Raw genomic sequence first — 72,089 nt, forward strand, 5'->3', positions numbered from 1 at the left:
TTATTGTTTAGGTTTGTCTGATTATGAGAGTCATGAAACCCTCACTATCAGATATCAGATATATATTAGGTATCAGTTAGAGTTGATTGGGTGCTGCTAGTGCGTTTGACCCATAGAGGCAGATGAATGGGATCAGAGGAGTGAGGGGTGGCAGGGGCAGTATATGTGGGTGACAGTTGCTGGAGGCTCAGCAGGGAAATGAAACTAAACTTGTGCTTATGATGAGATCCAATGAGAGTGAGTTTGTATATGAGCCCCGGGCTGATGAGAAGTGACAGAGTGGGAGGTGGGAGAAGCTTGGGGCTTGGGCCAAGCTCTTGTAGTGGAAGTTTTTGTATCTGGGAGTATAAATAGGAGGCTGCACAGCGGGGGCTTCACTGGAGGGTTGCGCTACTCACTGACAACATCTCACCTACTACATCTCTGTGTGTCCGACATGAGACCAATGTGGATCCTGTTGCCCCTCGCTGTGGTGTCTGCACTTCTGTGTGACACTGTCTATTTGCAAGGTATGTGCCGAGGCTGCTGGGAGTTACTGCCTCCAAATATATCAGCCCCAGGTCGTGTCTCTGTTTATCATTGGGGGGGGGACATTTTCCCGTTTTGTTTTGAAATGCAAATTACATTTTCTTTATGTTTTATTTTTTCTGGTTCTGACTCTTGAAATAAAGTAGCAGAAGTCAGTTTCCTCCGGCTCTTATAACCAGGGCAGCCATCAGGGGGGACAGGGGAGAGAGTTGCAGGGGGCCCCGAGGGTAAGGGGGCCATGCCACACTTACTTGATTAGCCGGGCCCCCATCTTTCTGAGAACTGCTGACTTCGGGAAGACATGGACGTTTAAGGGGCCCTGGCCACCAATTTTCTTATAATGTGGGGGGGGGCCCGGCCACCAATTTTTTTTTCTCCTGTGGGGTCTTAGCCACCAATATTTTTAATGGGGGGGGGCCCTGACCACCAATATCTTTTTATTTTTATTAACATGTGGGAACCCTAGCCACCAATTTTTTTTTTTTACTGTGTGGTGGGGAGGGCGGACCTGTAGGTGGGGCTTGTGGTGGGCGCAGCCCAGGGGGCCCAGGAAATTTTTTCATACAGGGCCCTGCGATTTCTGATGGCGGTCCTGCTTATAATGAACTGGATTCTGCTACATTGTTTTAGGAGTCACAGTCAGCAGTGCAGAGATTATAAACAGCCAATCAGACACTGCTTTCAATAGCAAATACTTTTCCCGAAGGAATGAACATCTGTAAGTTGCTTAAAATAATGTTTTCTTTTATAGAAATCAAATTAAAATTGGGTGACGTTCCTATTTAAAATGCTTCTGGGACACAGCCATGCAGCCTCACCCCATGATTGAGACCAGGACAGGAGCAATAATAGGACCCCATCAAGCCCCTTTCTGAGTTTATTAAGAGGGTTACACTTTAGGGAGATCGAAAGGTTAAAGTTTGATTTTAATAAACTTTTTAGACTGAACTATTCTTAGCAACTTTTCAATTGGTCTTCATTTTTTAATTACTTGTCCCCTTCTTATGATTCATTCTAGATTTCAAATGGGGGTCACTGACCCCTGCAGCCACTACTGCTTAGTTACTAGGGTAACTTGGGCCCTAGCAACCAGATTGCAAGCTCCACTGGTTCAGTGAGCTATATCAATGAGTAACATGGCAGCTCTGTATAAAGGATAATAATGTCCAACACAAACTTGGAATAGGCACCAATATAGGCACCAATATAGGCACCAAATAATTTCAAGTCAAGTGAAAATAAGATTTAACTCCCCCCCCCCCATGACCAGAGACTCTCAGAAATTTTGGTTTTGCCATTGGCTGCTGTAGAACTGAACACGGTCATGTGACATTGTTCTGTGAGATTCAATTGGCTGCAGGAGATCCCCTGAACTTGAACATCTGCCGGCAGTTGCGGTTTCATATGTTAACTCATTTGGACTCAGTTTGGAAAGAAAGAGGCTGATGTTCTTCTGCTTAGGAATAAAATTAGAAACCTTTCTCACATCTTTCCTAAGCAGAAGAACATCAGCCTCTTTCTTTCTCCTGACAACTTCCTTGACTACTTGCTGGTCAGACTGGTGGGAAACTGACCAGCAGGTGGCGCTGTTGTAACACAATTCATTCATATTAACAGTACATGTATCCCTTAATATCTTGGAATAAAAACAAAATAAATAATGAATGTAAATGACAAAAGTGCTTAGAATAGCCCCCTCATCAGTTTTACAATAAATTATTTTAAAGGTTTACTTATCCTTTAAAGCACGTGAGTGACTGAATACATATTCTACACCTAAAACTCATTACTGGTTATTGCACTCATGGGGCCCTGAGGTCAGACTTCATGAAAGTTGAAACCCTTGGGTGTTACTACCCTGGCGCCAGATCCAAGACAGAAACCCCTTTACTTGGCACCGCTCCCGACCCAACTCTCTACTCATTTTTATGGCAGGAAGATCAGATATAAAATGCTGCCCAAAGGCAAAAGCACAAGATTTATGTGAATTCTTCTACTTTATCACCTGTTTTATGGCATATTTCATACCTGCTGAAAATAAATGCCCAGCTTTGTACATGAGGCGGGTTCTACATGGAGTGGAGGGGGCGGGGCTTGCAGACAAATCATTGGAGAGGTTGGTGTTGCCTTTAAATGCTCTTCTTCTTTGCAGGTACAGGGAACATCACTGGAGATTGCTGCATTGCAACCCGTGACAGGCGCATCTCCTCGGGGGTCTTCAAAGCCTATCGGATTCAGAGCCAGAATACGGGGTGCCCCATAGCCGCTGTGGTGTAAGTCAGAACCACAATTCGACATTATATTCTGAGAAAATTTCCGATTGGCTTTCGCTTTTTACTTTTTGTGGGCTTTTTTTCCGTCATTTAGCGTCTTGTTCAGCAGGTTCCCCAAGAGTTTGGAATTGCAGCAGCTGGTTGCTAGGGTCTTGTTTACCTTGGCAACCAGGCTGCGGTTTGGATGAAAAACTGGTATAGGAATAGGAGAGGGAATGAATAAACAAGGGAAGGAATAAAAAGTAACAATGGTAATAAAAGTGTAGCCTCATTATAAAGGGCAATTGCAAAGTCGTTAGGAATAGGGCATTCCTCCCCACCAATGGAATCACTCATTCCCCTCTCTTGGTGGTGAATCCCATAACCTGACTGTCCTTACAGTAAAGATCCCCTTCCTATGCTGATGGTGAGATCTCCTTTCCTCCCCACCAATGAATCACTCATTCCCCTCTCTTGGTAGGGAATCCCATAACCTGACTGTCCTTACAGTAAAGAACCCCTTCCTATGCTGATGGTGAGATCCCCTTTCCTCCCCACCAATGAATCACTCATTCTCCTCTCTTGGTAGGGAATCCCATAACCTGACTGCCCTTACAGTAAAGAACCCCTTCCTATGCTGATGGTGAGATCTCCTTTCCTCCCCACCAATGAATCACTCATTCCCCCTCTCTTGGTAGGGAATCCCATAACCTGACTGTCCTTACAGTAAAGAACCCCTTCCTATGCTGATGGTGAGATCTCCTTTCCTCCCCACCAATGAATCACTCATTCCCTCTCTCTTGTAGGAAATACGATAACCTGACTGTTCTTACAGTAAAGAACCCCTTCCTATGCTGATGGTGAGATCTCCTTTCCTCCCCACCAATGAATCACTCATTCCCCCTCTCTTGGTAGGGAATCCCATAACCTGACTGTCCTTACAGTAAAGAACCCCTTCCTATGCTGATGGTGAGATCTCCTTTCCTCCCCACCAATGAATCACTCATTCCCCCTCTCTTGGTAGGGAATCCCATAACCTGATTGTTCTTACAGTAAAGAACCCCTTCCTATGCTGATGGTGAGATCTCCTTTCCTCCCCACCAATGAATCACTCATTCCCCCTCTCTTGGTAGGGAATCCCATAACCTGACTGCCCTTACAGTAAAGAACCCCTTCCTATGCTGATGGTGAGATCTCCTTTCCTCCCCACCAATGAATCACTCATTCTAACTGACCTGTACCTGATCTTTCCCTCAATGTCTTTAGCCTCTGTATTGGTGTATATATATATATATACAGTGTCGGACTGGGACACCAGGGGCCCACCCATAAATCTTTGAGCAGGGGCCCACCAAGTAACCTTACTTATGTATACATATTCTTTCTGCCCCTCAATTTCTTTATGTTCCTTGTGAGATCGCCCATTCCCTCAGTGAATTTGGCTGCTTTTCTCAGAATATTAAGCGGTTCCCCTTTTTATATACAATGAATTGTTTGTACAGTATTATTCCTCCCTTCCATCTAACCCCATTCTTTATTGTCTTCTATTGCCCCTGACTTGTTTCCCAGCTGTAGTAATAACGACTGACATTTATTTCCATATCATTTTCTCTGTATCTCCAGGCTCATCACTAAAAACAACAGGAGTCTGTGTGTCACCCCAGGGCTGAGTTGGGTCAGAAAATTGATGAAGAGGTTGGACAAAATGGGACAGAAATCAGGAAAAAAGGAAGAATGCGGCAAGAGGAGCAAGAGAAAGAATCTTCCAACTGATGAATAATGGTACGATTAGAAATGTGCAGCCTGAGATCAGTATAGACATTAACAGGACTCTTGTCTCTCTTGTAATCTCTACCCAGCAGTAATATAGAGATAGAGGGTCTCATTAGAGACCCCACGTGCAAGAGTTCCCATTAATACTCATTTAAAGGAACAGTAACTAATGAAAGTGTTTTAAAGTAAAATATATTGAATGCTTGAATAGCTGCCCCCATGGCTACACAGCAGCTTGTTTATATAAACTATAGTAGTACTTATCTGTTATCTACTGTGTATCCTGTGCTTGAATGGCTGCCCCATGGCTACACAGCAGCTTGTTTATATAAACTATAGTAGTACTTATCTGTTATCTACTGTGTATCCTGTGCTTGAATGGCTGCCCCCATGGCTACACAGCAGCTTGTTTATATAAACTATAGTAGTACTTATCTGTTATCTACTGTGCATCCTGTGCTTGAATGGCTGCCCCCATGGCTACACAGCAGCTTGTTTATATAAACTATAGTAGTACTTATCTGTTATCTACTGTGTATCCTGTGCTTGAATGGCTGCCCCATGGCTACACAGCAGCTTGTTTATATAAACTATAGTAGTACTTATCTGTTATCTACTGTGTATCCTGTGCTTGAATGGCTGCCCCCATGGCTACACAGCAGCTTGTTTATATAAACTATAGTAGTACTTATCTGTTATCTACTGTGTATCCTGTGCTTGAATGGCTGCCCCCATGGCTACACAGCAGCTTGTTTATATAAACTATATCTTTCATAGTGCCAGGCATGGGCCAGAGTGCAGAAAGGGTGGCTTAGAAAGTCTCAACCCATCATCTAAGGGGCTAAAAGTAGAATAAATCAAGTTGCCTTTGGTGAGAGGAGACGTAACACATTCTCTGTGTGCCGAGTGATTTATAGGCTCCTACAGATGGATGTCAGACATTCGCTTAGCAGCCTGTTGCTTTAATTCCTCCATCTGTCAGACATTTTCCTCCTACATTACATTGCATTTGAGGTTTCTCTGTGGGGTTTGGGAACATCTTGTGACAATTTGATGTTTCTGCTGCAGAGGATGAGGATGGAGCAGCAGAACCAGCGACAGCCGTGTGTCTGACCTCGGCAGTGTCTCCAATGGAAGATCTCTGGTGGCACCAACCATGGGTCCATTCCTTCTCTTCTTTTTATGCTCAAAAATCGACTACAAAATCTTGCCGTTTGTGATTTTTACTCTTTGGGCTTCTTCTGTTCCTGTTGGGTTTCATATATTTGTGTCGACAAACTCAACAGTTTGCCTCTTGGTATATGGGATTTATTCCTCTGTGTATTCAGCCTGAGGCTTCTCTTGCTTAAAGCTTATGTTGTAAGGAAATGCTTGGTTCCTATATCACACATTTGTGTATTATGGTGCATAGATATCTACTGCTTTGTCTAATTTAATGGTAAGGAATTTAACATTTTGAAATCCCCTTTGGACCACATGAGGGTTTGTATTGATTGCAGGTGGGGCGCCATATTGGTTTTTTTTTTATAGAAGAGCCATTAGTCCCTAACTGCAAAAACACAAGAACAATGTTTATAAGTGAAGTTCTGCTGATGTTTATTGAGCACACTTAAGCAATATGGCAGCTCCAGCTATGAATAAACTCAAATATGATTCAAGAGCTCATAAGAAATTTGTACAAAATGGCATTCGATGAAATCCCTTTGCTATACTGTATGTGCTTGGACCTATATACATGCTCTGCAGGTGCAAATGAAAACCTAGAATTCCCATCTGAGTTGAGTCGGCTGTAGGTCAATGGATCCCTTTACATGGGATTCAAACCAAGTTGGGTCAGTTGAGTGCTGGAACACCCACCTGCAACTGTAGCAAAAGTAGAACCTGATTCCCTGGTAAAATGGGACAATTTGGGACCTGTCAATGGGCATTCCATCTAAATTGCTATTTCCCTGTGCAGAATAGAATCCTCTGTGTGTTTTCTTGTACCTTCACTCCATTCAGATTTGCTCCATCTACTGTTAATTCCTTCTTCTCCTAGAACCAAAGTAAGACTTTCCTTCCCTGTGCTATAGATGATACAGTGGTCTCTCTTTTAGCCTCACCAACATTCATGGTTTATTGAAGCCAATGGCTTCCATCTCAAAACAGTTCTTTGCTCCTGCCCATAGAACCCAAAAAACTGATTGTCGGTTTTTGTGGACTTTCATTTCAGCTGGGCTCTTGGGAAGGCAGTGCTCCTATGAAAAAGGTCATTAAAGGATGAGTAAACCCTTTAAAATAAGTGAATGCAAAATTGACGAGGGGGCTTTTCTGAGCACATTCATTATTTATTTTGTTTTTATTCCAAGATATTAAGGGATACATGTACTGTTAATATGAATGAATTTTGTTACAACAGCGCCACCTGCTGGTCAGTTTCCCACCAGTCTGACCAGCAAGTAGTCAAGGAAGTTGTCAGGAGAAAGAAAGAGGCTGATGTTCTTCTGCTTAGGAATAAAATTAGAAACCTTTCTTTCTCAGAACATAAGAGAACATCAAGTACATGACCGATTGGTTCCCCCAGTGGCAGCAACCAATCAGTAGTTGGCCTTTAATGGACCAGTGAGAATAATAAAACCTGAATCCACTGATCTGATTGGCTGCTAGAGATTACTCGACTGGGCTGAACATTATGTCTCTCGCTACAACAATTCGCTTTTTAATGGTTTTAAAAATGGGAAAAGATTTTAAGTAACAGAGTATTTGTGCTATATAGAAATACCCAATGTATATTTTGTATTTATTTAATACATTTTATACCGTGTATTCTCTTCAATAAACAGACATAACTGCTGCATGGTGTTATTTCATACAGTTGCTTTATACCAACCCTCATGTAAAACTTGTAAATCATGATATTGATTCTCATATCAGGCCCTTTATTCTGTTTTTACACATAGTGGTGCAACTGGGGGTCCCCTATTAAATCCCCTATTAAATTGCAGCTAATTATATTATATACTGCATTTAGTGGTGCTGTAAACAGGTTTATATATATTTTTAAAAGATAAGTAAACCTTTAAAATAAGGCAGGGCAAGGTGGGATCGAAGGGAGAGATGTTTACTTATCCTTTAAAGCCAAGGTGAAAATGGGTTTGTTTGCTCATAATTAACGCAATGAATATAATTTACATTCTGTTCATTGTTTTAATCTTAAAACATGCATAGGATGTTTTTTAAAAAAAATTTCACTAACCTTATCCACCCCCCTTTCTTTATAAACAGGGCATTATGTTCAGAGAACCCTATCTACCTTTGAACACACCAAACAAACCACTCCTTTCTCTTAGCAGCAGCCTTTGCAGCACATTACGAGGGGCTTCTCAGTTGACTGGTAATTAGTCTTATCATCCTTTGAAATTCTTCTGTATCAAAGAAGTGACAATAAGAACGAAAACTTCATATTCTTGTTTAGAGTTTACCATTACGTTTTGGGTTTCTGTATTGGCCCAAGGCCCGCAGGACCCTTTAGCAGAAAAGATGCCCCAGTAGCTCCTCAAGTGGACAGAGATAATATATTTTATTTAGCAGAATATCAGACTTACAGCTGCTTCTGGGAAGTGAAATAAAGTGACTCCAATAATAACCAAGTTCTAATTTCTTTTGCATTGGGGTAATGGGTAATTCATAAACCTGCCACTAGATGGTGCTGTGTGCAACCTTATTTCTTGGCTTGGTAACTCCACTGCAATTGTCTGTTGTGCTGCTGCTAAAATTGGAATCTTGACAGATAAGTGGTTACTAAGGATTAATTACCCTGGCAACCAGGCAGCAACTAGGACGGTAGAATGGAAGATTATAAATATGTGAATATAAATGGGAGACTATAAAATATGAATAATTGTTTTTTTTAGTTTTCTGGGGTTCAGTGACCCTGACAACCAGATTTTTTTCTCAATTACAGGCCAAAAAGAGGCAGAATAGGAAAAGTATAAAACAAATGGGATCAGCAACACGTATAGAACAGCTTATATCTAGCGTGTGTGGCAGTTGGAGGGGCGCAGTGCCACATTCTGTGCCAGTCATTGCCATTGTTTATTGGTTATTGCCCTTCAGTGTTGTGTTCCTGCCCCAGGGGAACAATAATATGGTGAGTAGAGGCAGGGAGGCCTGGCAGCTTGTGGCTTTTATACCAGTCATTGCCCACATGCCCCCACCCTGGCACCAAGGATTCCTCTAGGGAATGTCTCACTGTAACAAATACCCACCCTCCTCTTTTATATATTTATATAGATCTGCATTTATTTATATCTATATCTATATATATCTATATCTATCTATATATATATATATATATATATATATATATAGATAAATATAGATATATATATAGATCTGTATTTATTTATTTATATATATACTATATCTCCCCCATGACCCCTGCTGCCCTTTTCAAGGCAGTTCTGCCTGGTAAGTCCTTCTCTCTCTCTCTCTCACTCAAATTTTTTAAATAAATTTTGGTCAAAACTCACAAATTCGAAATTTAAAAGCACCAACTCTAATTTGAATTTGAATGTGAGATTTATCACACCTCGACCCTGGAAACAGTTCTAATTCGACTATTCTCCACCTAAAAGCTGCCGAGTTCATGTAGAAGTTAATGGCAGAGGCCCCTTGAGCTATTTGAAGATGTTAACAGTAAATGATGAGCCAAGATTTTGGCAAGTTTTGCTGCAAAAATTACCCCATTTAGACTCCAATAGGAGAAAAAAAATGTTGTGCATCAAAAAAAATTGATGCACAAAAGTCTGTTTTTTTTTTTTTTTGGAGGAAAACAATTTGATACGGGGCGTTCCTATTGGATCAAATTTTAGATGTTCCAGTTTTTATAAATAACCTCCCATTCGAGTTGTGAGTACATTTGAATTTATAAGAGTAAAAAAAAATCCGCACAACTTTGAAATTCAACCTTTGATAAATCTGCCCCCAAGTGTTTATAGAAGCAATATTCACTTTACAGTTTAATATAAAGTTACTGGATCCGTGTTCCGGAAACCTGTTATCCAGAAAGCGCTCCACCCACGCCTGATTGCACTGGGCCTAATTCCCTGCTCACGTGGATAACACAAGCAGATTTGGATTTTCACTGATCAACTTTTGCCATGACAAATGCACAACTGTGGAAATTAGAAAAACTGACCCAACTTATCCCACCAGGAACTGCAGGGCCCGACATCTCTCAGGACGTAATCAACTCTATCCAATCAGATCAACTTGGACTTTTATGCTTCCCGCCCCCTAGGAGCCAAAAGGTGCAAGCTGTTAGTCCTTATGGCTTCAGAACCGGCTGCTGTAGGAACAGGAATAAAGGGATTCGCTGCACTGTTTCAACCTTAAAGGGATACTGTCATGGGAAAAAAAAAATTCCCCAAAAGGAATCAGTTAATAGTGCTGATCCAGCAGAATTCTGCACTGAAATCCATTTCTCAAAAGAGCTAACAGATTTTTTTATATTTAATTTTGAAATCTGACATGGGGCTAGACATATTGTCAGTTTCCCAGCTGCCCCCAGTCATGTGACTTGTGCTCTGATAAACTTCAATCACTCTTTACTGCTGTACTGCAAGTTGGGAGTGATATCACCCCCCTCCCTTTTTCCCCCCAGCAGCCAAACAAAAGAACAATGGGAAGGTAACCAGATAGCAGCTCCCTAACACAAGATAACAGCTGCCTGGTAGATCTAAGAAGAGCACTCAATAGTAAAATCCAGGTCCCACTGAGACACCTTCAGTTACATTGAGAAGGAAAAACAGCAGCCTGCCAGAAAGCAGTTCCATCCTGAAGTACAGGCACAAATCACATGACTGGGGGCAGCTGGGAAACTGACAATATGTCTAGCCCCATGTCAGATTTCAAAATTGAATATAAAAAAATCACTTTGCTCTTTTGAGAATTGGATTAGCTGATGTGTTTTGAAAAAAAACATGTTTTCCGATGACAGGATCCCTTTAAAGAATTTCATGTTTTCAGCCACGTTAAGAGCAATCCCTTAAACCAATGAAACTCTATAAATGATTTACTAAACAGACATTTCTGCCCCAAGGAATCACAACAAGAAAATCAGATGTAGCTCAGACACACTGGTGCACAGATGGTTCCCCCTCCATACACTTAGTAGCAAATAAACTCCATTTTCAGGGGGTTTATAGTTGGTTTGGTACAAAGATCTCACAGTCTGTTTGGTCCTTGTTGTGCAAATACAAAGCACCGCGGGGCCCAATAGAAGGGCCTGAAATCATCTATATCTGCCCTAGTGTATTATATATGATATTATATATGATATATGATTATAGCAATATGGGATTAGATTAACAATATGGGATTAGATAACAATATGGGATTAGATAAATTAGAGACACACTCTATTAACACTTTCCCAACATGAAACAGTGTTTAACCAGCTGCCACTGCCAACTAACCCGGTTCTGGCGGTATCAAGTCTTGGGCAATGGAGTGATTTTGGATAAGTCGCCTGATCAAATCTGCCCAACTAAACTGTCAGATCCCGTGTAAGGACTGGCTGGAAATGGGCTAAAACTAGGGATGCACCGAATCCAGGATTCAGTTTGGGATTCAGCCTTTTTCAGCAGGATTCGGATTTGGGTGAATCCTTCTGCTTAATCGAACCGAATCTGAATCCTAATTTGCATATGCAAATTAGGGGCGGGGAAGCGTGTGACTTTTTGTCATAAAACAAGGATGTAAAAACTGTTTACCCCTTCCCACCCCTAATTTGCATATGCAAATTAGTATTCGGTTCGGCATTCTGGCGAATCTTTTGCGAAGGATTCAGTGATTCGGCTGAACCCAAAATAGTGGATTCGGGGCATCCTTAGCTAAAACTGTACCAATTTTGGTTCTGGTCAGTTGAAGTGTCTCTAAATGTTGGGTTGGGTTTCTCTAGTTTGGAATTTAAAATCCTATTAGGTTGCTAAGGCCCCACTGTCCATAGCAACCAGAACCTTCATTTAGTGATTAGTCTGTGCTTAGTTTTGGCTTATCAAACAACAAAGGTGTAAAGAAACGCAGGAGATTCTGTGGGAGCCGTGGGGCATACGGGATACAAGTTAATTGCCCCTGTGTTACTCCAGGTAGAACTGTGCGGAGTATTAGTGGCCCTTGATTATTTCACTCTCTAGTTGGGACCCCCAGGCCTAGGTGCATACTCTCTACTCATAGTTACAGCTTCCCCAGTCTCTCCCATTACTACTGAAAGGATCCCCCATGTTTGTCTCACTGCCAGCAGACAAGTGCCCATAGTAAGTGAGGAGCAACCCTGCCCAAGCACCAGTAAAGGGGACAGGGTTGCCCCAATTTTACATCCCTGGATTTTACATTTTCTCAGAATAGCCTGCGGTTTTACTGTATATAATACACTGTATATAGAGCATTAATAACGAGCAGATTTACTTCTGAATATGGAGCAATAGTGACGTGAATACAAATAGCAGCCACAGATCTCCAGTTACAGCCCCTCGGCTCAGAAACCCCATTGTACTGAGGAGAGGAACCAGGAGCCCCCCATGCGCCTCAATACTAATTACAGGCAGGTATAATGGCATTATCTGCACATCCCTGTACCCCAAGGCATTGCTCTTGAAATCGGATCCAAAACAACTTCCAGGAACCCAACTTCTCCTGAGCCGCCCACTCCTTTGGCATCGTTTCCATTTATCAGTAAAATCCCCCAAATCCCGAGTGTTACTGTGAGTGAATTGTCTTCTCAGTCTCAGTATTAGACTTGCCTGGAATCTGCCCCCTCCCAGTGCAACAAATACTCAGTCTAAATACAAATATGTAACATGTGCTCACACCATGGAATGATCTGGGCTCAGAAGCACAACAGACAATGTGGGAGTTTGAGGCAATAACTTTCCTCGAAGACTTTTCCAGGTCTCCTATTGTTTCCATTTAGTTAATTTTCTCCCCCAACCCGGCCGTCATAGTTCCACTTGTGTCTCGGAATAGTTCCAGGGATCCAAAAGTGTAGCTTGTTCCATTCAGAATGAAGGAGTTCATCTGATACACAGCCAGAATGTGGCTCCTGGCTGAAGAGCTTACAATCAGGCTGGCATGGGAGACACGGCTTTTCTGGATTCTTTTAGTTGATGGATGGTGCCAAAAATCACCCACATAAATGGCAGTACTGGTGTTGTAATTTCAATTCCTATGCAAGTGAATGGCATTAGCAGCTGTAGGTCTTACGGAACCAGTACTGTTGCTTTTAGGCTCAAGGATGAGCTTGTGACTTCATAGCACCAGTAATGGCCCTGCCCATAAGGTGGGTGAGAGGCTGTTGGTGGGGGTTTGGCCTCTGCAGGTCCTGCCTATGTGTCCAGACACTCGCTCAATGTGCACATGGGACTAGACATATTGTCAGTTTCTCAGCTGCCCCTGGTCATGTGACTTGTGCTCTGATAAACTTCAATCACTCTTTACTGCTGTACTGCAAGTTGGAGTAATATCACCCCCTCCCTTTTCCCCCCAGCAGCCTAACAACAGTGGGGAGGTAACCAGATAACAGCTCCCTAACACAAGATAACAGCTGCCTGGTAGATCTAACAGCACTCAATAGTAAAATCCAGGTCCCACTGAGACACATTCAGTTACATTGAGAAGGAAAAACAGCAGCCTGCCAGAAAGCATTTCTCTCCTAAAGTCACATGACTGGGGGCAGCTGGGAAATTGACAAAATGTCCAGCCCCGTGTCAGATTTCAAAATTGAATATAAAAAAATCTGTTTGCCCTTTTGAGAAATGGATTTCAGTGCAGAATTCTGCTGGAGCAGCACTACTAACTGATGTGTTTTGAAAAAAACATTTTTGTGTTGTTTATACAGATGGCCTGTAGATGTCACTGTGCTCAAGACTTATACTGTGCATACTTTCTATACAGCTTGTTAGAGTTGCTTGCTGTTGTGTAATGCCTGCATGAGTCTGCTAATAAAGCACTGTTATACTCTACTCATCCTCGGCTACCCAAACATAACGATTTTTTCCCATGACAGTATCCCTTAACTTGGTCAAAAATTGGTGTTTCCACTTTCAGATTTGATTCTTTCAAAATACTAATATTGTTCATCGATGTGGTAGAAATTTAAGGATTTGATGGAAAGTTTTTAAAATTTCTCTTCTGAATCCAATTTTTTGGCAATTTTTTGTGTTGCCACTTTCAGATCAGATTCTTTTCTGCTAATTTTAGTTGGATTTATAATTTCTTTGGCCATCAATGATCTGGTCATTCGGTTTTAGTCATCACTGAATCCATATATTTTTAGCAATATTCTTGCAAAGAAATTGAATCTTTACCAATTCACTCATCTGTGGACATAAGAGAGACACAGATATTAGAAAGAGAATTGGACAGACAAGAGTAGATGAATTTTAGTGTCACAGGATTTTGACAATGATCATCTTGCGAATTTGGGGAAAACAATTATTCAGAGAATTTGCATTGAATCCGACAGCAACCAAGTCCCTCAGAGCAGTTGGGAAAGACTAAAGGAATTCTTTGGAAAGAAATGAGCAAATAGTCTTGTTCTACTGATAAGGAGCAGAATCTGAAGTTAAAGTTTTCAATCAGAACAAATTCCAGGGATTCTGTTTCTTAATAGTTAGAAAGTACCTGAATTCTCAGTGAGATTGTAAATCGCTCAGGATGACAATAAAGATAAATATGAATTTGTGAGCACTAAGTGGCACCCATACATTGTCCGAAGATTCTTTACATTTACAGGTGCCCCAAAAACTATTGACTGGAAAGTATTGAACCCTTCAACCCCCTGTACCCCCCAGAACTGCTGCTGTATAAGCCTTAGCAGCTCCTTCTCCTTCCCCTGTTCCATACTGGTAACCCCCATACCCCATTCTTTTAGGGGGCCCTCATTATTACTAACCATTTATTATATATTAATCATATTTAGCCAATTCTGAGTGGGGAAAAGAGGCAGAAAGCTCCTAAATATTTCGTTTCTGGTCCTTTTCAACTGAAGAATAAAATGAAAAATATATACAGGTATGGGACCTGTTATCCAGAATGCTCGGGACCTGGGGTTTTATGGATAACGGATCTTTCCGTAATTTGGGTCTTCATGCCTTAAGTCTACTAGAAAATCATGTAAACATTAAATAAACCCAATAGTCTGGTTTTGTTTCCAATAAGGATTAATTATATCTTAGTTGGGATCAAGTACAAGCGACTGTTTTATTATTACAGAGAAAAAGAAAATCATTTTTAAAAATTTGGATTATTTGGATAAAATGGAGTCTATGGGAGACAGCCATTCCGTAATTCGGAACTTTCTGGATATCTGGTTTCCGGATAAGGGATCCTATACCTGTATATTGAATTTTTTCCCATTTGCCATTATGGAATAACAATCTCCATAGTGTTTTGATTTTAATCAATTTTTTATCAAATATTGCCAATGTTGATACTGAGGCCCCTAAAATAGATCAAGGTCAGAGACTTGTGGGCCAGAAGCAGTAAGCAGACAGATGTTTGTATATTTAGATAGATATAGATAGATATTGGACATTAATTAAAATGTATATTAAATAAATAAATGAAATCAAAAGAAATATGATTTAACATTTTTAGTTAATATTCAGTTAACTTTAGTTTCACAAATGTATGTATAAATCATGGGCCCCCCTTTTTTTTAACAAAAAGAATTACCCCCTTCTACAAGAGGGGGGAGCAGTGGCTCCGGGACTATTCTCTAACTACATTTCCCAGCAGCCTCCGCTGGAGTGATGAATAGTTGAATGTACACTTGTTTTAGTCAATGTTTGATTTTCTAAAGGGAATCTTCATGGCGTTCCATAGGCTCAGAATATTTGCTCAGGGTACTACAAATGTCCCACCTAAACTCTGTGTTATCTTATATGGGTCAATACTGGGAATGATTATTGTGCCCATGGGGGTCTCAGGTCTTGCAATGACCCTGTTGGCTCAAGCTTGGAATTGCCCTACAGATACTCAGCCGCCATGACTGGATGGACATTCGCTGATGAGTAGTGAATAAACCCAATTGGTTAGAACAGGCGGTACAAGGGGTCGGCTAAAAACTGTAATTGTTTTACATTTTGTCACCAAGGGAATTTTTATTTGCCAACTGTCAATTTGTGGCACATCTGGGAGTATGTTTTGCATCAGCTCCATGAGGTAGGCCTCAAGCTCCTCTGGCTTAATCAATTCTGTGATTCCCCTTATACGTATGTTACAGCTTCAGGAGCGGTCTTCAAGGTCGGACTAGTTATTTTTCCATAGCTTGCTGGGAGTCCGCCACCTCATTGTGCGCTGACGCGAATTCTCCCATTTCACGTTCTATGTGGTCCGTACCTTCTGCTAGGTCTCTCACCTCTCTCTTAATTTCCTCAGTAAGCCTCTTGAAATCATGTTGCAGTAAGGATCGGAGATCCATGAGCGTTGATTTAATTTCGTCAGCCGTAGCAGATGAAACATCGATGTCTGGCTCTGTGTGCGGCTCCTCATGCTGTTCTAAAATGGCGCCCGTCTATCTAGTATGCTGCTCCATAAAGAGCTCCAACACTTTTTTCGAGTCCTTCTTCATCGCAGTTTTATGTCTCATGTTTTGCCCGTAGTTTGGAGTACTTGGCGGTGCTTGGAGGCCTCTCCAGCAAATGGGAAATATGCTTATTTTTCACCTTTTAAGGCTGATTGCAGGAGAGCTCGCGGTCTGCACGTCCGCTCACACGGATAGCTTGGCTCCGCCCCTATTTACCATTATTGATGACAAGGTTTTTATTTTTTTCTCAAGTCAAAATACCGCCAAAAAATACTTATCAGTAAGCAAGAATTTCGGCATCTAAATGATTCTCACGCTATAAAGTCTCACCCAAATACATATTGTACTTTGCACTCTGCCTTCCATGTTAGAAATGCCTCCCTCCTTATGTTTCCAACCCAAGGTAAACAGGCTCCGTTCATTGCAGGCACTGGGAATAAATGTTCTCATAACCCATTAGAAGAGATACCAATGCTCTGTGACAGTGTTGGTGTTGTTCTAAGTTACCCTTTACTTTCTGTCCAGGATATTCTTGGAAATTCAGTAGGAGGCTTTATAAGACCAGTATAAGTCCAGTTTTGGTGTCTTTATCACAGGTCCATGAAGGACTGAACCCAAAAAGCCTGAAGAATAAACAGAATTGTTGGATCCCTTCACATAATGACTGCAATCCTCTGTGCCTCATAAATATAAGAGCAGATAATAAGGATCTAAGAACCTCTGTTGGATTGACTAGAGGGGCTCTATTTACAAACCTTTTGTTCCTCACATTTTGAGAAGTTCTGACTTAACAGTCACATTGAGTCTAGATTGATCTTGAAATCAATTGCAGTACTTTGGCTCACATCAATGTTCCTCCAGAAATTCACTGACCCATTGCTGGTTGGTCCTGGGAACCTGGGCACCTTCTCAGCATTTGGAGGAGGGAAACCGCAGACGGGACGCCTTGTGTTCCTCTATCTGTGGCCTAAGAACCAACATGATGCAAAGATGTTCAGTTCCTTCTTCTCTGTCCCTCTACTTACTTGTGTCAGGTTAGATTCCATATTGACTAGCTGAACCATGAAATTCCCCAACTGACAAGACAGGGGGATTTTGCTTAATTCTGCTGATTCAACAGCTTTGCCCAGGAAGAGTCAGTCTGTTGGTTTTCTTGTTTTGTTATAGGATATTTACATGTATGTGTGAGCATTGCTGATTCCTATCCTTTCTGTGTTAAAATGAACCCACAAGACTGCGAGAACCTGTTCTGTGTTATTGAATAACTGCTTTTGCCCATATTCAGCCTTCTTAAAGGGTTAGAAGCAATCTCTAGTGCAGGGGTCCCCAACCTTTTTTACCTGTGAGCCACATTCAAATGTAAAAAGAGTTGGGGAGCAACACAAGCATGATATAGGCTGTGATTGGCTATTTGGTAGCCCCTATGTGGACTGGCAGCCTACAAGAGGCTTTACTTGGCATTAAACTTAGTTTTTATGCAATTAAAACTTGCTTTCAAGCTCAGAATTCAAAAATAAGCTCCTGCTTTGAGGCCACTGGGAGCAACATCCAAGGGGTTGGAGAGCAACATGTTGCTCGCGAGCTACTGGTTGGGGATCACTGCTCTAGTGGATCAGTTTTAAAAGGCATCCAATCTTAGAGCACAGGGAGCATATGGAGGTTGGTAGAGATAATGGTAGAGGCGGGATCTCTGTAGGTTCATGTACTGGAGAGGGCTGGAGAATAAGGTGGGTTGCAAGGCATTAGGACTTTGCCATTAATTTGCACCTGGCCCTGGTTGAAGACTATTGACCCAAACCTGCCCTGAAACCACAATGATGTGCGGCTTTTCATAACTGTGACGGTTGAGGGCTGAAACTATTTTCAATTGAAAAGGTACATGGGGTACTTAGTAATGAGGGAGTGAGACATTTTTCAACCCAAACCTGACCCTAAATTGTTACTTACCAACACGCACCCAACCAATTCCACTTCACCTGACCCCCCCCCCCCTCTGATAACTGATATTTGAGTGGAATCAGCCACCATAGAGACAGGTCAGGGCCCTGCTTGAAGTTTGACCCACCACTTGGCCAATCCAGAGACTGAGTCTCACCTACTTGACCGAAACCTGCTCAATCTATGAGTAAACACATAGGTCCCACGGGTTTTGGGTCGACTCGCTCATTATTCTGGTGAATCTATAGAGGACACAGACCCTGCAACTGCTGTGCTGGCCCAGTGGGGACATTAACTCATAAGGACTCAATGAAAAATCTCCTATTCCCATGTTTATGGGCCTACAACGATTTTCTCTCTGTCTCTATATCTTTATTTCCGCCGTTGTATTTGTTCCACTTCAACACTTGGTGGTCACTCTGTATTATTAGCCATGAATCATTTAATTAAAGGAATGTTTTCATGAAGACATTTTCATTTTACTTTCAGTTTTATTTCTGTAAAGCAAAACATCTGGATACTGAATGTTCTTTGAGTCTTACGGATGCATTTCCCCCTTTACCCTTTCAGTGCCAGTATATTTTTGAACATTTTGTGCTGTTTGCTTTTGGGGTATTTATTTGAGTCAAACTCAACTTTGGAGTTTTTTCCAGATAACCTAATTAAAAGAAAAACTCTGCTAGAATTTCTGTGTTTTTAATCAGGATAAATTACTAAATACCCACAGACAATTAAATGAGAAACATAATTTAGTATATGTATAAAAATAAAACTAATGTTGTACAACTGAAACACCCAATGCCTCCCACATGCACCAATACCAAATTACTATAGATTCTTGGAGACCCCTAGATTAACACATTTTCAAAGCACCAAACCAGAAACTTCAGATTTCAGGTCCAAATATATATATATATACTGTATAGACAAATACAAGAGTCCTCTGCACTCAACCCATTATCAATATATTTAAGACAGCGACATTTTGTGCTACTGCTACTGAAAAATGCCTTACCCTTTAAACAACACAGGGATTGTTTGTCCATATATTACAATATATTTAAGCTGAACAACTACGTCAAACTCATCCCATATCTGGCCAGTCCTACTCTCAACTTTCATCTGATTCATTAAGAATTATATTGCTTCATTATACATTTTATATATATATTTTTTAAAGAAAAATACATAAATATGTCTTTGTACTCTAAACTACAAAATTGTACTTAGCTTAGTGCGCTGTACTTAACTAAGCTTTTTTAAGAAAAATGTAAAAATCACCTATATCCTCAGGTGCAGAGATACAGCATCATAAATATGACAACCTGGGTATTCTGAATGTGCTGTGAGTTCTGTACATACCAAATAATGCAAAATATTAAATACTAATGTAGGGATGTGAAAATTTAGACACCCTCACATATTATTGACAGGCACATTCCTAGTAATATGGACACCTAAATAGGTCCTAATGGGGACCTTGTGTCATTGCTCTGCTTATGTAACCCCTGTAGTTCTCACAATGTACGCCAGATGGCACTGTGTCAGAGTATAAAGGTCTTGGGAACCATGCGGTCTGGGTCCATTACTTTAGCCCAACCAAGCAGGCTGGAAGGGAATGGGTAGTGGATCCTAGGAGCAGTGGCCCTAGTAAAGTGATAGCTACTGTATACTCTTTTATAGATCACTCTAGGAGTGATAGACAGGTTATGTAGTTGAGTAGCTCAAGGCTCCATCGAGGATATTAGAGGGATTAAGATCTCTGGGTATTAATAACCCAGAGTAGAGACAAAGAGTTGAGACTAGGAATGATAGGAATTCCCCTAGATGCCAATTAAAGAGATCCTGAAACTGGGCAATACCTCTTCTCAAGCTGCATAGCCCTCTGCCTATAATGGTAAGGCTAGATTTCTTGAAATGCAAACTAGAGAGCACCTGAATAAAAAGCTAAATAACTCAAATAATAAAAAATGAAAACCAATCGCAATTTGTCTCAGAATTCCACTCTCTGCATCATACTAAGAGTTAACTTAAAGGTGACCAACCCCTTGAAGAAGTACATATGTGTTTGTACACCAATTTTTCTCTTGTAAATGCAGAGACTGCATCAATAATAGTGACCCCCTTACTAAACTAGCAGGGCCATCTTACCCGGGGGGGGAATATTTCATTTAGGTCTCAAATTTTATAATTTTGGGATGTCAATTTCCGTTGTAATATACAAAATCTGAGTTAAACATACAAGTATTGTATTCACACAGACACACAAGCAACACACAGACGCTCATCAAGTCTATCCAGGAAAGTCCCTCCATCCAATTAGACAGGCTTTAATCTCAGACCAAACACACACACTACATATTTACACACAGACACACACACATACACTAACGGAAGTTTCTCCAAAGCCCAATTCCTCACTCAGCAGAAAAGTCCCATCATTAATCTGAAGGAAAAGTCGCAGCTCCATAATGTTCTTTATTCTCAGGGTTTCCTGACCTCGTTCAGCGGCGGAACCTTCTGTTGTGTCAGACTTTACTGTAAGGGAAAATGTCCCTACTCCGCACTTACTGGTTCTTTTACTCAATGTCCCGCACTACTGGAGCTTTCCCACTGTCCTCTATGGGGTCTCGGAAGCCTCATTAGAGAGATTAACCATCATTTTCAGGGTTAACGAACTGTAATAATAATAATGTTATAATGTGAATTCTGTTGAACTGCAGCTTTGCTAGCGCCAGAATTAAAAGTAGCATTTAAAATAAACTGAATGGAATCCAACAGGAACATTTGTTGTGACCCCTGTGTGATGCTATTGTTGGTCGTTTAGACACACACACACACACACTCACACACACACACACTCACACACACTCACACACACACACACACACACACACACACACACACTCACACACACACACACACACACTCACACACACACACACACTTAATGGCATTAATTGCCCTTTAATGCCACTAGAAAAGAGCAAAATATTTCCAAAACATTATTTTGGTGGCCGATTGTCAGCACTTTGCTCAGAGGAGCTCATCCCCACAGCTCATGTGACACTGATAGAGGGATATTGAGTTACTCCATTAACAGAAGCCATTGGACTCCGGATCAGTATGTGGGATTTATTGGGTAAATAGATCATATTGCAGTAAAGTGATATAGAAGAACATTGGGTCAGTAGAGCAGGTTGCCCTGTTCTCCAATGTTCTGTGAAGTGAACTGGACCCCTTTTTGTTATGGCGGGATAACGACACCATTCCAGGGTCCCATACTGGGCTTTCACTTGGGGCCCTGTCCAAACCTTTACTTGGGAGCCTAACAAACACTGCCTGCTGAATTGTGCTTAGTACAGGGGAATACCTATGCTGCCATAGTTTTATGGGATCTCTCTGTACAGACTATGAGCAAACTTAGGGGACTGTTCCTGCTGAATTGTGCTTAGTACAGGGAATACCTATACTGCCATAATTTTATGGGATCTCTCTGTACAGACTATGAGCAAACTTAGGGGACTGTTCCTGCTGAATTGTGCTTAGTACAGGGGATACCTATGCTGCCATAGTTTTATGGGATCTCTCTGTACAGACTATCAGCAAACTTAGGGGACTGTTCCTGCTGAATTGTGTTTAGTACAGGGAATACCTATGCTGCCATAGTTTTATGGGATTCCTCTGTACAGACTATGAGCAAACTTAGGGGACTGTTCCTGCTGAATTGTGCTTAGTACAGGGGATACCTATGCTGCCATAGATTTATGGGATCTCTCTGTACAGACTATCAGCAAACTTAGGGGACTGTTCCTGCTGAATTGTGCTTAGTACAGAGGAATACCTATGCTGTCATAGTTTTATGGGATCTCTCTGTACAGACTATGAGCAAACTTAGGGGACTGTTCCTGCTGAATTGTGCTTAGTACAGAGGAATACCTATGCTGTCATAGTTTTATGGGATCTCTCTGTACAGACTATGAGCAAACTTAGGGGACTGTTCCTGCTGAATTGTGCTTAGTACAGAGGAATACCTATGCTGTCATAGTTTTATGGGATCTCTCTGTACAGACTATGAGCAAACTTAGGGGTTGTTCCTGCTGAATTGTGCTTAGTACAGGGAATACCTATGCTGTCATAGTTTTATGGGATCTCTCTGTACAGACTATGAGCAAACTTAGGGGCTGTTCCTGCTGAATTGTGCTTAGTACAGGGAATACCTATGCTGCCATAGTTTTATGGGATCTCTCTGTACAGACTATGAGCAAACTTAGGGACTGTTCCTGCTGAATTGTGTTTAGTACAGGGAATACCTATGCTGCCATAGTTTTATGGGATCTCTCTGTACAGACTATGAGCAAACTTAGGGACTGTTCCTGCTGAATTGTGTTTAGTACAGGGAATACCTATGCTGCCATAGTTTTATGGGATCTCTCTGTACAGACTATGAGCAAACTTTAGGGGGCTTATCCCGTTACTCAGTTGTGAATATGTGGGCTGGATCATTAACCCAAAGGAAAGTTTGGATATGATACAGACAAGAAGATGGAGCATTTGGGAATGTTTATCTTCAGTCATTCCAAGAATAAGCCTGTAAACTGAATTAAAGTGTCAGACAAACCAGAAAGATGATGAGATTAGAAAATCTAATTATTCAGCCCAAATTGTTATGACAGTAAGTGCAGATTCAGAGAATGAATCCCCTCAAGCAATTCTGGGACTGTAACTGTATCTCGGTGCAATGCCGGAACTCCTTTCTCTGAGAACATGTGCAGAATTGCCGCAACCTCAATGCTACAAGCTGATTGGGCAATAGGACAGATGAATGTGTTAAAGCAATTCGTGTGCCCTGGCACTGCCAGCCCTATAACATTGTGATGGGCAGGTGCCATTGCAGGGAGACGGGGGGCATGTTTTGGGCCAATCCCTTTGCAGGTAGGTACCTTAGAACACACATCCCCTTAAAGGACAAGTAACAGCAGGAAGGGATAATGTCCTAAACACAGATAGGGGCACAGGGTATAGAGACAGTTAACTCTTCATTTGCCAGGGTGAGTATTACACTGAGGTCGGAGCCCTCTTACTGGGAGCCATAGGTGTTGGCATGTTGGCATTCTCTGGAGCATAGTGGGACATATTGGGGAGCCCTGTACTAACCTCATACCCACTACTTCTTTACTGCTCCCTGCGTGTCTTGAGCACTTCAATAAACCTGGGAACACCCTATTTTTGAGCTACAGGTATTGGCATCCATTGTTTTTTCAGTATCTCTGCTGCTCCCGACTGTAATGTGCTCTGTGTTCTGCACTGGAATTTTCATCTGGGGCGAGATGCACAGGCTGCAGAGATGATTGGGCCGGGTGCAAGTGCTCTGTGTATGGACCCCAAGGAGAGCAGTTTTGACCTGAATAGGCAACTAAACTAAAAATATATAAGTGTGAAGAGACTAAACGTTCAACATTTCCCAACTGCAAATGAAGAGCCCAGTCAGCACCCTATGACCTTGGGAGGAAACTATTTCCAATTGGCCCAAGTTTGGTTACACAATGTGGATAAACCTGCTCAGTCTCTGCCTGGACCAGGGGGTGAAGTTGAGTTAAGTCTTTCTGAACTGTCACATTTTCTAAACCATTCCAAAATACCGACCAATTCATGATGAAGGGGAGCCTACAATTCTGGAAGAGGTGATAGATCTCTTCCATTCACTCCATTCCACAATATCCTGCATCGTTTTATAGATATTGAGAATGGGTGGTTATATGAAGTTTTTGCATTGATTTGGGTGTTCATAAAATCTGATTGTCTGGTACCCAGGGTACAAATAAGCACTCACCCCAAATCTCCCCCTAACTGACCTTCAGACTGGGCCCCTTAGCTCATAACAAGGTTAAAGATATATAGAAACATTGGGGTGTCACCCTGCTATAGTTCCAGGGGTATCCAGGGTACAAATAAGCACTCACCCCAAATCTCCCCCTAACTGACCTTCAGACTGGGCCCCCTTAGCTCATAACCAGGTTACAGATATATAGAAACATTGGGGTGTCACCCTGCTATAGTTCCAGGGGTACCCAGGGTACAAATAAACACTCACCCCAAATCTCCCCCTAACTGACCTTCAGACTGGGCCCCCTTAGCTCATAACAAGGTTACAGATATATAGAAACATTGGGGTAACAGTCACCCTGCTATAGTTCCAGGGGTACCCACGGTACAAATAAACACTCACCCCAAATCTCCCCCTATCTGACCTTCAGACTGGGCCCCCTTAGCTCATAACAAGGTTACAGATATATAGAAACATTTGGGTAACAGTCACACCGTTATAATTCCAGGGGTACCCAGGACACAAATAAACACTCGCTCCTTTACCTTTACTACAGGTTGGGCCTCCTTAGCTCACATCTCACCATAATTCACAGGGACTCTCTAGTTTGGGAACCAATGCCCTAGTCAGACAGACATTTCCATTGCTTTCCCAGTCATTGCAGCCATTTTTAGTGCTATTCTCCAAATTTGTAAAGCCAATTAGTGCACCCAGCTGCCTAAAAAGATAGTTTATTCCATATGGAGACGTGGAGCCGCCATATTTGATGAGGCAAAACCTGTTTATGGAAAAGCCACTCCGACTTTTGAGAATACGTTTGGGACCAATTCCCTTTATAGGTGTTTTTCACCAGGTAACTGAAATCACATAAATAAAAATTCTCTATATCCGGGGGTTTCAGCACAAGGAGTACAAAAGTACATGACTTGGGGCAGCTGGGAAATTGACAATATGTCTAGCCCCATGTCAGATTTCAAAATTGAATATAAAAAAATCTGTTTGCTCTTTTGAGAAATGGATTTCAGTGCAGAATTCTGCTGGAGCAGCACTATTAACTGATTCATTTTGAAAAAATTTTTTTTCCCATGACAGTATCCCTTTAATAATCAGAATATACAGACTGCACTGGGTCCTGTGTTGTCATGTAATCGAACGTGGATTTTATAGTTTTTGTATTGTTTACAGTGGCTGCAGCAAAATAATCCTCCAAATAGAATCCCAGTTTATCTGTTTAAATCTGGCTCCATGATCTTTGTCCCTGCAGTTGGAGTTGAAAACAGTAAAGGGGATGTAAAGGCAAAAATAAAATCCAATACAAATCTCTACACAGTCGCCGACTGCTCTACAGGGAAACAAACAAAGCTGCTTGAATTCCGCATGGCTGGGAAGTAAGGCGGGGTCTCCCCTGCTGTTCATAAGTATGATTGTTTCCCTGCAGAGCAGTTAGGGACCGTCTGACAATTCCTATCCACAGCAGAAAATGAGAATTTCACTTATTATTTTTATAAAAACGGTACACATTTTTTAATTACACGATATTAGAGATAGGGTTGTTTTTCTTTATAGAAAGTAAAAATGGGATTTTATTTTTTTTCCTTTACATGCCCTTTAATACTGTCCCCCAGTTGCTCTGTGTCCCCTGCCTTATCCTTTCCAAGAATGGAGTCTTGGGTGGTCCCCTCTGCTGGTACCCCCCTAACACTCTCTGTGCCAGCTGACTGTCTGTTACTCTGTGCACAGGAGGGACCAGGTTAACCCATTACAGCAGGTGCTAGAGGGCGTTTGGGTTGGTACCACCGCACACTTTGGCATGATGTGATTTATTATAAGAGTTAATGTCGCTTGTTTTGGCAAAAGTAGCAAATGACTGTGAATGAGGTTAATAACTGTGGCACACGGATAAATCTCACTGGCAGAGCCCATGGCATGAAATTCCCAGGGCAATACTATGGGACAGGTACCCCCTTGTGCCCCTGCAGAACAATGCCCCTTAATGGATCAGGCAACGTCTTGTAGGAATAAGTGTTAGAACTTAGAATGGATTTGGAATGGAATTACCGGGTAGCCCTGTACTTAATGGCAAACTGGGCAAGGGGGGCACCTATACAGACCTGTCAGTGCCCAGATGTGCTCCTCGCCCAAGGGGATTTTTAAACCTCAGATTTATGAAACAATTCGAATAATAAGAATAAACAAATAATGGAGCTGCTTAATGAGAGCCAGATTGGGAAACATTTGGGATGGGGATTGTGCAAGGGAACCCGGGGGCCGGCAGTCTCATGAAGAGAAATGAATTGTGTAAAGTGAACCCAGAAGCCATTATTTGGGGGTGAGCTGTTTGCACTTGCAGTCAGGGGAAGGGAATTTTTGCTCTGGGTGGGGAGGTGGGGGGATACCAGGAATAAGAGCCGGGGAACCAGTGGTGATGGGAAAGGCAGAAGTGAAAGTGAGAAAGTCCCGAGTCACAATATAAATAGAGGAAACTCAGACACAGAGCTCAGAGCTGGATCAGGAGCAAAGAGTGTGATCCCCACATCCCACAGCTGTGTCTGCCCCCCACGATGGCTCTGCAAATGCCCCTCGTCTTCCTCATCGCTGCCTGCGCCTGGGCACTGACTCAAGGTAAGTACTGGCCACTCACATCTCGGATTTCTTTTATTTACTTGACTTTCCCTCATTTCTGGCATTGTTCCAATTCACTGAGCCTCCTTGCAAGGGGAAATTTACCCAAAGAAATTGAAATAATATATATTTTATATAATAAATCTGCCTAATGCAAGAAAGTGTCAGCAGCTTTGCAGTTATTTTTTAAACATGTGTCCTACAAGTAACTGTTCCTGTCTCTTTCCATTATGTGCACTGCTGGTTCTGACTACATGTCTTGAAACAATGTACCAGTGGTCTGCTCCCTGCATTTCCCACAATGCCTTGCATGCTTCTGTCATTCTCCCTTTTTACAGGTGTGTTTATCACAGAACATGCAAGGCATTGTGGGAAGGGAAGTGTTATATGAAAGAAAGAGAGCTGACTACTGCAGCATTTTGTCAATGGTCAGAACCAGCAGTGAACCTAATATCAAGGGACAGATAGATATTGCTTTCAGTACCTGTGACATATACAATACATTTACATATACATTTAAAATCACTGATAGTTGTTAAGAATTTGTTTTAGGTTATAATTAGAGAAGAGGTCTCTCATTTAAACTCACTGCCAGAGGGGTAACAGTGATATCTGGAGGAAAGAAGATTTATCCATCAGCATAATAAGGGGTTCTATACTGTAAGGGCAGTCAGGTTATGGGTTTCCCTACCAAGAGAGGGGGAATGAGTGATTCATTGGTGGGGAGGAAAGGAGATCTCACCATCAGCATAGGAAGGGGTTCTTTACTGTAAGGACAGTCAGGTTATGGGATTCCCTACCAAGAGAGGGGGAAAGAGTGATTCATTGGTGGGGAGGAAAGGAGATCTCACCATCAGCATAGGAAGGGGTTCTTTACTGTAAGGACAGTCAGGTTATGGGATTCCCTACCAAGAGAGGGGAATGAGTGATTCATTGGTGGGGAGGAAAGGAGATCTCACCATCAGCACAGGAAGGGGTTCTTTACTGTAAGGGCAGTCAGGTTATGGGATTCTCTTCCAAGAGTAGTTTAGTACAGTATGTAACTGTGTCCAGCATTCAGTTGACCTATTAGGAATTCCTTTATGTGATCAGAATTAGGGGGCAGACCAAAAACAGATTTAGCAATCAGGCAGCAGCTCATCTGTACTTCCCCTTATGAAGGGCTGAATGGTCTGATAAAATATTGTATGGGATCTACTATATGGGGTTCCTCTGGATGACAGGTCTCTGCATAGATGTAAATAACCAAATGAACAGGTGTCACTCCTAAAACTTCTGTTTTCTTAAAATAATCCAATCGGCTGAAGTCCGAGCCAGGCAGCTGCTGAAATGGAAGATATAGGAGTGAAACGTTGTTTATTATGTTATTATTTATTGTATTATTTATGTTATTACTTGACTACTTGCTGGTCAGACTGGTGGGAAACTGACCAGCAGGTGGCGCTGTTGTAACAAAATTCATTCATATTAACAGTACATGTATCCCTTAATATCTTGGAATAAAAACAAAATAAATAATGAATGTAAATGACAAAAGTGCTTAGAATAGACCCCTCATCAGTTTTACATTCACTTATTGTATAGGTTTACTTATCCTTTATGCAGCCTCCAGCTGTTGTTATTAGACATTCCAGGGTTGGCTGCCATGCTGATGATTTCTCTGCTACACACGTGCTGATTGGCCATTGTGTCTCTAATTCACATAACCAGTTCACTCACATTAGCTGCATTTACACTGTAAATATTCCCTGCACAGACACAGGCTTATTTCCCCTTTATTTTAATGATTTTCTCTTTATTTTAATGTAATACATGTGCAATAAATTGCATTGGGATGGGGCCATTCTAGCTCAGAGATACTAGACATTTATATATATATCTGTTTGTATGTGTATGAGGTTTGTGGGAAGCTGCATGGTTGATTAAGATAATTAAGATAATTAAGAAATGGAACTGTAGCAAATTGTATTCAGTACATTCCTGATGGTTCTTCCATGTCCCTTGGCACACAAGTGGGTAATCTTTTATTATGGCTCCATGTTTGGGATCCCAGCTGTCAGGAGAGTATCTAGTGCCACCTGTCTGTCTGTATTACCAGCGGGAGGATAGCCTTAAATGTGCCTTGGCTTACCTGTACCTTGCCTTACCTGTACCTTGCCTTAAAGTGCCTTGCCTTACCTGTACCTTGCCTTAAAGTGCCTTGCCTTACCTGTACCTTGCCTTACCTGTACCTTGCCTTAAAGTGCCTTGCCTTACCTGTACCTTGCCTTAAATGTGCCTTGCCTTACCTGTACCTTGCCTTAAATGTGCCTTGCCTTACCTGAACCTTGCCTTAAATGTGCCTTGCCTTACCTGTACCTTGCCTTAAAGTGCCTTGCCTTACCTGTACCTTGCCTTAAATGTGCCTTGCCTTACCTGTACCTTGCCTTAAATGTGCCTTGTCTTACCTGTACCTTGCCTTAAATGTGCCTTGCCTTACCTGTACCTTGCCTTAAATGTGCCTTGCCTTAACTGTACCTTGCCTTAAATGAGCCTTGCCTTACCTGTGCCTTGCCTTACCTGTACCTTGCCTTAAATGTTCCATGCCTTAAATGTGCCTTGCCTTACCTGTACCTTGCCTTAAATGTGCCTTGCCTTACCTGTACCTTGCCTTAAATGTGCCTTGTCTTACCTGTACCTTGCCTTAAATGTGCCTTGCCTTACCTGTACCTTGCCTTAAATGTGCCTTGCCTTAACTGTACCTTGCCTTAAATGAGCCTTGCCTTACCTGTGCCTTGCCTTACCTGTACCTTGCCTTAAATGTTCCATGCCTTAAATGTGCCTTGCCTTACCTGTACCTTGCCTTAAATGTGCCTTGCCTTACCTGTACCTTGCCTTAAATGAGCCTTGCCTTACCTGTGCCTTGCCTTACCTGTACCTTGCCTTAAATGTTCCATGCCTTAAATGTGCCTTGTCTTACCTGTACGGCCCATATTGCTGCCCACCGCGTGCCCTGTAACTGGAGATTTTCCAGCATTCATTTAAGTGGGACAGGGGGGGTAGGTACTTGTGCATATTAATCAAAAAAAGTGCAAACTGACTGTGTTCTGATCCTGCAGTGTCTGGTGCCAACATCAACCCCATGGACTGCTGCCTGAAAACCATCAACAAGCCGATTCCATGGCAAAATGTGAAACGCTACATCCGGCAAGATGAATCCAGTGGCTGCTCAATCAATGCCGTTGTGTAAGTATTTGTACCCTCCAGCAGCTCAGTGGTGCCAGGCTTTGTGCCCGTACTTTGTATATTCTCATAACAGATAAAACAATCACTGACTGACACAAAAACATCCACTACATTCCTAACTGATAATGTGACATTTAGGGGTCACTCTGGAATGGACTGAGCCTTCCAACTGTACCTGTGTGTTATACATGGGACATGGCTCATAGACAATCACATTAAACAATAATATTTTATTTACAGCTTAGTGTCAATATGGATATTGTGACCCTCCATGTCCCCTGTGTTATCACACAAGTAAATAAGTCATATTAGTTCCGTAGCAGCAACACAAAGGCCCATGCGGGGGTGTCAGCTAAAAAAACAAACAGTGTCTTATCATTTTAAATGGAATAAATACTCCCTGCATAGAATGTACAGTGACTCCCAGCATGAAATGACACAGCAACTCCCAGCATTAAATTATACAGCAACTCCCAGCATTAAGTGGCACAGCAACTCCCAGCATTAAATGGCACAGCAACTCCCAGCATTAAGTGACACAGCAACTCCCAGCATTAAATTATACAGCAACTCCCAGCATTAAGTGGCACAGCAACTCCCAGCATTAAGTGACACAGCAACTCCCAGAATTAAATGACACAGCAACTCCCAGAATTAAGTGGCACAGCAACTCCCAGCATTAAATGATACAGCAACTCCCAGCATTAAATTATACAGCAACTCCCAGAATTAAGTGGCACAGCAACTCCCAGCATTAAGTGTCACAGCAACTCCCTGCATTAAATTATACAGCAACTCCCAGCATTAAATGTCACAGCAACTCCCTGCATTAAATTATACAGCAACTCCCAGCATTAAATGTCACAGCAACTCCCAGCATTAAGTGGCACAGCAACTCCCAGCATTAAATGGCACAGCAACTCCCAGCATTAAGTGGTACATAATAACATTACATTTCATAATAATACCCTGTATTAATCCACAAAACTTTCCAGTGTTTCTGTTCTTATGACCCTTTTATGGCAAAACTACTTTACCAATCAGACCTTGCCGTAGTATTAACCCCCAAATCCGACCTCCTCCCCCCCTTCTTCATTGCCTAAATTAATATTTTACTATTCATTTCTAAATCACCTTCTGTCCCTCTGTTTTAGTCTCTTGCAGTCGTGTGAAACATAAACAGTTTTTATATGGTTCAATAATGTCGTATTATCACTTACAGTCTCTTGTTTTCTCTTTCCCACCGCAGGTTAATCACTCGGAGAAACATACAGCTCTGTATTCCTCCCCACGAGCCCTGGGTACAGACGATCCTTGCCAGAATAGACAGAAAAAAGGTGAGTTGATATCAATTATATTTCTATGTGAATTCCTAATAAAGGCCAACCCAGGAATGGGATCTACTCTCCAAATTGCTTGGGATTCTTCTAATGCAGGACTGTGTGCCTTGCAGTTAAAAATACATACAGTGAGTGTACTAAGCACAATTCAGCAGGAACAGCCCCTAAGTTTGATCATAGTCTGTACAGAGAGATCCCATAAAACTATGGCAGCATAGGTATTCCCTGTACTAAGCACAATTCAGCAGGAATAGTCCCCTAAGTTTGCTCATAGTCTTTACAGAGAGATCCCATAAAACTATGGCAGCATAGGTATTCCCTGTACTAAGCACAATTCAGCAGGAACAGTCCCTAAGTTTGCTCATAGTCTGTACAGAGAGATCCCATAAAACTATGGCAGCATAGGTATTCCCTGTACTAAGCACAATTCAGCAGGAACAGTCCCTAAGTTTGCTCATAGTCTGTACAGAGAGATCCCATAAAACTATGGCAGCATAGGTATTCCCTGTACTAAGCACAATTCAGCAGGAACAGTCCCTAAGTTTGATAGGGTTGCCACCTGTCCGGTTTTGAACCGGACAGCCCGGTATTTTGAAGGGCTGCCCGGTTCAATGCTTCCTGCCCGGTTTTCCAAATAAGGAAAACCGGGCGGGATTAGCTTGATTGACGCCGCGATCGGCCAATCGGCGATCGCGACGTCATAGCTCCGCCCCGTGACGTCACGGGACCACCCACTGACGTCACGGGAACGCCCACTGACGTCACGGGAACGCCCACTGACGTCACGGGAACGCCCACTGACGTCACGGGACCACCCCCTGTCCGGCTGGAGCCACAGGGAAAGGTGGCAACCCTAAAGTTTGATCATAGTCTGTACAGAGAGATCCCATAAAACTATGGCAGCATAGGTATTCCTCTGTACTAAGCACAATTCAGCAGGAACAGCCCCTAAGTTTGCTCATAGTCTGTACAGAGAGATCCCATAAAACTATGGCAGCATAGGCAGGGCCGGCCTTAGGCCTATTGGACCAATTGGGACCTCTGGGGGCCCCGCACCACAGGGCAGCACAGATAATATTTCCCTCAGCACATGATGCTGCCTGGCCTGCCCCCAACTTTGAGAGTCCAGCCCATCCCTCAAATCCATAGGTCCAGCCCACCCCCAACTCTGATAAGCCAGTCTATCCCCCAACTCCATAGGTCTAGCCTGCCCCCAACTCTCATAGTCCCAGCTTTCCTCCAACCTTGATAGGCCCTGCCTGCCCCCAATCCAACCAAGCCTGCTCCCAAACTGAATCAGCCCAGCCTGCCCCAAACTAATTGGCCCAGTCCACTCTCCTATTTCCTCCCTCTCTCTCTTACCCTGTGTGCCCCTATTATGTGCCCCTATTTCATCCCCCTCACTCTCTTACCTTGTCTGCCCCTTTCCTTTCTATTTTGTGCCTGTATGCCCTTATTTTCCTAAATACTTGGTGTGTCAATAGCCAGCAACACTTTGTCTAGGGGCCCCGCCAACATGGTCCCAATTGGGCCCCACATTTGATAGGATCAGCCCTGAGCATAGGTATTCCCTGTACTAAGCACAATTCAGCAGGAACAGCCCCTAAGTTTGCTCATAGTCTGTACAGAGAGATCCCATAAAACTATGACAGCATAGGTATTCCCTGTATTAAGCACAATTCAGCAGGAACAGCCCCTAAGTTTGCTCATAGTCTGTACAGAGAGATCCCATACAACTATGGCACATAGGTATTCCCCTGTACTAAGCACAATTCAGCAGGAACAGTCCCTAAGTTTGCTCATAGTCTGTACAGAGAGATCCCATAAAACTATGGCAGCATAGGTATTCCCTGTACTAAGCACAATTCAGCAGGAACAGTCCCTAAGTTTGCTCATAGTCTGTACAGAGAGATCCCATACAACTATGGCACATAGGTATTCCCCTGTACTAAGCACAATTCAGCAGGAACAGTCCCTAAGTTTGCTCATAGTCTGTACAGAGAGATCCCATAAAACTATGTCAGCATAGGTATTCCCTGTACTAAGCACAATTCAGCAGGAACAGTCCCTAAGTTTGCTCATAGTCTGTACAGAGAGATCCCATAAAACGATGGCAGCATAGGTATTCCCTGTACTAAGCACAATTCAGCAGGAACAGTCCCCTAAGTTTGCTCATAGTCTGTACAGAGAGATCCCATAAAACTATGGCAGCATAGGTATTCCTCTGTACTAAGCACAATTCAGCAGGAACAGTCCCTAAGTCTGCTCATAGTCTGTACAGAGAGATCCCATAAAACTATGGCAGCATAGGTATTCCCTGTACTAAGCACAATTCAGCAGGAACAGTCCCTAAGTTTGCTCATAGTCTGTACAGAGAGATCCCATAAAACTATGGCACATAGGTATCTCCTGTACTAAGCACAATTCAGCAGGAACAGTCCCTAAGTTTGCTCATAGTCTGTACAGAGAGATCCCATAAAACTATGGCAGCATAGGTATTCATTTTTCCAGGTACATAGAAGATGTGACCTTTAATGTTCTTAAGGGGTTTGATATTTTGGATGAAGCATTGTCTAGACTGTGACCTTATCCCTGACTCTATAATATGTATATATTTTTCCTTATTTTCTAGATTAAACATCATAAGTAACACTGCCATTGAGGACAGAGGGAAAGACAGCCTGACAGAGGATGGGGGAGCAAGCGAGGAATCTCGGGGTTCCACTCAGCAGTCTGCAGGCAGTTCCAGCTTATCCTCCTGGTCAGACAGGGAGTCCATATTATAAGCAGCAACCAATGCATATTTTATACATTAAATAGATTTGTTTTTTCGTTGTTCTCCTTGACATTATTTTACATTAATTGTTTTGTCACTTTAAATCTGAGAATTTAGAAATATATTAACATGGACATGTTCACTTCCCTATGAGTGTGAGCTGTATGTATGCTAGAGCTGTGTATCTATAAATATGAGATTGTTCTGTACCCAGCAGGCTGGGGACATGGAGATTCTATGAACTGGTGCCTAAAGAGTCTGGAATGTTGCTTAGATCAGGGATCATGAGCCTGTGGCCCCTGCAGAACCTCTTGACTGGACCTAACAAACTTCTACCTGGGGGTTGAGACTGGAAACAGTTATTGTGGGGCCCTGGTCCAATCTATGTTTAGAATGTCCTATATGTGGCCAATCAGCTGTGGGCAGAGCTAAATCCAGCATCACAACTGGAAAGCCTTGAATTCCCTGGGGTGACCTACTCAGGTAACCCCCATAGACTGAGCTGGGAAGGGAAACATCATACAGATGGAGCAGCATTCATTTCACTTAGGAACATGGGTGTGTCCTTCTCCATCTGTAGTTGAGGGATCTTCTTGGAGTTAAAACAACATCTTCTTGTGGTCAGAAATTTCACATCAAGGTGTTGACACCAGTGCTAGAATGTTTCCTCTTGGTCTAAATTAGGCTCACCCTCTTCTAGAACTCTACATCAAGCTTAAACTGGTAAGGTGGGTTGGTCCTGATCCAACTGGAGCCTTAAACCAATTGAGACATTTTCTACAGTATCAAATCCAAAGCTCTTTTTTTTAGCATTCCAGGCTTTTTGCCATCAGTTTCAATCAAGATCAGTGGTTTCCAGATTATGGGATTACCCCAGGGGGGTCCAACAACAATAACTTGGCACATAATTTAAGCAACATAATGCAATAGATAGACTTTAAATACAGTAGACTTGGAGGACCAGCCTGAAGATGTCTTAAACTAAGATTTTGGGTGGAGTCCTATATATATTCTTGGAACTATATTTGAGTGACAGGTACAAGAATGGTTTGATCTATATTTAGTTAAGGAAGACTCTTGCCAAATGTTGGACCCCACGTCTGAAAGCCATTGATTTTCAGAGGGTCTAAGTGACTGTATCTAATGGAAACATAATTACTGAATTTACGGAGGTAATGATCCTCTCCTCCCTTTCTGTTAATCCAATCAAGACAGAAATCTGCTGATACTGACTAAAGGGGGTCATTTTCTTGAACCCCAGACTCAAGTACAAGAACACTAAGGTACAGGGAAGGTTGGTGGAGGGGTTGCTCCTATGTGCCCCTCTTAAATGCCTCCACTCTGTCCGAGCTTTGTGTACCCCATGAATACAAACTGCCAAGCACCCAGCTCTTTGTGCTCTGAAATGGTTATGAGCAAATGATTATTAAAATCCCACAAAACCATGTTGAATTTCTTTGTCAATGCAAATTCCATGTCGATACTATGGAGTAATGCTATCTACTCATACCCTTAATTACTCCACTTACACCCTCTGCTACAGGCAGCTCCTCCGTGTCTCCATACCTGCCCGGAATCATTCTGTATTATTGTATTCGTAAGACTGTCTGGGACTTTGGGAATTTTGAAACTGTGAATTTTTTTGAATAAAGGTGAATTTTATATCTCATTGTTGCTTTTTGGGGTTTTTTTCCAATTAGTTTTATTTTGTTATAAGTGGGGAGGGTGTGATACTACAGGTAGAACTATGGCGCCCATTTGCCAAATTAACTCTCCTGGTAAACAATGACGTTGTCTCTATGAGGAGGGTCAGTATAATGTGGGAGCACTGTGAGTAATACCTACTTGGTAAAGGGATTTATTAGACCTCTAGTACAGTCAAGGAATCCTGAGACCCCCTGGTGCAAATTCACCAAAGCCCCAATATGAATATGAAGACCCATGGGTTGGTTTTATGGAGTATTTCAAACAGTTTTGCACTCACCCTCGGGCCCAGACTTTGACTTCACTCTTTGTAGTGTTCATTTATTCCATATATAATACAAGGTTGTGTATCTCTTGTCTAGATATGTTGTTCGAAGGACGGTGCCTTGGAGGGTTTATGAGTTATAGACTGGCCAAACGGTTTTGATTCTGCTTTGACCAACAGTCCCAAATCTCACTTCGGCACAAACCTAAACCCTAAAATATTTTTTATATCTGCCTAAATTGTGAGTGACGTGTCCAACACCGGCAGACCTGATTTGACTGCTCTTGAGCTGTAACTCCAGGAGCATCTGGAATCACTTGGGCACAGTTTGGACCTCTCACTTTGATTTCATGCTCCGTACAAATGGGAACAAATAAACAGTAACCAGGCTAAAAATAACCCTTAATAGGAGACCTAACGGTCTTGACCTGTGGTTTTAACAGAGCAGCAGGGAACATAGTTTTGTTGGAGAAGTAAAATTTCATGGAACTCTTGACTTTTTGACACTCACTTGAGTCCACTTAAAATTTCCTGTGGAACATCCAAGTGGCGCCACAGCTGTTGTTGAACTGAAACCTACAACATTCCACTGTGAATCTCATGGTTGATCATATGGGGGGTGTTACCCCCCATATCTTACTCACAAAGTCCATCCGGTAATCTCTATAGATAGTGATGGGCTAAATAGTGGCAGATTTATGCTGCAGTTTTGCGAAGCGTAGCTGTTTGGTAGAGGGCTTTGGTGTGGGTGCCCTGTTAACATAGGATCCCATAGTTTCAGTCTGTAAAAAATTCCCATAATTTTAGAGCCCCAGCCACATGCAAAGTGTCATGTTTTTATCCACAATCCAGTATCTCCAGGGTCCTTATGGGATCCCACAAAGCAGCATGTGTCCCAACTTGAGTGTGAGTTCACAATGTGGCCACAAAGTTGCATTCTCTTTGGTACATCAGGTGCAAGTCATGGCGCAAGTTTTTCTTAGTCAATTTGTGCATAAATTACATAAGTTAAAGTTGCATGTGAAGCATCTGGCACAATTTCAGGTGTAGGTGCAAAATGCAAAGGGAACCCTTGAAGTATCAGATCCCCAAGGCGATGCTCCTTCGCTTCTGTGGCCTGTGTACTTTGCACCGTGTGTGCAGATATCTGTAATGCTCGGCGCATGGTGTGTGTGTATGAATTGCATTTACTGTTCATGCTTTTCTGCAGCTAAATAAGCCCCCCGTGTGTATGAGATGGACAGTTGCTCTGGAGACCTCAGATTTCCAAGCTTCAATACTCCCCCTCCCCAGCTCCCACCAGCGAGAGGAATCAATGGATCGACTCCCACAAAACAAATATGAGTGGAAGTCTCTGATGACAGATACAAGTGAACACGGGATCAGCCCAAGTTCGTCAAGGAGGAAGGAAATCATTAAGTGCGCTGTGCACACGTTTTACTAATTATACCCCTGTTATACACTGATATGGAACGGCTGAAATGTTTTCTTTGGCACAAGATCTTTCTGTGAATTTCCTATTAACATCTTCACTCTTTGTCAAGAAAACATTGTGAAATATAGTTGTTCTGGTTGTCCCACCAGATCCAAACAAAAAAAAAACAGTCCTTTGTCAGGAATCGTAGGCCTTTATATTCCCCTTGTCTCTGCCCCTATATATCAGGGGTGTATTTGTGCAGATGACGCAGAGATATTTAATTTGATTGGAAAACTGGGCAACAAATGAAGTTCACTGTTGATAAGTGCAATGTTATGTACTTGGGTAGAAATAACATAAGAATTAAACACTATATGGGAATGTGTTGGGGTCTCCATAACTGAGAAGGATTTGGGGGTATTTGTGGATAACAGACTGTACAACTCTATGCAGCGTCATTCTGTGGCTACTAAAGCAAATAAAGGTTTGTTTTGAATTAAAAGCGCATTAACTCAAGGAATGTTGTGATGCTGATTCAGTTAATGACTATAAGAGGGACTTGGATGATTTTTTGGACAGACATAATACAAAGGCTATTGTGATACTAAACTCTATAATTAGTATAGGTACAGGTATACAGTGAAACATCAATTTTACAACCCCTTGATTTTAAGTTTTCCCTCGTATTCTTTTTTTGTTGTTGTCCCACCAATATATAATGCCCAATGCATTTCCGGGATTTTACATTTTCCTGGATTTGATACCATTTTTTTCTGGTCTGCTGCAAAAAGTAACAGTACAGTATACAGTACATAGTTTATATTTGTCAGGGTATAGATAGGTGTATTTGGACAGAGACAACTTTTTTTTCTAATTTTAGAAAATTAGTTGTCTGTCCAAAGATTTATGGACCTAACTGTATATATATATAAATCAGTGTATAGATAGATCCAGTGTCAGACTGGGATGTGCTTTGCCCCCAGGGCTGCAATGACAAGGGCACACCTTTAAATTAACTTTTAGAATGAAGGGAAAGGGTTTGTTCCGGATGTCCTGCTGGCCCAGTCTGATACTGGATAGGTGGGTGTCAGTGAATATATATACAGTATAGATGTGCACTGTGGTTGATTTGAAAGGGTTGCACCCAGCGTCACTATGTAACTACCTGCCGCGGGGTTTCCGATGTCTGTATCCAATTGATGCTCTAAATGATACAGTGTGGGCTCTATAGAAGCTGCTGAATCAGCACTTTAATGGCACCAGACCAATAAACAGCTCTTCCCTGTGCCTCAGGGATTGGCTTTTAGCTCAGTTGCCTTTATAAATAGTTCCTCCTTCTAGTACATAATAAAAACTAGTTTTGTTTTGTAGTTCACTAGTTTCATTTCTTAAAGGAAAACTATACCCCCCAAACAATGTAGGTCTCTATAAAAGATATTGCATAAAACAGCTCATGTTTAAAACTCTGCTTCATGTAAATAAACCATTTTCATAATAATATACTTTTCTAGTAGTATGTGCCATTGGGTAATCATAAATAGAAAATTGCCATTTTAAAAAATAAGGGCCGTCCCCTGGGATCGTAGGATTCACTGTGCACACAAACATATCAACAAACCATACATGTTAGGTCACATGAGCCAATTAACAGACAGAGTTGTGTCTTTTGCTTCCACACTTCTTCCTGTTACAGTTAGAGCTGCAGTATTTCTGGTCAGGTGATCTCTTCCTGTTACAGTTAGAGCTGCAGTATTTCTGGTCAGGTGATCTCTTCCTGTTACAGTTAGAGCTGCAGTATTTCTGGTCAGGTGATCTCTTCCTGTTACAGTTAGAGCTGCAGTATTTCTGGTCAGGTGATCTCTTCCTGTTACAGTTAGAGCTGCAGTATTTCTGGTCAGGTGATCTCTGAGGCAGCACACAGACCATCACGAAATGGTGGTTCAAGGGATGTAAAAGGGCAATATTTACTTATATATATATTCCAGTTTGTTAAGATTCTTTAATATGCCACTTAATATGATATGAACTATCTGTTGCTTAAGTATTCATTTTGGGGGTATAGTTTTCCTTTAAGGAAAGCTGTGTGCTCTGTGCATCTCTTAAATCTCCTGAAATGTGATTTTTAGTAAATATAAATAAATCAAAACTTCTAAGTTTACTTTTTCATGTTTCTATAAACATTGGGTCAGAAGTGTGTCAGGCAGATCAGCTGCTCTTTGAGGATCATCCTCCAACCCAAATTAAAGGGGTTGTTCACCTTTAAATTATGATGTAGAGAGGGATTTTCAGAGACAATTTGCAAATCGTTTTAATTATTATTATTATTTATTATTTGTGGTTTTTGACTTATTTAGCTTTTTATTCAGCAGCTCTCCAGTTTGCAATTTTAGCCATCTGGTTGCTAAGGTCCAAATTTGAAGTTGAAGGATTTTAGCGCAAATAATGAACGATTAAATCCTTCGAATCGAACGATTCGAAGGATTTAAATCCAACGATCGAAGGAATATCCTTTGATCAAAAAAACTTAGGAAAGCCTATGGGGACCTTCCCCATAGGCTAACATTGAGTTCGGTAGCTTTAAGATGGCGAACTAGGGGGTCGAAGTTTTTTCTTAAAGAGACAGTACTTCGACTATCAAATGGTCGAATAGTCGAACGATTTTAAGTTCGAATCCTTCGATTCGAAGTCATAGTCGAAGGTCGTAGTAGCCCATTCGATGGTCGAAGTAGCCCAAAAAACACTTCGAAATTCGAAGTTTTTTTACTTCGAATTCTTCACTCGAAGTTAGTGAATCGGCCCCTAAATGTGTAGCCTTACAGAGCGTTTGTTTTTTAGATGAGGTCAGTGACCCCCATTTGAAAGCTGGAAAGAGTCAGACGAAGAAAGCAAATAACTCAAAAACTTTACAAAAGATAAATACTGACGGCCTTATATTGATATATGAGTCAAGCAGGATGTGGTTGATGAGATCTCAGCCGAGTTTGCCTTGAAACCTTCCAGGGAGATAGACAGGACACAAGACTAAGTCTATAATGGACCCTGGTGAATAAATAGGAAAACAAATGCGTCTTATCTATTTCCCGACAGTTGGATCAGAGGGTAATCCCTGTGTTTCTATGTCCCATTATCTGACTGACATACTGATTAAATGCTGCAAAGTGACTCTAGGAAATAGCAGGTCATTTGAACAATGTCTTCTCCTGAACTTCGGTTCCTCTGAACAACATCAGCGAAGCATCATTGTATTATATGCAGAAAATGTTACGGGAATGAGTAGGAGGTGCAGAACTAGAGAGTCATTTCCCCTTTCATTTCTTCATTTTATCACCACAAACAAGTACAAGAAGAAGGGGAACTGTAATAAAGTCCAAGAGAGCGAGAGAGAGAGAGAGAGAGCGAGAGAGAGAGAGAGAGAGAGAGAGAGAGAGAGAGATATGATTTGTCCATCAACTAAAAAGACCATTTCAAGAGATATTGTCTTGTTGAAGCTTGGAAAACTGTGGGTAGTCACCTGCATGACCATGCAAACAATTGGACAATACATACATTTCTCTGTGAATGATAACAATTTTCTAACCTGGCCAATCAACAAGCTGCTGTGTAGCCATGGGGGCAGCCATTAAAGCTGAAAAAGGAGAAAAGGCACAGGATACACAGCAGATAACAGATAAGCTCTGTAGTATACAATGGGATTCTTCAGAATCTGTTATCTACTGTGTATCCTGTGCTTGAATGGCTGCCCCCATGGCTACACAGCAGCTTGTTTATATAAACTATAGTAGTACTTATCTGTTATCTACTGTGTATCCTGTGCTTGAATGGCTGCCCCCATGGCTACACAGCAGCTTGTTTATATAAACTATAGTAGTACTTATCTGTTATCTACTGTGTATCCTGTGCTTGAATGGCTGCCCCCATGGCTACACAGCAGCTTGTTTATATAAACTATAGTAGTACTTATCTGTTATCTACTGTGTATCGTGTGCTTGAATGGCTGCCCCCATGGTTACACAGCAGCTTGTTTATATAAACTATAGTAGTACTTATCTGTTATCTACTGTGTATCCTGTGCTTGAATGGCTGCCCCCATGGCTACACAGCAGCTTGTTTATATAAACTATAGTAGTACTTATCTGTTATCTACTGTGTATCCTGTGCTTGAATGGCTGCCCCCATGGCTACACAGCAGCTTGTTTATATAAACTATAATAGTACTTATCTGTTATCTACTGTGTATCCTGTGCTTGAATGGCTGCCCCCATGGCTACACAGCAGCTTGTTTATATAAACTATAGTAGTACTTATCTGTTATCTACTGTGTATCCTGTGCTTGAATGGCTACCCCCATGGTTACACAGCAGCTTGTTTATATAAACTATAATAGTACTTATCTGTTATCTACTGTGTATCCTGTGCTTGAATGGCTGCCCCCCATGGCTACACAGCAGTTTGTTTATATAAACTTTAGTAGTACTTATCTGTTATCTACTGTGTATCCTGTGCTTGAATGGCTGCCCCCATGGTTACACACTAGCTTGTTTATATAAACTATAGTAGTACTTATCTGTTATCTACTGTGTATCCTGTGCTTGAATGGCTACCCCCATGGCTACACAGCAGCTTGTTTATATAAACTATAATAGTACTTATCTGTTATCTACTGTGTATCCTGTGCTTGAATGGCTGCCCCCCATGGCTACACAGCAGCTTGTTTATATAAACTATAATAGTACTTATCTGTTATCTACTGTGTATCCTGTGCTTGAATGGCTGCCCCCATGGCTACACAGCAGCTTGTTTATATAAACTATAGTAGTACTTATCTGTTATCTACTGTGTATCCTGTGCTTAAATGGCTGCCCCCATGGCTACACAGCAGCTTGTTTATATAAACTATCATCGTGTTTCTATAGTAAACACAACAGTTTTACCAGTCCAGGGCAACATTATATTATATTATGATTCCTTTAAAACACTTTAATTTTTTAGTGTTACTTTAAGTTGAAGAGTATGACGAGTTCAAAGCAGTAACTTGTCTGCAAAATTGCTTTATTAAGGAGGTGCTTTATCAAGATTTAACCCAGATTTAGTCCAGATTGGTCATTTGGAAATATGTTTTTGAGAACCATTGACCCTGAGTTCATCATATCGTTTGATGTGTTTCGTCTTAAAATCCAGTTCCTGACCTCCATCTTCTGGAACTTGGCAGTGAAGCAACGTTTGTAACTATGTGTCTGATGAACTTGATGAATTTTGATGAAATTTGCTAAACGTTTGATGAATTCTCAAGGTTCCTGCCTTAAAGAGTCTAAGATTCTCTCTATTCAGTTGGGTTCCAGAAATGTGGATACTTGTTCTTGTCTCTACTCTTAGCCTTGTTTGTGTATCTTTAGGTGGAAGAACCATCTGGTATTATTGAGTTCAGATGGAATGTGGCAGAGATGAGATATTTCAGGCTTGGCATGTTGTTGAGGTGCCTTCTAGAGATACTTTTTTGATAATAGAAGACTGGGAAAATAGTGAGATATTCACTGGCAGGTGACATTGCCTGTTCATAGAGGTTGGGGAGAACCATGGGAGATGCCATAAAATGGAGGTGGACCAAGACACTTCCAAAGGTAGCCATAGATTATTGATGGAATGATGGAAGTTTTTGAAGCATAGATGTTCAATTCTTTCAGTATTTATAGGAAGGCAAACTTCCTATTCCATCAATTTCAGATGAATGAAGTTCCTCCAACCTATGACTCTGTTGGATAACTTGAGGGTTGAGGCTTGGAGAAGAAACTGCCAGGAAAATATTCCTTTTAATTATAGAATTTTATAAATCCAAACAAATCCAGCAGGCTAATAATGGCCAAATTTAGATTTCTAAAGGAATTCATAGGGGGTTCATCCAGCATTTTCAGGAATAAGGTAAGTGATTTTTGACTAGGATGCACCGAATCCAGGATTCGGCCTTTTGCAGGATTTGGATTCAGCCGAATCCTCCTGCCAGGCCGAACCGAATTTGAACCCTAATTTGTATATTCATATTAGCGGCGGGTGGGAAATCATGTGACTTTTTGTCAGAAAACAAGGAAGTAAAGTTTTTCCCCTTCCCACCCCTAATTTGCATATGCAAATTAGGTTTCGGATTTGGTTCAGTATTCGGCCGAATCTTTCACGAAGGATTCGGGGGATCGGCCGAAACCAAAATAGTGGATTTGGTGCATCCCTACTTTTTACTGTTGCTTTAAAATGACTGAGATATAGATTAGCCTAAATTTTGTTGAGAAAATGACTTAAAATCAGTAAAGTAAAGCTATAGAAGATTATTGTGGGTTCTTCTATTTGCCCATATACAGAGGGGTGCATAAGTGTGTTTAAGGTTTCTGAGTTTCCCCTTGATTGTCTATTTCATTTATTAGGATAAAAATAGTCCCTGTTCAAATCCCATGGTAAAATGATTAGATTAGGTAAAATGATGATGTTATTAGATTGTTTATCAACCACTACACATAAACCAGACAAGAGATTGCAAGCTCTTTGCAGCAGGTGCTCTTTGTGATTCCATTGTCTTTGTTTCCAGAGTAATGATTGGAGGATTGTGGCTCTTTAGACTTCAGGGGAGCTACTGAGTAGCGCTGGTAGTCATCATGTTCAACTCAAAGTTGGGTTTGGGGAGCCACTGGGTTGCCTAGGGTGCCTGGCCAGGCCCTTTGCTCACAGGTAAGATAGGTTGGGGACCCTGCTCCAAAATAATAGTTAACAGCTCTGAATATCAATCATCATCATCATTTATTTATATAGCGCCGACAAGATACTCAGTGCTTTACCTTAGTTATAACAAACAGGGAATAAATGGAGGATAACAAACAAGGGTTACAGATACAATAGGATTAGAGGGCTCTACAAATTAGAGTTTACAAACTAAAGGTTAGGGGACAATTGAGACATTAGGATTTTAGATTGATTTTTTCAATTGATTAATTAAGGTACATTGAATAAGCTTCTTTAAACAGTTGGGTATTTAAATTAAGATTTGAGAAAGTCTGACAGCTCGAGGCAGAGAGTTCCAGAGAAAAGCAGAAGCCTGAGAGAAGTCTTGTAGGTGAGAATGGGCAGAAGTGATCAGAGGAGAAGTGAGGGAAGATCAGAAGCAGAGCGAAGGTTTCGTGAAGGAGAGTATTTGGAGATTAGAGATGAAATATAGGGAGGGGTTTCATTATTAAGGGCCTTGAATGTGAGTGTAAGTAATTTGAATTTGATTCTAGAGGAGATTGGGAGCCAGTGAAGGACATACATATGGGAGCAGCTGATGTTGAGCGGTGAGATAGATGAATGAGTCTAGCGGCCGCGTTTAGATCAGATTGGAGTTGTGAAAGGTGACTTGTTGGAATACCTGTGAGGAGTAAGTTGCAGTAATCAAGGCGGGAGATGATGAGAGACTGAATCAGAGTTTTAGTTGATTCTGAACTGAGATAGGGTCGTATTCGAGCAATGTTGCGCAGTTGAATACGGCAAGTGTTTGAATGTTTGGTGAAAAAGACAGATGCGAGCCTAGTATAACCTAATTCTGCTTTATGATGCTTTCCTTATCCAAATGTCAGAAACTTCTATCAGCCTGGATCATAGTGGCCTTTTATTGCCATTTATAGCCCTTATAGGAGATCTGGCAATCAGACGAATTATAACAGAAAATAAGAGAAGTGACTATGAAACAAAACAGGCGATTCTGCTTTGTGGCACTTCCTAAATGATTTGTGAATATCATTAACAAGCAAACTGAAATTAGGCATGCTGATTTATTTCCTAATCATTTTTCTGTCTTTAATTATTTTCCTTTTCTGTTATCCCTGCCCCCCCCTCTGATTATTTTATTATCTAACGTTGTAAACTCCTGTTTTCGAATGTTTTTAGAAACTTAAACAGAAACGATACAAAGTTGTATGGTTGGAATCCTTTATTGCATCTAAAATACAGAGACATAAAAATATACCCAAACATGTCTCTTCAGCCCTGAAGCTATTACTGTACATTATAAAATACCCTCCATTCTCCAGAAATCCCAGTGCTTGCCACATTGCAAAGTCTTGCACAATCCTTCAACTGACTTATAAACAGGATACAAGTTCTGAGTGTGTATTTGTGAGTATTAGTGTGTTTGTGTGTCCTCAGTCTTCAGTTCCCATGTGTGTGAGCGAATATGTTTTCCAGCCACCCTAGGACCACCAGTAGGGTAATAATGCCAGCGTTGCCCCAAGGTTTGCAGCTTTCTACCAAGGTCAATGATTAAAAAGATCACATAAAAAGAGGGAGGGACATTCACAAATGGCATCCTAATGGCACAGTAATGCCGACCATTGCATCTCATGAGTGTTTAGAAGTTCCACAGGTGGTCAACAAAAGGCTTGGAATTGCTTCACATCCATGGGGACTGTCCTGTGGCACTGACAATTGTATGGCTCATGGATGCACCACACTGGTCCATTGAGATGACTGGGAAGTCTGCTCACCAGTTGCTCTAATTTGGCCAAACACAGTAAGATCTGGTCATCTAATAAGGCCCCCAAAATTGGTCTTTGCATAATGTGGCCACCCAAGTGGTGGGCAAGATTCAACTGATCAGATTGTTTGGTTCGTTGGCAAAAGATTGGATCACATAGAGGACCTCATTATGGATCACTGCACCCACAGCTTTGATGGACCCACACAAAATCTACCTGTTTGTTGACTTAGTTAATAATTAAAGAAAGAATTGTTTAGAATGTTCCATGTGCAACCAGCTGGCAGTTCCATCCTTTGGCTGATGTTCCATCAGGCAGTAATAGAATTGTATGCTCTTTGGTCTTTGCTTAGGCCTTCCCGAAAAGCTTCCAGGGCTGTGACATTACTGTGGAGATGGACCACATTGTCAGGTATCAAGTTCTGACAGGTTGCCCAGAAGTTCTCCAACATTCACTGCTACCATCACCATTGTTAAAAACCACAGAAATGCCCCACCCTTGGTTTTTGGAAAGGTGATGGGACATCAAGAATAGTAGTAAAAAAAAAAAGACTGCAGAAATATCAGCCCATGCTTTCCCAGTCCTGTCCTCTGTAACTTGCTAATAGTGAATTAACTTTCAAATTCAAGTGACACTGACAATAACTGTTGGACTTAATTGTGAATATTTGTTTTCTTATATCTCTTGTAAGGTCAGGTTTCTATGCAGAGTCTCTATGTATAAAGCAGTATTTTGTATTTACCCGCTGGATGAGAACAGCCTCAAGGGGCCCCAAATTCTACAGCCCCAAACCCTCCCGGGCCTCATGTAATCGTTTACTAATTTTATCCTCCACTTGAGAAAACATTTGGGGTTTGTTGTGCAGTTTGTAGCAATGTGTTTCTCATTTTGCATTTTTGCTTCTCAAGTTGATATTTTTTTTATTTTTGTATTAATTAATTGATTTGCTTTTAATTATGATAAGATGCTGCAGTGGCCACCCCATCTGCCTTGTATACCTCACATTCTCTCTTCCAATGTATATCGTTATATTTAACCGCAGATGTTTCAGTTTGCTTTGGTCAAGGTCCATCTGGCCTGCAGAGCAACAAAGATTGTCCTGGTGGGCCCCAGCCAAGGACAATTCCCATCAGCCTGTTCTTTACACACCTACAGTATAAACCTATTAAAACCACTTATAATATGTAGCTGTGTCTAACTGCTATGAGATGTCAGGTTTTCTGATGGGGACCTATGAGGCCCAGTCTGATGGTGATTTAGGCCAAGGGAAAGACACAGATTTTGGGTTTTGTTTAGTTGAACTTTTGAGACAAAAAGTTGGGTAGATAATAAGATGCCCATGTTATAATATTTACCTTCTACTATAAAATATATCTTAATATTCTATGGTCTGCTTTAGGATTATGCCCCTATGACAAAGAATGGCCATGCTCTGATCATTATTCCACAAATACTGACCAATAGAAGAACTGGATACAGCCCTTATCTTGGTGGTGCCTTTAGTCTTCAAGTATTTCTAATTAAAGGTACAGTATTTTGAGGCAATGATCATTGATGACTAGTGATGGGCGAATTTATTCACCAGCCGTGAATTCTCGGCGAATTCCCGCGACTCGCGAAAATTCACCGGCATTAATATAATTGGACGCTGGCGTCCATTTTTTGGATGCCGGTGCATTTTTGCAGGCATCAAAAATGAGACGCTGGCGCCGTTTCGCAAATTTTTCGCTGTTTCACGAATTTTGTGGGATATTCGTGAATTTTTCGGCAAAGCAAAATGCCCCATCACTATTGATGACTTCTAGTATGATGCAGAGAGGGGTGGTCGGAAACACCTTTTTATCACACTTTTAATATTATGTAGACTAGAGATTAATTTTCTGAGGCAATTTGCAACTGGTTTTCATTTTTTATTATTTGTTAGTTTTTCAATTCTTCTTCTTATTCAACAGCTCTCCAGTTGCATCAATCTGGTTGCTAGGGTACAAAATTACCCTAGCAACCATGCATTGATTTGAATTAGAGACTGAAATATAAATAGGAGAGGCCTGAATAGAAAGATGAGTTATAAAAAGTAGCAATGACAATACATTTGTAGCATTAGTCTTTTCAAAGGGGTCAGTGACCCCCATTTGAAAGCTAAAAAGAGAAAAAGACCTGCATCTGTGTACTTGGGTCCCTCCTCCCCAACACTAGGGAATAACATTTACCCATATTATCTGTAGTATTTTGAAGCAGTAAATGAGCATTGTTTTCTTTTCATCCTCAACAATTTGTGGAAGCAGAGTTAATGAGCTCTGAATAAACAAGAAGAAGGCAAATATTTAAAAAACTATAGAAATGAAAACATGAAGACCAAGTTGCTTAGAATTAGCTATTCTATAACATACTAAACGTTAACTTAAATGTGAACCACTACTTTAAATAGGCTCAAGCAACCAGACCAAAGTGCAGAACAAACTTCCCATGTTGATGTATATTCTTGTTCATACGTCTACTCTACTAGTGGTTCTGAAAAAAGCCCAGGTTGTCTATGTCAGTGATGCCAAAAGCCTGTGAGAGATGTCACATCTTTCTACAGCTGATTCTATTTAGGTTTGTTTTTATAGGAAATCGATTCTTAACCTTGAGTTCCCAGATATTGGCAGACTACCATCTTTAACATCCTTCAAAAATTGTAAAAGTTCTAGTTCCTTGACTGCTGGACACCCAAGGTTATGAAGAACAGGGCCCTAACAGACAAATATTGGTTCCCTCTACCTTTAATACCATAGTTTTGTTTTCACAAGATTTCGAGATATTGTCCCCATGAACCACTGATTCTTTGTGTCTTTTTCTCTTGGGGATTACTACCAATTCTACAGGCTTGTTCTGAAGGGGATTAGGGAATTTCCTCTGATCCAATGAGTCCATGGTCATGGGTCTAATCGTACTCTACATGGGGGTTCCAAATAGGTGTCTCATAGTTAATACAACCACTGAAAGCCTTAATATTAAAGTTGTAAAGGTGACTCCAAAAAATTGCTTTTATATGAAGCGGCACAATAGTAGACAAGTATGAAGTCAAAGAGTCCATGCAAGCCTCTCCAATATGGCAAGTAAGTGTCACAAGAAAGCCTGGCTCAGCTCTTTTCAGTTACAGCTTCTAACTTGTACCCCTAACTGTTCATAAAATTAAGCTTTAAACTCGATGCTAAGGAGGCTGCCTGCCTGTGCCGTTAATATAAATTGTAAAACTGGCAATACAAATTACATTGATGAAAATCTTGGTGGGAACTTCTCATGGAACTCTTCCAGCTCAGTGACTGGTTAAGTAGAAGACAATGAACCTAAGAGGGATTCCCTGATCCAGAAGATGAAATAGAAGCCAGTTTAGCCAATGGGGGATTTATACTGTATATTCCTTCCCAATCTCATTCAGGCATGAGATATCTCCCCAGGTGTATCCCCTTTTATCCCAGAAACCATCAGCAGTTCCATGAGTAAGCTTTCGTTAAATCTAAAATAGCGATTTCTCACAGGTATTATTTTCATAGACCATTGCTGGAAACAATTCAACGTTCTTTCTTTCTTCATGTTTTATAATATTTTAATGGGGTCTGCTGTAGGGGCTGTAATGTTTAAATGATTAATAAGTTGATTAGAAAATATATAAAAGTATATAGTGAATGAAGTACCCCCTATTGTAAAATGTAAGGATATTATAAGTCACTGAGGAGTTCCATGACCAAATCCTCATATTTTCCCATCAAGAGTTGCTTTATTTATTATAGTACCCAAGTTTTAGTAAGTCATGTGACAAAAATGACATCACTAAGCTCTGTTTATAACTGATGACATCAGGCTGATGTTCTTCTGCTTAGGAATTAAATAAGAAACCTTTCTCACATCTTTCCTAAGCAGAAGAACATCAGCCTCTTTCTTTCTCCTGACAACTTCCTTGACTACTTGCTGGTCAGACTGGTGGGAAACTGACCAGCAGGTGGCGCTGTTGTAACAAAATTCAGTTCATATTAACAGTACATGTATCCCTTAATATCTTGGAATAAAAACAAAATAAATAATGAATGTAAATGACAAAAGTGCTTAGAATAGCCCCCTCAAATTACAGACAATGTCACTCTGGAGAGCCATTATTTCATCAATCAGTCATCCTTTTATTAAGAACATGCCCCCACACCAGCTATACATTTACTTATTTAAAGGTTTACTTATCCTTTAAATAAAAATATTGGACAGAAAGAATTGCCTTTCTGATTGTTAGCCTTCAGTGTTGAAATCTCTTGATCTTATCTGAAAGCCTCCCCAAATATTTGTCCTATTGCATTAGGGCTGGGACACACTGGGCGATTTGGGAAAATTAGTCACCTGAAGACTAATTGCCGTGATTTTTCTCCCCGAATACCTCCCCTCGCTGTGCGCCTGGATAAAATAAAAAGTCGCCGTCGCTAATCACACGCGGCAATTCCTTGTGAGACAACAGCGGCGATTAGTCAACAGGCGACTAAATCTCCCCAAATCGCCCAGTGTGTCCCAGCACTTAAAGGGATACTGTCATGGGAAAAACATTTTTTTTCAAAATGAATAAGTAATTTCTCAAAAGATCAAACAGATTTTTTTATATTCAATTTTGAAATCTGACATGGGGCTACACATATTGTCAGTTTCCCAGCTGCCCCAAGTCATGTGACTTGTGCTCTGATAAACTTCAATCACTCTTTACTGCTGTACTGCAAGTTGGAGTGATATCACCCCCCTCCCTTTTTCCCCCCAGCAGCCTAACAACAGAACAATGGGAAGGTAACCAGATAACAGCTCCCTAACACAAGATAACAGCTGCCTGGTAGATCTAAGAACAACACTCAATAGTAAAATCCACGTCCCACTGAGACACATTCAGTTACATCGAGAAGGAAAAACAGCAGCCTGCCAGAAAACAAAAAAAAACATGTTTTCCGATGACAGGATCCCTTTAAAGAGCGGTTGCACTGAGTAAACTGACTGTTTGGGGCCTTGCACAGACTATGTGAGAAATAATTTGCTTGAAGCAGTACATTACATCATAATAACGAAGATACTTGATTATAAGTTACATTTACAAGCCTCAGTGGAAAGTATTTGATTATAATACACAAAAGCCATGAATATCTTGTAAATTATATCCTTATAAACGGTGAATTCTGATGTCATCAGTTATAAACGGTGAGTTCTGATGTCTTTTCTGTCACATGACTCACTGAAACTTGTGTATTATAATAAATAAAGTACCCCCAGTTGTAAAATATGAGGATATTAGAAGTTACCTCGGAGTTCCATGACCTGTATAACTCGACCTTCGGCCTCGTACTTTTATATGGTCATGAAACTCCTCGGTAACTTATAATAGCCTTATATTTTACAAGAGGGGGTACTTTATTCACTATATAATAGACGAGAGCCATGAGTATCCTGGAAATGATATCCTTATAAACGGTGTTTGGTGATGTCATGTTATAATCGGTGCTTAGTGATGTCATTTCTGACACATGACTCACCAAAACATGTGTATGACATTAAATAATATACCCCCTGTAGCATTTTAGGATATTAGAAGTCACCTTGGAGTTCTATGACCTGTGACTTATAATATCCTTATATTTTACAAATGGAGGTAGATTATTCACTGTATAATTATACATTATTATAATGGAGAATTACAGGCTGTAACATTAGACACATTTGAAGATATTTGAAGGCCTTGACATAAAGTGAATTATCAAATTAAAGATTTGGAGGCCCTCGCTAAGAGTAAATGAGTATAATAGAGATATTTGAAGGTCTTGGCATCGTGTACATGATTATAATAATAAAGCTTTGAAGGTCTTGATGTGAAATTAATTCCTGTAATGTAGATGTGGATGTCCTTCCATAGATTATAGTAGAGTCCTGGAGGCCTGCTGGGGAATACAGTAATGTAATGAAGGTTTGGAGGCCTTACTATATGATATATAATGATTATATTGGGCCCCTCATTCCTTGTGCCATTGCTCTTGCATTAAGATGAATGTAATTACTGAAAGAACAAACTGTTTTGCACTCGAGATACTGGAAATGTTCAACATGGGCAACGGTTCAGAAAAAGGAACAGCTGGAACTTGTTCTTCTGCGGTTTTATTCCTGGATGTCGGGTTTGGACTTGTCTTTACTGCACTAAAAAGTCCCAGGAGTAAAAGCAAACAGAAGGCTCTGCCTTTTATACACATGGAACCATCTCTATTATATACAGAGCCTGTCGGAGGAACCACAAAATCTGCTTGTTAGAGAGCACTGGGGAGAAAGAGTTCAGCTTCCCCTTTAACAGATATAACACAATTGCTGCCTGTGGGGACGAGTGTCTAAGGGGCAAGCAGGGTCGCCAAGTTGGTTTTCTAGGGGTTGGTAGACCTGGTGCAAACTTATATTAACCCTTGATTCACCTAAGGGTCAGAAACGGCTCAAACATAAACCATTGGCTTCTGTCCAACTTGTTTTTTTTGGGTTTATTGTCAAGCAGAAAACCCCCTGGCCACCTTGTTGTATGTGATTATTTCTTCCTGTTATGTTGAAGCTGCTCTTACTGGGAAATAAAGATCCACAGGGGCCATAAGGGTTAAACACAATGGAAAGTACCCAGAACCCTCTGCTGCACCATGACTGGCATGTGCCACGGAGACTTCAACAGCTGTTAACCCTCTTATTCCCAGACAGACACTAAACCGCATTGCTTTGATGTGCCGGGTAACAAGGGAAACTGCTCTTTATTATAATATAGAGAATCTGGGAGCAGGAGGGGTTTCCTGGGAATCGGGCATGGAAAGCAGAGTATCTGTATATGTAGAACAATAGGATCCATGTAGGATGTTTCTTCCTTATCAGGATGTAATGAAACTGGGATTAAATGGAGAGTAATGTGACAATGGGTTGGATGTTACAGAATGAGGGAATTAATGGTTTGGGAGATGGAGCACGGGAGGAAGAGTGTCGCTGGTGCGTGAGCTGTGAGTTACAGTTCAATTTATACAGCTGTGTCAGTTGATTCTCCAGGTTACTGGGCAGAGGGATGAAAGTCAACTGGGAAGACCCCTGTACACCCTATAACCTTCCCAAAAAATCCCAGCCTGGTGCAGGGATGGAGAGATCAGCACCCTCCACAAGTCTAATAAAATAAGCTTTTGGCAGAGAGAACAGAATACTCAGCCCCTGCACTGAGATACAATTGTAACTAATAAGAGTTTCTGAAACTTAATCAAATTAGAGGTTTTGGCAGAGAGGTCAGAATAAACAGCCCCTGCACTGAGATACAATTGTAACTAATAAGAGTTTCTGAAACTTAATCAAATAAGAGGCTTTTGGCAGAGAGAATAGAATACTTAGCCCCTGCACTGAGATACAATTGTAACTAATAAGAGTTTCTGAAACATAATTAAATAAGAGGCTTTTGGCAGAGAGAACAGAATACTCAGCCCCTGCACTGAGATACAGTTGTAACTAATAAGAGTTTCTGAAACATAATTAAATAAGAGGCTTTTGGCAGAGAGAACAGAATACTCAGCACCTGCACTGAGATACAATTGTAAACTAATAAGAGTCTCTGAAACTGAATTAAATAAGAGACTTTTGGCAGTGAGAACAGAATACTCAGCCCCTGCACTGTGATACAATTGTAACTAATAAGAGTTTGTGAAACTGAAATAAATAAGAGACTTTTGGCAGAGAGAACAGAATACTCAGCCCCTGCACTGAGATAATAAAAAACCCTCCTCCCCAGCCGCTCTCTTACCTGCAGCGAGGAAGGGGGGCCGCAAGTCAGGTGGGAGTGGGTGGTGTCAGGGCGAGGAGGAGGTGGGCGGAGACTGGATGTGGGTGGGGCACAGGTGGGAGGGGGTGGGAGGAAGGGGATGGGAGTGCGTCAGACCCCTCTGTAGATTTCTTTTCTCTAATTCCACCAGTGGTGCCTTCTGAGTCTCACTGTACTTTCTGCCTCCCTCCCTTTGGCTGCACTTTAATAATGTCTAATTGTGTCTGGTTCTTATTCATGATGGAGGGAGGGAGGAGGCAAGAGCTAAATGAGAGGCTAAATAGAAAGCACACAGCCCCCCCCCATGCCCCCCAGTCACAGGGGCAAATTCACTAAAGGACGAAGCGCCTAACGCTAGCATTAATTCGCTAGCGTAGCACATTTTTGTTAATTCACCGATTCACTAACGGACGCTGGCATAAATTTGCTAGTGTTACTTCGCACCCTTACGTCTGGGGAATTTGCGCAATGCACGTAACTACGCAAATTCACTGACGCGTGATTTTTACTGAACGCTACATTTTACGCCAGACTTCCTTCGCCAACTCAGACCAGGCGAAGTACAATAGAGTAGATAGGGATTGCTTCAAAAAAAGTTCAAATTTTTTCTAAGTCCTTTTTTCTAAGGCTTTTTTTCTTTTTTTATGGGTGATAGGCTGAAAAAGATCGAAATTTTTTTTGGGGCTCCCCTCCTTCCCCCCTACATTTCCTGAGTCATGGCAACTTAACTATACAGTGGGCACATGTGTAGGGCAAAATAAACATTTTATTTGATGTTTTGAAGGTTTCCCAGGATTGTGTAGTGATGATACATATACCTCCATTGTAACTTCAATTTGGCGCCGTATGCAAATTAATTATCGCTAGCGTAACTTTTTTTTGCTTGGCGAATTAACGCTAGCGCAACCTTCCGCTTCCCCTGAGCGCAACTTCGGATTTTAGTGAATTTGCCCCACAGTGTCAGCCGCCCCCACAGTAACACATTGTAGATCTTTTTCTTTTCAATACATTTCATTTGCTTCTTTTAAAGCAGGAAGGTTTGGGCAAGTCCCCCCTGAGCCTTAATAAAAATCCTCCCATTCTGTTCAGGGAAAGACTTGACATTTCCCATTTCATTCTGAACATTTCCATGTAAATAGGACTTATTGTTCTAATTTGATTCTTCTATAAGTCCATAGCCTTAACCCTGTTGTGTGATTAACAGTCAGTCGTCAGTCGTTCCTCCTCAGTCCCACGTCTTTAATAAAGAGTGTCAGCTCATGGGACACTGCCAGTGAAACGATTTGCTCCTCTGGGCATCAGCTTTGTATTTGTTCTTTTATAAACGGACTCAGGACATTGTTACAGATTCCTCATCATTAGGGATGTAGCGAACGTCGGAAAAAAAGTTCGCGAACATATTCGCGAACTTGCGCAAAAATGCGAGCGGTTCGCGAACGGTTCGCGAACCCCATAGACTTCAATGGGAAGGCGAACTTTAACATCTAGAAAAGACATTTCTGGCCAGAAAAATGATTTTAAAGTTGTTTAAAGGGTGCAACGACCTGGACAGTGGCATGCCAGAGGGGGATCAAGGGCAAAAATGTATCTGAAAAATCTGCCTGTGTGTGCTTGGAAGAGATAGTGTAGGGGGAGAGCTGTTAGTGATTTCAGGGACAGATGATAGTAAGTTTGCTGGCTAGTAATCTGCTTGATACTGCTCTGTATTGGAGGGACAGAAGTCTGCAGGGATTTGAGGGACATTTTAGCTTAGGTAGCTTTGCTGGCTAGTAATCTACTGTTCTCTTTAAACAACTGCCATACGTTGACCTTGTAGGCATTGTTTGCCCAGTTTTTTTGGCCACAGCCACTGAAGCACAGAGGCCAGAAAAAATATGCCATATAAATGCTGAAAATAGTCATTTTTTTGGTCGCAGCCACTGAAGCACAGTTGCCAGAAAAATTATGCCATATAAATGCTGAAAATATAAATTTTTTTGGTTGCAGCCACTGAAGCACAGTTGACAGAAAAATTATGCCATATAAATGCTGAAAATATAATTTTTTTTGGTTGCAGCCACTGAAGCACAGTTGCCAGAAAAATTATGCCATATAAATGCTGAAAATAGTAATTTTATTGGTTGCAGCCACTGAAGCACAGAGGCCAGAAAAATTATGCCATATAAATGCTGAAAATATGCATTTGTTTGGTCGCAGCCACTGAAGCACAGTTGACAGAAAAATTATGCCATATAAATGCTGAAAATATAAATTTTTTGGTTGCAGCCACTGAAGCACAGAGGCCAGAAAAATTATGTCATATAAATGCAGAAAATAGGCATTTTTTTGGTCGCAGCCACTGAAGCACAGAGGCCAGAAAAAATTAAACCAGTAGGGTTTGCACCCTAGTTTGTAACGGTGGCGGAGGGAGGAGGAGGACGCTAAAGGACAGCTGTGTGTGGAGTCATGAGGCTTGAAGAGAAGGACAGCTGCATAGAAGTCAGAACAAGTCTTCCGGCGTGCAGTAACCCTCCGAGATCCACCCCTCATTCATTTTAATAAAGGTCAGGTAATCGACACTTTTGTGACCTAGGCGAGTTCTCTTCTCAGTTACAATCCTCCTGCTGCACTGAAGGTCCTTTCTGAGAGCACACTTGAGGCTGGGCAAGACAAGAGGTTCATGGCAAATTGTGACAGCTCTGGCCACAGATCAAGCCTGCGCACCCAGTAGTCCAGGGGTTCATCGCTCCTCAGAGTGTCGATATCTGCAGTTAATGCCAGGTAGTCCGCTACCTGCCGGTCGAGGCGTTCTTTGAGGGTGGATCCAGAAGGGTTGTGGCGCTGCCTTGGACAGAAAAACATTTGCATGTCTGACGTTACAGACTGGCCAAAGGGCTTTGTCCTTGCAGGTGTGCTCGTGACAGGATTACTGGCACCTCTGCCCCTGGAATGTTGATGAGTTCCTGAAGTGACATCACCCTTAAAAGCATTGTACAACATGTTTTGCAGGCTGGTTTGTAAATGCCGCATCTTTTCGGACTTGTGGTATGTTGGTAACATTTCTGACACTTTATGCTTGTACCGAGGGTCTAGTAGCGTTGCGACCCAGTACAGGTCCTTCTCCTTAAGCCTCTTGATACGGGGGTCCTTCAACAGGCATGACAGCATGAAAGACCCCATTCTCACAAGGTTGGATGCAGAGCTATCCATCTCCGCTTCCTCATTATCAAGGACTGCATCATCCACGGTCTCCTCCCCCCAGCCACGTACAAGACCAGGGGTCCCCAAAAGGTCACCACTAGCCCCCTGGGAAGCCTGCTCCTGTTGGTCCTCCTCCTCCTCCTCCACAAAGCCACCTTCCTCCTCTGACTCCACTTCTGGCACCTCTCCCTGCGTTGCAGCAGGTGCCTGGGTTCGTTCTGGTGATTCCGACCAGAAATCGTGCGCTTCCAGCTCCTCGTCACGCTGGTCTACAGCCTCATCTGTCACTCGTCGCACGGCACGCTCCAGGAAGAAAGCGAAGGGTATTAGGTCGCTGATGGTGCCTTCGGTGCGACTGACCATATTTGTCACCTCTTCAAAAGGTCGCATGAGCCTGCAGGCATCGCGCATAAGCACCCAGTAACGGGGGAAAAAAATCCCCAGCTGTGCAGATCCAGTCCTACCACCCAGTTCAAAAAGGTACTCGTTGACGGCCCTTTGTTGTTGCAGCAGACGTTCCAACATAAGGAGCGTTGAATTCCAGCGAGTCTGGCTGTCAGAAATCAAACGCCTGACTGGCATGTTGTAGCGCTGCTGAATGTCAGCAAGGCGTGCCATGGCTGTGTAGGAACGTCTGAAATGGGCCGACACCTTTCTGGACTGGGTGAGAACGTCCTGGAATCCTGGGTACTTGGAGACAAAACGTTGGACTATTAAATTTAACACATGTGCCATGCAGGGCACATGTGTTAAATTGCCTAGTCTCAACGCTGCCAACAGATTGCTTCCATTGTCACACACCACTTTTCCGATCTGCAGTTGGTGTGGGGTCAGCCACCGATCGGCCTGTGACTGCAGAGATGACAGGAGTACAGATCCGGTATGGTTTTTGCTTTCCAGGCACGTCATCCCCAAGACAGCGTGACAACGGCGTACCTGGCACGTCGAATAGCCTAGGGGAGCTGGGGTGCACAGGTGTGGAGGAGGAGAAGGAGGACCCAGCAGCAGAGTAAGAAGAAGAAGAAGACGAGGTAGAGAGCGATGGAGGAGTAGAGGTGGTGGCAGAACCGCGTGCAATCCGTGGCGGTGACACCAACTCCACTGTTGTTGTTGAGCTACCCATTCCCTGCTTCCCAGCCATTACCAAGTTCACCCAGTGGGCAGTGTAGGTGACATACCTGCCCTGACCATGCTTGGAGGACCATGCGTCAGTAGTCATATGGACCTTTGGCCCAACACTAAGTGACAGAGATGCGGTAACTTGGCTCTGCACATGTTGGTACAGGTGTGGTATTCCCTTTTTAGAAAAAAAATTGCGGCTGGGTACCTTCCACTGCGGTGTCCCAATTGCTACAAATTTGCGGAAGGCCTCAGAGTCCACCAGCTGGTATGGTAAAAGCTGGCGGGCTAAGAGTGCAGACAAGCCAGCTGTCAGACGCCGGGCAAGGGGGTGACAGTCAGACATTGGCTTCTTACGCTCAAACATGGCCTTCACAGAAACTTGGCTGGTGGCAGATGACTGGGAATGGGAACAGGTGGTCAAGGTGGAAGGCGGAGTGGAGGGTGGTTCAGACGGGTCAAGGAGAGCAGAGGTAGAGCAGTAAGATGCTGGACCAGAAGGAGTGTGGCTTTTAGTTTGCCTGTTGCCTTTGAGGTGTTGCTCCCAAAGTGCTTTGTGCTTGCCGCTCATGTGCCTTCGCATAGAAGTTGTACCTATGTGGCTGTTGGGCTTACCAAGGCTCAGTTTCTGACTGCACTCATTGCAAATTACAATGCTTTTGTCAGAGGCACACACATTAAAAAAATCCCACACTGCTGACTTTTTGGAAGTGTGCGATCTGGCGGTAACAGTAGAAGTTGGCGGAGTTGGCGGTATTGGCGGCAATGGCGGGTGCGTTGGCCGGCTGAACACAGGTGCCGATACATGTTGTTGCCCTACTGATCCCTGCGGGCTGTCCTCCCTGCTTCTTCTAAGTCTTATTCTCCTACTGCCTCTCTGACTCTCCGTCTCTCCATCTGAACTACCCTCCTCTTGCTCTCTTCTACTAGGCACCCACAAAACATCAATCTCCTCATCATCATTCTCCTCAGATGCATCAATTTCTTCTGACACATCACAGAAGGAAGCAGCAGCGGGGACCTCCTCCTCATCACTCATTATGTCCATCTCTATCGTGTTCTCTGCCAGAATTAAATCTGGTGTAAGGTCCTCATCTCCTTCATCTTCTTCTGGCAATAATGGTTGCGCATTACTCAGTTCAAGAAACTCATTGGAAAATAACTCCTCTGACCCCAGTGAAGAAGGGGCACCGGTGGTGGAGGAAGTGTTACGTGGGGTGGCCATAGCAGTGGAGGATGAGGAGGATGTTGTGGTAAAGTTAGAAACGGTAGAGGATGGGGTGTGCTGTGTAAGCCAGTCAACTACCTCTTCAGCATTTTGGGAGTTCAGGGTCATTGGCTTTTTAAAACTGGGCAATTTGCTAGGGCCACAGGATTGCATAGCAGCACGGCCCCTAGCACGGCCTCTGCGTGGCGGCCTGCCTTTGCCTGGCATTATTTTTAAAAAAACAACAACAACAACAAAAACTCAGTTGGTTTTTCTGGAAACGATAATACACACAGCTAGATGGCGGGTTGAAGAAAACACTGTGCAAATAATGCCTACAAAGTCAACGTATACACTACTACAGCGGTGGATACGGATTACGTAAAATATATGAATGCTGCTTGAAAAAAAGTAACTCAAGTGGTTTTTCTAGAGACGATAATATTATCAATATTTAGACAAAATGTGAACAAGGTCACACAGCTCGATGGCGGGTTGAAGAAAACAGTGTGCAAATAATGCCTACAAGGTCAACGTATACACTACTACAGCGGTGGATACGGATTACGTAAAATATATGAATGCTGCTTGAAAAAAAGTAACTCAAGTGGTTTTTCTAGAGACGATAATATTATCAATATTTAGACAAAATGTGAACAAGGTCACACAGCTCGATGGCGGGTTGAAGAAAACAGTGTGCAAATAATGCCTACAAGGTCAACGTATACACTACTACAGCGGTGGATACGGATTACGTAAAATATATGAATGCTGCTTGAAAAAAAGTAACTCAAGTGGTTTTTCTAGAGACGATAATATTATCAATATTTAGACAAAATGTGAACAAGGTCACACAGCTCGATGGCGGGTTGAAGAAAACAGTGTGCAAATAATGCCTACAAGGTCAACGTATACACTACTACAGCGGTGGATACGGATTACGTAAAATATATGAATGCTGCTTGAAAAAAAGTAACTCAAGTGGTTTTTCTAGAGACGATAATATTATCAATATTTAGACAAAATGTGAACAAGGTCACACAGCTCGATGGCGGGTTGAAGAAAACAGTGTGCAAATAATGCCTACAAAGTCAACGTATACACTACTACAGCGGTGGATACGGATTACGTAAAATATATGAATGCTGCTTGAAAAAAAGTAACTCAAGTGGTTTTTCTAGAGACGATAATATTATCAATATTTAGACAAAATGTGAACAAGGTCACACAGCTCGATGGCGGGTTGAAGAAAACAGTGTGCAAATAATGCCTACAAGGCCAACGTATACACTACTACAGCGGTGGATACGGATTACGTAAAATATATGAATGCTGCTTGAAAAAAGTGACTCCGGTGTTTTTTCTGGAGACGGTAATATTATGGATATTTAGACAGAATGGGAACAAGGTCACACAGCTCGATGGCGGGTTGAAGAAAACAGTGTGCAAATAATGCCTACAAGGCCAACGTATACACTACTACAGCGGTGGATACGGATTACGTAAAATATATGAATGCTGCTTGAAAAAAGTGACTCCGGTGTTTTTTCTGGAGACGGTAATATTATGGATATTTAGACAGAATGGGAACAAGGTCACACAGCTCGATGGCGGGTTGAAGAAAACAGTGTGCAAATAATGCCTACAAGGCCAACGTATACACTACTACAGCGGTGGATACGGATTACGTAAAATATATGAATGCTGCTTGAAAAAAGTGACTCCGGTGTTTTTTCTGGAGACGGTAATATTATGGATATTTAGACAGAATGGGAACAAGGTCACACAGCTCGATGGCGGGTTGAAGAAAACAGTGTGCAAATAATGCCTACAAGGCCAACGTATACACTACTACAGCGGTGGATACGGATTACGTAAAATATATGAATGCTGCTTGAAAAAAGTGACTCCGGTGTTTTTTCTGGAGACGGTAATATTATGGATATTTAGACAGAATGGGAACAAGGTCACACAGCTCGATGGCGGGTTGAAGAAAACAGTGTGCAAATAATGCCTACAAGGCCAACGTATACACTACTACAGCGGTGGATACGGATTACGTAAAATATATGAATGCTGCTTGAAAAAAGTGACTCCGGTGTTTTTTCTGGAGACGGTAATATTATGGATATTTAGACAGAATGGGAACAAGGTCACACAGCTCGATGGCGGGTTGAAGAAAACAGTGTGCAAATAATGCCTACAAGGCCAACGTATACACTACTACAGCGGTGGATACGGATTACGTAAAATATATTATGGCTGCTTGAAAAAAGTGACTCCGGTGTTTTTTCTGGAGACGGTAATATTATGGATATTTAGACAGAATGTGAACAAGGTCACACAGCTCGATGGCGGGTTGAAGAAAACAGTGTGCAAATAATGCCTACAGGGCAAATAATGCCTAAAAGGTCAACTTATACACTACTACAGCGGTAGTAAAATAAAAAAAAGTAAAATAAAAAAAAAATGAATATTAAAAAAAAAAATTAAAGTTGGTGCTGCTGAACTACTAGGAGCAGCAGATTAGCACACCAGTCCCACTCCCCAACACTGCTAGACTAATAGCACTGGGCTCTTATAGTAGTAGTAGTAGTAGTAGTAGTAAAACAACAAAAAAATAAATAAAAGCAGTCCTTACAAGGACTACTGTTATTGCAGCAGTCAGCAGATGAGATCAGAAGCAGGACAGCTGCCCACTGCAGCTACATACAGAGCACTGCAGTAGAAGGTAGATTACTAGCCAGCAAAGCTACCTAAGCTTAAATGTCCCTCAAACCCCTGCAGACTTCTGTCCCTCCAATAACAGAGCAGTATCAAAACGATTACTAGCCAGCAAACTTTCAACTGTCCCTGAAATCACTAACAGGCAGCAGCTCTCTCCCTACACTATCTCTTCAGCACACACAGGCAGAGTGAAAAAACGCTGCAGGGCTTCGGTTTTTATAGGGAAGGGGAGTGGTCCAGGGGAGAGCTTCCTGATTGGCTGCCATGTACCTGCTGGTCTGGGGTGAGAGGGCAAAAAAAAGCGCCAACAATGGCGAACCCAAAATGGCGAACGTCGCGCGACGTTCGCGAACTTCCGGCGAGCGCGAACACCCGATGTTCGCGCGAACAAGTTCGCCGGCGAACAGTTCGCGACATCTCTACTCATCATCACTTTCCTTCTTCTCGTATCTCCCTCATCTGAAACCTTTTTATTCCAATTCCCAATCGTCCCACAGACTGGCCATGAATAGACTTTGTAAGACTTGACTAGATTTCCCTGATTTTCACATGATTATTCCATGATATTGGCTGTGTCCTCTACTGATCACTTGTGTAATTGTGTTATTCACTGAAGCACAGGCCATAGTGTTCTATCCAATCACTGACATTTCTTTACATCATGTGATCTCCTGGGCAACTTCATCTTCTCCAATACCCACAGTCTATAGACTTGCTCATATATAACCACAACTGCAAAGGGCTCGTCTGTACGTCTTAAAGGAGAACTAAACCCCCCAATAAGAAAAATCCCATCCACTACCCTAGACCCTCCCTGTATAGTACATTATTTTATATAGTGTCTCTGAATATCATGCTCACAAACAATGTTGAATTTCTCCCATTTCACTTTGCCAAAAGATTCATGCAAAATTTGCAAAACAGTGAAAAATTTACAAAAATTGTGATATCAGAAAGTTCATGAAAAACTTGTGAAATTCGAATGCTTTCATGAAAAAATTGTGAAATTTGAGCGTTTTCACTAAAAAAACCTTGAAATTCAAAGGTTTCACAAAAAAATCGTGAAATTGTGGAAATCGGAAATTGATGCTGGCGAATTTTCACCTGCGAATTTTCACGTGAGTTTCATGAATTTATTCGCCCATCACTAATTCTCACTTTTTTATGTAGAGTGGCACAGCGGAGCTCACAGGCACCATCTTCTGGATCTTCCGTTTTCTTCGGATCCTCTTCCTTACTTTCGTCAATTTACGGACATTTTTGGTACAAGTGCAGTTGGTATAAATACTGGACTTCTCCAACTTCTCCAACTTCTCCAACTTCTCCAACTTCTCCAACTGTGCATGAGCCCAACACCTCGGTGAGAACGTTCCATTACAGAAGAAGTCTGAAGACCCAGAAGATGTGCCCATGAGCCCCTCTGTGCTACATAAATAAGTGATATTCAGGGACACTTTATGGAATACTGTACTATACAGGGAGAAAGCAGGGAGGGGGCGTCTAGTAAATGGGGCTTTTCTTATTGGGGGGTTAGTTCTCCTTTAAGATGATTAAGCAGTAAATGATTGACTATTATTTCTAGCTGCTTCCAGGAAAGTTTTATTTAATTCTTGGTTACAAAAAGAGTCTCCTCATTATCGGACATCATTTCTTTTATGAAGCCACTTAGTTGGCAAGAACCTTAATCGCTAAAACATAAGGAAATAATTCCATAGATTCTTTTAGATTTATTTGATCTCCTTATTTTCAGATCTGCAGCTCCAGTACTAGTAGTCAAATAATTTGGTTTCTTCAATTGTAAAATGAATGTTTATTGGTTAGTCCGGCATTCCAGATTATAATGGGCTTTTTCTTTCTTTTCTTTTTATTGCATTTACATCCACTGATTTAGTTCATTTTAGTTTGTTTTTGTTAATTTTTCTATATTTTTCACTGAATGTTATACATTTTTGATAATTACATGCGATTGTGTTGAATGTAATATTTATCTGCATAATATTTGCTGTCATTTTGATTTCATTTGTTTAATATGAAAATCAAATATTTCAAACTAAGATGATTAAGCAGCTCTTTATCAAGTCCATTTTGCCTCTGTATCAAGTGCAGGAGCCTCTCCCTGATTGTGCCGTGTATTAGATTCCCATGTATATCAGTATCAGTAGAACCTGCCGCTTCCATAGTTTAATCACTTTATTCTTCTGTTTCTCACTTAACTCACATCTCTCTATGTGGGACTCTAACACATCACAGTTTATTAACACTCTATCATTTATATCCAGACTTGACATCTTTTATACAGTTTAAGCCTCGGTTTATTCAATAAACTATTTCACCCTGTTATAATGTAAAGTTGGTTCATAGAGAACAGAAACTGGGTAATTACGTTACAGTAAAATGAATGGCAGTTGTGAAAGTGTCAGTTCCAGTGATGGGTGAATTTCTCTTGTTTTGCTTCGCACACAAATTTAGCGAAACGGTGTTAAAATCGTACAAATCAAAACAGACGATCACTTGTATCAGTTGATATTGTGCCACAAGCATACGTAGTGCTGTACCATCTGTCAGTGTAGAAAAGTGCCCACAGGGAGGATAAGCCTTATAATATAGAGACATTAAGTGCCATGTAGTAAGAGACACAGTAAGAAGGAGGTCCCTGCCCCAAGAGCTTACAATTGGGTGGATAACATACAGACACATATTGGAGGACAAAAGTACACTGGGTCTGGCCATTGGCCGGGGACTGGACTACATTATATAACATTCTGATCTTTATGAAGAGATTGAGAGAGTGTTCCCTGCGAGGGAATTCGGGGCTGGAATCCCAGAGGAGAGAGAGACGACATCACGGAATAACAGAAACACATAAAAACTCATGAATTAATTTGCAATATAAAATTTTATTTGTACATCACACAGATACATTTATTTGTACATTGAACAAGTATTAATGACAATCCTCTCCCATTCTCTTCCATGGGAAACAAAGCAGCACCAGGGGGTGGTACAGGGGCAATTCATAGAAGAACAGGCGGAGCCAGACAGACATGGACCTCCTGAGGGGCGGAGCCATACAGGCATTTACCTCCTTAGGGGCGGGGTTATTCAAAGAATGGAAAAGAAGGCGGAGCCATACAGGCATTTACCTCCTTAGGGGCGGGGTTATTCAAAGAATGGAAAAGAAGGCAGAGCCATACAGGCATTTACCTCCTTGGGGGCGGGGGTTATTCAAAGAATGTAAATGAAGGCAGAGCCATACAAACATTTACCTCCTTAGGGGCGGGGGTTATTCAAAGATTGGAAAAAAGGCAGAGCCATACAGACATTTACCTCCTTAGGGGCGGGGCTTTTCAAACAATAAAAAGAAGAAGGAGGCGGAGCCATACAGACATTTGCCTCCTGAGGGGCAGGGAGTGATTTGAAGAAGAACAGGTGGGAGCAGCCAGTGCAGGGGCAGGAGGGGCTTAGAAGTCAGTGCTATTTTGGGCACAGGGGCAATTCCAAGAAAGAGATAGAGGAAGAGGCGGAGCCATACAGGTATGTACCTCCTTAGGGGTGGGGCTATTCAAAGAATAAAAGGAAGAGGGAGGCGGAGCCATACAGACATTTACCTCCTTAGGGTGGGGCTATTCAAAGAATGGAAAAGAAGGCGGAGCCGTAGAGGCATTTACCTCCTTAGGGGTGGGGCTATTCAAAGAATAAAAGGAAGAGGGAGGCGGAGCCATACAGACTTTGACCTCCTTAGGGGTGGGGCTATTCAAAGAATAAAAAGAAGGAGGAGGAGCCATACAGGCATGTACCTCCTGAGGACAGGGAGCAATTTTAAGAAGAACAGTTGGAAGCAGCCGGTGCCAGGGGAAGGAGGGGCAATTTAAAGTCAGTACTATCTGGGGCAGGAGGGGCAATTTAAACAAGAGAATGGAGGAAGAGGCGGAGCCATACAGGCATGTACCTCTGGGGCAGGGGCCATTGGAGGAACAGGTGGGAGAAGCCAGTGCAGGGGCAGGACAGGTCATTTGAAGTCAGTCCTATCTGGGGCACAGGGGCAATTCCAAGAAGAAAAAGAAGAAAGAGGTGGAGCCATACAGGCATGTACCTCCTTAGGGGCGGAGGCTATTCAAAGAATAGAAAAAACAAAGAGGCGGAGCCATACAGGCATTTACCTCCTTAGGATGGGACTATTCAAATAATAAAAGGAAGAAGGAGGTGGAGCCATACAGGCATTTACCTCCTGAGGCCAGGGAGCAATTTGAAGAAGAACAGGTGGGAGCAGCCAGTGCAGGGGCAGGAGGGGCATTAGAAGTCAGTCCTATCTGGGGCACAGGGGCAATTCCAAGAATAAAAAGAAGAAAGAGGCGGAGCCATACAGGCATGTACCTCCTGAGGGGCGGAGGCTATTCAAAGAATAAAAAGAAGAAGGAGTCAGAGCCATACAGGCATGTACCTCCTGAGGGGTGGGGGGCTTTTCAAAGAAGAGGAGAGTGGATCAGACAGTGCCAGGAGTAGGAGGGACCATTGAACACAGGCTTCAACTACCTGGGGCACAGGGGCAATTCAATGAGGAGCATGGAGGAAGAGGCGGAGCCATACAGGCATGTACCTCCTTAGGGGTGGGGCTATTCAAAGAATGAAAAAAAAGAAGGCGGCGGAGCCATACAGACATTTACCTCCTGAGGGGCAGGGAGTGATTTGAAGAAGAACAGGTGGGAGAAGCCAGTGCCAGGGGTAGAGCCATACAGGCATGTACCTCCTTAGGGGTGGGGCTATTCAAGGAATAAAAGGAAGAAGGAGGCGGAGCCATACTGGCATTTACCTCCTGAGGCCAGGGAGCAATTTGAAGAACAGGTGGGAGCAGCCAGTGCAGGGGCAGGAGGGGCATTAGAAGTCAGTGCTATTTGGGGAACAGGGGCAATTCCAAGAAAGAGAGAGAGGAAGAGGTGGAGCCATACAGGCATTTACCTCCTTGGGGGCGGGGGTTATTCAAAGAATGGAAAAGAAGGCAGAGCCATACAGGCATTTACCTCCTTAGGGGCGGGGTTATTCAAAGAATGGAAAAGAAGGCGGAGCCATACAGGCATTTACCTCCTTAGGGGCGGGGTTATTCAAAGAATGGAAAAGAAGGCAGAGCCATACAGGCATTTACCTCCTTGGGGGCGGGGGTTATTCAAAGAATGAAAATGAAGGCAGAGCCATACAAACATTTACCTCCTTAGGGGCGGGGGTTATTCAAAGATTGGAAAAAAGGCAGAGCCATACAGGCATTTACCTCCTTAGGGGCGGGGCTTTTCAAACAATAAAAAGAAGAAGGAGGCGGAGCCATACAGACATTTACCTCCTGAGGGGCAGGGAGTGATTTGAAGAAGAACAGGTGGGAGCAGCCAGTGCAGGGGCAGGAGGGGCTTAGAAGTCAGTGCTATTTTGGGCACAGGGGCAATTCCAAGAAAGAGATAGAGGAAGAGGCGGAGCCATACAGGTATGTACCTCCTTAGGGGTGGGGCTATTCAAAGAATAAAAGGAAGAGGGAGGCGGAGCCATACAGACATTTACCTCCTTAGGGTGGGGCTATTCAAAGAATGGAAAAGAAGGCGGAGCCGTAGAGGCATTTACCTCCTTAGGGGTGGGGCTATTCAAAGAATAAAAGGAAGAGGGAGGCGGAGCCATACAGACATTGACCTCCTTAGGGGTGGGGCTATTCAAAGAATAAAAAGAAGGAGGAGGAGCCATACAGGCATGTACCTCCTGAGGACAGGGAGCAATTTTAAGAAGAACAGTTGGAAGCAGCCGGTGCCAGGGAAGGAGGGGCAATTTAAAGTCAGTACTATCTGGGGCAGGAGGGGCAATTTAAACAAGAGAATGGAGGAAGAGGCGGAGCCATACAGGCATGTACCTCTGGGGCAGGGGCCATTGGAGGAACAGGTGGGAGAAGCCAGTGCAGGGGCAGGACAGGTCATTTGAAGTCAGTCCTATCTGGGGCACAGGGGCAATTCCAAGAAGAAAAAGAAGAAAGAGGTGGAGCCATACAGGCATGTACCTCCTTAGGGGCGGAGGCTATTCAAAGAATAGAAAAAACAAAGAGGCGGAGCCATACAGGCATTTACCTCCTTAGGATGGGACTATTCAAATAATAAAAGGAAGAAGGAGGTGGAGCCATACAGGCATTTACCTCCTGAGGCCAGGGAGCAATTTGAAGAAGAACAGGTGGGAGCAGCCAGTGCAGGGGCAGGAGGGGCATTAGAAGTCAGTCCTATCTGGGGCACAGGGGCAATTCCAAGAATAAAAAGAAGAAAGAGGCGGAGCCATACAGGCATGTACCTCCTGAGGGGCGGAGGCTATTCAAAGAATAAAAAGAAGAAGGAGTCAGAGCCATACAGGCATGTACCTCCTGAGGGGTGGGGGGCTTTTCAAAGAAGAGGAGAGTGGATCAGACAGTGCCAGGAGCAGGAGGGACCATTGAACACAGGCTTCAACTACCTGGGGCATAGGGGCAATTCAATGAGGAGCATGGAGGAAGAGGAGGAGCCATACAGGCATGTACCTCTGGGGCAGGGAGCCATTTGAAGAATATTAGACAGGACCATGCAGTGCCAGGAGCAGGAGGAGGACCCATTAGAAGACAGACATACTATCTGTGGCAAAGGACAAATTCAAAGAACAGAGAAGAGGCAGAGGCAGACAGGCATGTACCTCCTTATGGGCAGGGGGCTATTGAGAGAAGAGCAGAGCAGACTGTGCCAGTGCAGGAGGACCCATTAGAAGACAGACTTCTACTACCTGGGACACAGGGGCAATTCAATGTAGAGGTAGAGGCAGTGACATACAGACATGACTGACTGGGGTCACAAGGAAGGTTCAAAGTGTCAGATGGTTTGTGAAAGAGGCATCACTGGGGCAGAGATGGTACAGTGAAAGGTCTAGTTGTCTGTTGGTTCAAAGCTGTTCTAGAATGAAGAGAGGAGGCTGCTGATGAATTTGCAGGAGATGACAAAGAGGAAACCATGGTGGAGGTATTCATCATTGACTCTCACTGGCTGATATGATGGTGAAGCTGGAGACTTAATAGGAAGAGATGGTGGAGATGTTTGTCATTGAGTTGGACTGACAGGCATGATGGTGATGCTGGAGACTTAATAGGAAGAGATGGTGGAGATGTTTGTCATTGAGTCGGACTGACAGGCATGATGGTGAAGCTGGAGACTTAATAGGAAGAGATGGTGGAGATGTTTGTCATTGAGTCGGACTGACAGGCATGATGGTGAAGCTGGAGACTTAATAGGAAGAGATGGTGGAGATGTTTGTCATTGAGTCGGACTGACAGGCATGATGGTGAAGCTGGAGACTTAATAGGAAGAGATGGTGGAGATGTTTGTCATTGAGTCGGACTGACAGGCATGATGGTGAAGCTGGAGACTTAATCATTGGTGGGGGTAGAAAATCGTAGCAGAAAATGTTTCCGCTTGTGGAGCTGCAGGTGGTAGTGGCAGTTACTGCATTGCTGTTGAGAAGAAACATTTGTTAAGAATTAGCTTTTTCTATAATTATGATAAAATATGACAGAGCTGCTGTTTCCAAGAAACCCCTAGTGATCTCATCTGTTGGCTGTGCCTTGGCCTTGCTGCTGATAGTTATAGTTCCACAGGGACATGGGATGCCCAAAGTCCAGACCTGGAGAAGCCATAAAGATGGTCAGGATTCTGTACTGTGAGTCCCAGGGGGAAGGTGGTCACAGCCCCATGGTTCCAATGTTTGTGCAGTGCTTGGCTACCTAATAACAAGTGTAGCCCACAGTAGCACCATAGTGATTGTCCCTTGAATATAGGGAGTATTACAGCTGTTCCCTTCTAAATACATGGAGTGACCCCTAAGCAGCAGCTCCACTGTCTGATCACAAGTGTAACACTGACTCCCTGTTTATTTTGGCTCACAAGTGACTGTATATTGACAAACTGATTGGCTCTGTAGGGACAGTATATAGAGACATGTCATAGAGACGGTACCTTTTTTGAGGTTGAGGATTTTTCTATCTCCTGTGATGTTGGGCAGGAGACTCATCCGGGGCCTGGACTTCAGATGTTATGAGCCTCTCTAACACACGGAGCCATTTCGGGCCAGATGGAAAGAACTGGCTCGTCCCTGGGTCGTCCCAGATCTTCTTCGCATTCTTCAGGTGCTTTTTGATGCAGCGATAGAGACGCCCAGTACGAGGAGAAGGAGCGGGCAGGTTGGGTTGAGGTTCTTGCCCGGGTGCTGGTGTCTGGGCACCCACAGCCGCTTCCTTCTCTGGAGAGCACAGTTCTGTATGGATAAACCAATCACAGCACAGAATGAACCCACATGGAACTTCCAATAGTCTCACTAACATTTTTATGTGTTATCCAGTACATGGGAATAATGGGTTTAGTCCCCTAATTATCACTGATATAGAATGAATTTACCCGGGGAATAACCATTTTAGTCGACATTTTGGGAATATCCATAGCAACACGAGCTCATTTCCCATGGCCCATACCATCTCATTATATTTGTGTGTGTATGACTAATTGGGAGCTGCCATACTACCTAAGCATGCTATGGTACCCACAGTCAATTTCTTTATTATGATCTGATCCGACCAGTTGGGCTAGTGGCTGCCTACACATTTTTTATTCAAGGCTTCATATAAAAACTGAGGCTTAACCTGATTCTCAAGTGGCTTTTGGTTACATAAACTGGATGTAGGATCTTGTATATATATTTCTATAATATAATGAATATATCCTGTATATTATGAGTTTTCCCATAAATATTTTCTATATGAATATAAAATATAAGCTTTGGGGAGATAACAAATGAGCCATTCCAATATCACATGATTAATATTAATAGTGACTATCCAGCTTGTCCATTTACAGTAGAATAAATGAATGTAAAACCAGGGAAGTTCTAAGTAAAATAAAGGGCCCCTCACCTTCCTTAGCAGGTTGGTTCTCCATTTCCCGCAGATGCTTTTTAATCTGGGCCCTGATGCTCTTGTTAGAGGGCAGCCCAGTAATAAATGGGTGTTTCAGTAGCTCTGCAGCACTCCACCTGGCTTTGGGGTTCTTTTGGAGGCAACATGTAATAAAGGACTGGAAATGTTCTGACCTGGAGAAGCAGAAAAGTGACTCTTAGCTCAGATTAATAAAGAAGTGATTTCCTCAATGGGATCTTGGAACCTTCATTTCCAACAGCCAAAATACACAGAGACCCATATAGAAAGGCCCCACCCATTGTGTACCCTGAATCACTTTCCCCCAAACTACACACAACTTCCCACCCAATGTATGGCTTCTGCTGCAACTACAAGTTTCGGGTCACTATACAGGTGCCAATGTGACTATGGGCAACCATCAGTGAGTATGGGCAACCATCAGAGTAAGGAATGGCTAGGGGAGAAGGCCAGTTGCCTCAGAGCTACTGTTTAAGGAACAGTCTTTTCCATTGATAGCATTGGTGATGTATATACAGAAATGTGTCTGATGACTATGGCATTTAACATGTAGATAAAGTATTGGTAGTATGTGGCCTTTAAATCTGGATACCTATAAAAAGCCCATGCTGTGTGGCTGGAGAATAGGTGAGTTACTTGTAGCTGACAGTTAAATGATGCCCAGTGATAGTGAGCTGGGAAATAACTCACCAAGCCTTGGGTTTAAGTGCCGGCGCAGGGCTTTTTCGTATGAGCTCTGATGGACAGTCCACATTGGGGTGAGCTAAAAGGGAAAAGAGACATCAGGACCTGCAAACTGCTCATTATACACAGATTCATATGAGTGTTTTACTGATTGCCGCTTAGTACAGCTTGCCCAATCACTGCCCTGGCAAACACTCCTACGGCAGAGCTGGAAGTAGCGCTTACTTACGTGGTTCTCCCTCGGCCATTTCTATTGCGGTTATGCCCAGTGACCAGATGTCGCTCTGCAAAACAAACCAATAGGAGCAGTGTTAGCGGATGATTGACAGGCAGTGCCCGTGCTCTCCAATGGCAATAAATGAAGTCGAGAAAAGACTCACTTTGGTGTCATATGCCACTGGGCTCCGCTTGATACTCGTGACCTCGGGCGCCATCCAATGGGGCGTGCCATCACACTCTCTGCACATGCCGTTATTCCGTCTAGTTGGTGGCACAGACCGAAATCAACTGAAATGACAGATTATCCACATGAGGGACAAATTCAGTTTCCCAATAGGATCAAATAAAACGATGGAGAATTCATTTGTATGAAGCAACGGACTGAACTATGAATCCCTCTCAGTCCATATTGACACTTACTCAGTTTGACTTTGGCTTTGGAGCTCAGCA

At 42.3% G+C, this 72,089-nt stretch overlaps 2 protein-coding genes across 2 annotated transcripts; both read left to right on the forward strand.

Moving 5' to 3' along the window:
- Nucleotides 1-356: 356 nt before the first annotated feature.
- LOC108707360 (regakine-1-like) lies at nucleotides 357-6,213 on the forward strand. The gene is made up of 4 exons (XM_041580682.1): nucleotides 357-509; nucleotides 2,681-2,801; nucleotides 4,404-4,562; nucleotides 5,622-6,213. The coding sequence occupies exons 1-3, from the start codon at nucleotides 437-439 to the stop codon at nucleotides 4,558-4,560; spliced, it is 351 nt and encodes a 116-aa protein (XP_041436616.1). The 5' UTR covers nucleotides 357-436; the 3' UTR covers nucleotides 4,561-4,562; nucleotides 5,622-6,213.
- A 20,128-nt stretch (nucleotides 6,214-26,341) lies between these two features.
- LOC108707361 (C-C motif chemokine 19) lies at nucleotides 26,342-35,519 on the forward strand. Its single transcript, XM_018244641.2, has 4 exons — nucleotides 26,342-26,509; nucleotides 29,608-29,734; nucleotides 30,984-31,071; nucleotides 33,707-35,519. The coding sequence occupies exons 1-4, from the start codon at nucleotides 26,449-26,451 to the stop codon at nucleotides 33,722-33,724; spliced, it is 294 nt and encodes a 97-aa protein (XP_018100130.1). The 5' UTR covers nucleotides 26,342-26,448; the 3' UTR covers nucleotides 33,725-35,519.
- Nucleotides 35,520-72,089: the final 36,570 nt, after the last annotated feature.

This window comes from Xenopus laevis, chromosome 1S, assembly GCF_017654675.1.
Source record: "Xenopus laevis strain J_2021 chromosome 1S, Xenopus_laevis_v10.1, whole genome shotgun sequence".
Classification (NCBI taxonomy): Eukaryota; Metazoa; Chordata; class Amphibia; order Anura; family Pipidae; genus Xenopus; species Xenopus laevis.

Bases quoted from the DNA above. Each gene is read 5' to 3' on its own strand.
- LOC108707360 (XM_041580682.1), top strand. From the start codon at position 437: ATGAGACCAATGTGGATCCTGTTGCCCCTCGCTGTGGTGTCTGCACTT. The intron at 510-2,680 runs GTATGTGCCGAG...TCTTCTTTGCAG, and splicing joins TGACACTGTCTATTTGCAAG to GTACAGGGAACATCACTGGA. The intron at 2,802-4,403 runs GTAAGTCAGAAC...CTGTATCTCCAG, and splicing joins TGCCCCATAGCCGCTGTGGT to GCTCATCACTAAAAACAACA.
- LOC108707361 (XM_018244641.2), top strand. From the start codon at position 26,449: ATGGCTCTGCAAATGCCCCTCGTCTTCCTCATCGCTGCCTGCGCCTGG. The intron at 26,510-29,607 runs GTAAGTACTGGC...CTGATCCTGCAG, and splicing joins CGCCTGGGCACTGACTCAAG to TGTCTGGTGCCAACATCAAC. The intron at 29,735-30,983 runs GTAAGTATTTGT...TTCCCACCGCAG, and splicing joins TGCTCAATCAATGCCGTTGT to GTTAATCACTCGGAGAAACA.